Source organism: Coregonus lavaretus (genome assembly GCF_964263955.1).
Source record: "Coregonus lavaretus genome assembly, contig: HAP1_SCAFFOLD_4005, whole genome shotgun sequence".
Lineage (NCBI taxonomy): Eukaryota > Metazoa > Chordata > Actinopteri > Salmoniformes > Salmonidae > Coregonus > Coregonus lavaretus.
In genome coordinates, this window is record NW_028163571.1 from 1 (window position 1) to 55,226 (window position 55,226).

At 43.7% G+C, this 55,226-nt stretch overlaps 1 protein-coding gene across 2 annotated transcripts; it reads left to right on the plus strand.

Annotated features, from left to right (window-relative positions):
* The first annotated feature begins 2,005 nt into the window (after positions 1-2,005).
* Positions 2,006-51,199, plus strand: LOC311117986 (uncharacterized protein). 2 transcript variants are annotated; one of them, XM_084192868.1, is made up of 19 exons: positions 2,006-2,131; positions 27,610-27,894; positions 28,041-28,310; positions 28,461-28,529; positions 30,284-30,310; positions 30,460-30,504; positions 37,135-37,167; positions 37,474-37,506; positions 37,615-37,695; positions 42,085-42,165; positions 44,563-44,613; positions 44,749-44,781; positions 45,224-45,304; positions 45,722-45,772; positions 45,919-45,945; positions 46,387-46,467; positions 46,863-46,913; positions 47,152-47,210; positions 47,665-51,199. In XM_084192868.1, exons 1-18 carry the CDS (start codon positions 2,065-2,067, stop codon positions 47,187-47,189), a joined length of 1,404 nt encoding a protein of 467 aa, XP_084048994.1. In that variant the 5' UTR covers positions 2,006-2,064; the 3' UTR covers positions 47,190-47,210; positions 47,665-51,199. The 2 variants fall into 2 exon arrangements, with proteins under 2 accessions (XP_084048994.1, XP_084048995.1); XM_084192869.1 differs by lacking the exons at positions 37,474-37,506; positions 37,615-37,695; positions 42,085-42,165; positions 44,563-44,613 and having other exon boundaries at positions 2,007-2,131.
* The last annotated feature ends 4,027 nt before the right edge of the window (positions 51,200-55,226 follow it).

Here is a 55,226-nt window from a genome sequence, read left to right on the forward strand (position 1 = left end):
GACAGAGGGCGAGAGAGATGGACAGGGAATGAGAGATGTTGATGGGGAGAGACAGAGGGAAGACCAGATGGAGAGACGGAGGGGGAGGAAGAGAAAGAAGGAAAGCAAGAGGGTGAGGGAGAGGAGAATGATGTAAAGACAACAGGAGGACATTAACTCTGAGGTGGAGCCAGAGTCAGAGGAGCAAGAGGAGGAATCCAGCAGAGCCACACACAACAGCCAGACTGACGGTCAGAGGTCTCCACCAACCCCTCAGAGAAGGGATGAAGATGGAATATCAGAGAGAGAGGAGGGAAAGAACATAACTTCTTCCAAACAAACACCTCCATACCGAATTCCCATACATCAAGACCCAACTTCTCCTAAAACAACGACATTCCCCCACAATCCCCCACCACGTGTTGCACCAAGACCACCATCTATAAGACACTATCATGGCTATCAGATGGGTGTAGAACAAGGAAGAGTAGTGAAAGCAATGGAAACCCAGAGGAGCAGTGGTCAGGTAGACCGAAAGGGAGGAACACCTGGCCTATCAGGTCTGAGGAGACCCACTAGCTCAGTGTCAGACAGTCCAGACACTCCTGATAGAAGCAGTCCAGGATTGTCAGCTGGTCTCAGAGCCACAGCATGTAGGTACACTATCTACTCCAGTAAAATACAGTTCAGGTGCACCCTCTGGACCAGTAGACACCAGCTCAGATACAGCATGTACAGCTATAAAGAGTAGCTCAGATACTCTGTCTACTTCATAGGGAAGTATAGGTAAATCCTCTGGACCAGTAGACACCAGCTCAGATACAGCATGTACAGCCATATAGAGTAGCTCAGATACTCTGTCTACTTCATAGGGAAGTATAGATAAATCCTATGTACCAACAGAGACCAGTACAGCTCCAGCCTCTGTACCAGGAGAAACCAGTTGAAAAGCAAGTTTGTTTGACAAATATTTAGATTCTGTACAGGGAAGGTTTGTTTCTCTTCAGTAAACCCATATCTCCTTTTCTATCTTTCTGGTTATTATGTATCATATTGTATGAAGAAAAAATATTGTATGCACTCACTACCTGTAAGTCGCTCTGGATAAGAGCGTCTGCTAAATGACTAAAAATGGTCTGGCACCCCAATGGTGGAACAAGCTCCCTCACGACGCCAGGACAGCGGAGTCACTCACCACCTTCCGGAGACATTTGAAACCCCACCTCTTTAAGGAATATATCCTTCTACCCCCCCCCCCCCCTAAAAAAAAAAAAAAAAAAAAAAGATATTGTAAAGTGGTTATCCCACTGGCTATAGGGTGAATGCACCTATTTGTAAGTCGCTCTGGATAAGAGCGTGTGCTAAATGACTTAAATGTAAATGTAAATGTAAAATGTAAAATATTGTTATCCTGTATGTTATGTGCTGTCATGTTTAGCCGACGCTACTATAATTTTTTATAAACTTTGAATAATGTGAATTATAATGAAATGTTGATCCATGCAACAAGATGGCAAACACATATTATGTTTTGAGGAAAATATTTCATTGTGTGAATGTTTTTTTGTGCATGCCTCACACAGTAGTCCTATAGGTCAATGGCTATAGGCTGGTGAATCAAAAGCCCTCAGACTCATTGGACAGGAGGAAAATTAAATGAACTATAGCTATTAAGTTACCTTTGAATATTACAGTATTGCCAACTTTTGTTACATTATAGCACAGTGATCCTATCAATTCTAAATTATATATGTAATTCTGTACATTGTAGCCAATTATACACGCAGCCAAAGACCAGGTATGGGCACGACTATATTCCAGAAGTGGTTAGAAAAAAATGTTATTAAAGTTATTATAGCATATAAATATAATGGAATGTTGTATTGCAGCTATTAAACATTATTTACAAGTCAAATGGAACGTTATTTTATTTTCAACCTCATGCAGAGGGAGGAACTAAAATCCACATTTTACTTTCACTTTCACAGCCTCGGTAGGCTAGGCAAGGAACCACACAGTGTTTTACCATATCTCATTTGAACTTACTTTTATTTATTATCTAAATAAACTAACTAACTAGCAAATATGTCCAAACTAACGCTCATCAGATTGTGCTTCTGGCTTTATCTCGCGCGACCGGTGGTCTCAGGAGGTAAGTTGAACCGACTGGCGGAGCCGAACGAAGCGTTTGGCCTACCTAATATTTGTTAGGCTACTTGTTTGTTATTGTGTGCTAGTTTTTTAGCCTACAACATCACATAATATTTGATTATCATGAACAATTGGTATATATATGTAAGATAATGTGCCTTATGAACACTATGTGCACTGCAACTTCAAGTTAGAAGCGCAGCCGGCGAGTGGAATTCATATCAAAGAAAAAAAGAAACATGGCAATCTGAAATCATAAACGACATTATGGATGGATGGACAATACCCTAAATACGCTCTTCCTATTGATTTTCAACATGGAAAGTCAGAATAATTTAAAAAGACGTCTATGGGGGTTTCGTAGAGAAATAAGGACCGCACCCTTCTTATTCCGTTTAGCTACACACAGAGCCAACTTCAGGAAGTTATTGTCATAGGTGGACGATGGCACAATGCTGTCATCTGTTGGTAAATGTTAATTACTGCAACTCCAGTGTTTTACCGGTGTACTTGAGATACCCGGATGAATTGCAAGATACTGAACAAGACTGGTTACTCGCATCAATGCCTCTGTCTCGTCATTTAACATTCAAACATGGTGTCAGAGTCGGATAACTAACCATGCTTTCCGCAAATTAGAGTCACCTGTTCTGGTTTACAAAAAAAAGCTTAGTTGAGTAAAACTTCGCCGGAATTGTCCTTAGCTAGATTGAGTTTGCTAGTTAGCTTCTGTGTTGTTAGCACCGTTTAGACATGGCAGCGAACATTCCCCCTCCCGCCGTTATGAAGCTCAGCGGAGATTGGAGCACAAACTGGGATACGTTTAGAGGTGAATGGGAGGACTATGCACTAGCAACGGGACTTCGGGAAAAGGACGATGAGGTAGTGGCTGCCACTTTGAGGACTATAATGGGAGCTGAATGCCGACACGTATACAAACACAACCTGAACCTAACAGCAAATCAAATCAAAACAAATGTTATTGGTCACATGCGCCGAATACAACAGGTGCAGACATTACAGTGAAATGCTTACTTACAGCCCTTAACCAACAGTGCATTTATTTTTAAAATAAAAATAAAACAACAACAAAAAAAGTGTTGAGAAAAAGAAAAAAAAAAGAGCAGAAGTAAAATAATATAACAGTAGGGAGGCTATATATACAGGGGGGTACCGGTGCAGAGTCAATGTGCGGGGGCACCGGCTAGTTGAGGTAGTTGAAGTAATATGTACATGTGGGTAGAGTTAAAGTGACTATGCATAAATAATTAACAGAGTAGCAGCAGCGTAAAAGGATGGGGTGGGGGGGCAGTGCAAATAGTCCGGGTAGCCATGATTAGCTGTTCAGGAGTCTTATGGCTTGGGAGTAGAAGCTGTTGAGAAGTCTTTTGGACCTAGACTTGGCACTCCGGTACCGCTTGCCGTGCGGTAGCAGAGAGAACAGTCTATGACTAGGGTGGCTGGAGTCTTTGACAATTTTGAGGGCCTTCCTCTGACACCGCCTGGTATAGAGGTCCTGGATGGCAGGAAGCTTGGCCCCAGTGATGTACTGGGCCGTACGCACTACCCTCTGTAGTGCCTTGCGGTCGGAGGCCAAGCAGTTGCCATACCAGGCGGTGATGCAACCAGTCAGGATGCTCTCAATGGTGCAGCTGTAGAATTTTTTGAGGATCTGAGGACCCATGCCAAATCTTTTCAGTCTCCTGAGGGGGAATAGGCTTTGTTGTGCCCTCTTCACGACTGTCTTGGTGTGTTTGGACCATGATAGTTCGTTGGTGATGTGGACACCAAGGAATTTGAAGCTCTCAACCTGTTCCACTACAGCCCCGTCGATGAGAATGGGGGCGTGCTCAGTCCTCTTTTTTTTCCTGTAGTCCACAATCATCTCCTTTGTCTTGGTCACGTTGAGGGAGAGGTTGTTGTCCTGGCACCACACAGCCAGGTCTCTGACCTCCTCCCTATAGGCTGTCTCATCGTTGTCGGTGATCAGGCCTACCACTGTTGTGTCGTCGGCAAACTTAATGATGGTGTTGGAGTCGTGCCTGGCCATGCAGTCATGGGTGAACAGAGAGTACAGGAGGGTACTGAGCACGCACCCCTGAGGGGCCCCCGTGTTGAGGATCAGTGTGGCAGATGTGTTGTTACCTACCCTTACCACCTGGGGGCGGCCCGTCAGGAATCAATCAATCAATCAATTTTATTTTATATAGCCCTTCTTACATCAGCTAATATCTCGAAGTGCTGTACAGAAACCCAGCCTAAAACCCCAAACAGCTAGTAATGCAGGTGTAGAAGCACGGTGGCTAGGAAAAACTCCCTAGAAAGGCAAAACCTAGGAAGAAACCTAGAGAGGAACCAGGCTATGAGGGGTGGCCAGTCCTCTTCTGGCTGTGCCGGGTGGAGATTATAACAGAACCATGCCAAGATGTTCAAAAATGTTCATAAGTGACAAGCATGGTCAAATAATAATCAGGAATAAATCTCAGTTGGCTTTTCATAGCCGATCATTAGAGTTTAAAACAGCAGGTCTGGGACAGGTAGGGGTTCCATAACCGCAGGCAGAACAGTTTAAACTGGAATAGCAGCAAGGCCAGGCGGACTGGGGATAGCAAGGAGTCACCACGGCCGGTAGTCCCGACGTATGGTCCTAGGGCTCAGGTCTCTCAGTTGGCTTTTCATAGCCGATCATTTAGAGTTGAAAACAGCAGGTCTGGGACAGGTAGGGGTTTCGTAGCCGCAGGCAGAACAGTTGAAACTGGAATAGCAGCAAGGCCAGGCGGACTGGGGGCAGCAGGGTGTCATCATGCCCGGTAGTCCTGACGTATGGTCCTAGGGCTCAGGTTCTCAGAGAGAAAGAGAGAACGAGAGAATTAGAGAGAGCATACTTAAATTCACACAGGACACTGGATAAGACAGGAGAAGTACTCCAGGTATAACCAACTAACCCCAGCCCCCCGACACATAAACTACTGCAGCATAAATACTGGAGGCTGAGACAGGAGCGGTCCGGAGACACTGTGGCCCCATCCGAAGAAACCCCCGGACAGGGCCAAACAGGAAGGATATAACCCCACCCACTCCGCCAAAGCACAGCCCCCGCACCACTAGAGGGATATCCCCAACCACCAACTTACAATCCTGAGACAAGGCCGAGTATAGCCCACAGAGGTCTCCACCACAGCACAAACCAAGGGGGGGGGGGGGTCGCCAACCCAGACAGGAAGATCACGTCAGTAACTCAACCCACTCAATTGACGTACCCCTCCCAGGGACGGCATGAAAGAGCACCAGCAGGCCAGTGACTCAGCCCCTGCAACAGGGTTAGAGGCAGAGAACCCCAGTGGAGAGGGGAACCGGCCTGGCAGAGACAGCAAGGGCTGTTCGTTGCTCCAGCCTTTCCGTTCACCTTCACACTCCTGGGCCAGACTACACTCAATCATATGACCTACTGAAGAGATAAGTCTTCAGTAAAGACTTAAAGGTTGAGACCGAGTCTGCGTCTCTCACATGGGTAGGCAGACTGTTCCATAAAAATGGAGATCTATAGGAGAAAGCCCTGCCTCCCGCTGTTTGCTTAGAAATTCTAGGGACAATTAGGAGGCCTGCGTCTTGTGACCGTAGCGTACGTATTGGTATGTACGGCAGGACCAACTCGGAAAGATAGGTAGGAGCAAGCCCATGTAACGCTTTATAGGTTAACAGTAAAACCTTGAAATCAGCCCTTGCCTTAACAGGAAGCCAGTGTAGGGAAGCTAGCACTGGAGTAATATGATCAAATTTCTTGGTTCTAGTCAGGATTCTAGCAGCCGTATTTAGCACTAACTGAAGTTTATTTAGTGCTTTATCCGGGTAGCCGGAAAATAGAGCATTGCAGTAGTCTAATCTAGAAGTAACAAATGCATGGATTAATTTTTCTGCATCATTTTTGGACAGAAAATTTCTGATTTTTGCAATGTTACGTAGATGGAAAAAAGCTGTCCTTGAAACAGTCTTGATATGTTCGTCAAAAGAGAGATCAGGGTCAAGAGTAACGCCTAGGTCCTTCACAGTTTTATTTGAGACGACTTTACAACCATCAAGATGAATTGTCAGATTTAACAGAAGATCTCTTTGTTTCTTGGGACCTAGAACAAGCATCTCTGTTTTGTCCGAGTTTAAAAGTAAAAAGTTTTCAGCCATCCACTTCCTTATGTCTGAAACACAGGCTTCTAGCGAGGGCAATTTTGGGGCTTCACCATGCTTCATTGAAATGTACAGCTGTGTGTCATCCGCATAGCAGTGAAAGTTAACATTATGTTTTCGAATAACATCCCCAAGAGGTAAAATATATAGTGAAAACAATAGTGGTCCTAAAACGGAACCTTGAGGAACACCGAAATGTACAGTTGATTTGTCGGAGGACAGACCATTCACAGAGACAAACTGATATCTTTCCGACAGGTAGGATCTAAACCAGGCCAGAACTTGTCCGTGTAGACCAATTTGGGTTTCCAGTCTCTCCAAAAGAATGTGGTGATCGATGGTGTCAAAGGCAGCACTAAGGTCTAGTAGCACGAGGACAGATGCAGAGCCTCGGTCTGACGCCATTAAAAGGTCATTTACCACCTTCACAAGTGCAGTCTCAGTGCTATGATGGGGTCTAAAACCAGACTGAAGCATTTCGTATACATTGTTTGTCTTCAGAAAGGCAGTGAGTTGCTGCGCAACAGCTTTTTCTAAAATTTTTGAGAGGAATGGAAGATTCGATATTGGCCGATAGTTTTTTATATTTTCCGGGTCAAGGTTTGGCTTTTTCAAGAGAGGCTTTATCACTGCCACTTTTAGTGAGTTTGGTACACATCCGGTGGATAGAGAGCTGTTTATTATGTTCAACATAGGAGGGCCAAGCACAGGAAGCAGCTCCTTCAGCAGTTTAGTAGGAATAGGATCCAGTATGCAGCTTGAAGGTTTAGAGGCCATGATTATTTTCATCATTGTGTCAAGAGATATAGTACTAAAACACTTAAGTGTCTCTCCCGATCCCAGGCCCTCGCAGAGCTGTGCAGATCCAGGACAGCTAAGCCCTGGAGGAATACGCAGATTCAAAGAGGAGTCCGTAATTTGCTTTCTAATGGTCATGATCTTTTCCTCAAAGAAGTTCATGAATTTATCACTGCTGAAGTGAAAACCATCCTCTCTTGGGGAATGCTGCTTTTTAGTTAGCTTTGCAACAGTATCAAAAAGAAATTTTGGATTGTTCTTATTTTCCTCGATTAATTTGGAAAAGTAGGATGATCGAGCAGCAGTGAGGGCTCTTCGGTACTGCACGGTACTGTCTTTCCAAGCTAGTCGGAAGACTTCCAGTTTGGTGTGGCGCCATTTCCGTTCCAATTTCCTGGAAGCTTGCTTCAAAGCTCGGGTATTTTCTGTATACCAGGGAGCTAGTTTCTTATGACAAATGTTTTTCGTTTTTAGGGGTGCAACTGCATCTAGGGTATTGTGCAAGGTTAAATTTAGTTCCTCAGTTAAGTGGTTAACTGATTTTTGTCCTCTGACGTCCTTGGGTAGGCAGAAGGGGTCTGGAAGGGCATCAATGAATTTTTGTGTTGTCTGAGAATTTATAGCACGACTTTTGATGCTCCTTGGTTGGGGTCTGAGCAGATTATTTGTTGCGATTGCAAACGTAATAAAATGGTGGTCCGATAGTCCAGGATTTTGTGGAAAAACATTAAGATCTACAACATTTATTCCATGGGACAAAACTAGGTCCAGAGTATGACTGTGGCAGTGAGTAGGTCCAGAGACATGTTGGACAAAACCCACTGAGTCGATAATGGCTCCGAAGGACTTTTGGAGTGGGTCTGTGGACTTCTCCATGTGAATATTAAAATCACCAAAAATTAGAATATGATCTGCTATGACTACAAGGTCTGATAGGAATTCAGGAAACTCAGAGAGGAACGCTGTATATGGCCCAGGAGGCCTGTAAACAGTAGCTATAAAAAGTGATTGAGTAGGCTGCATAGATTTCATGACTAGAAGCTCGAAAGATGAAAACGTCATTTTTTTTTTTGTAAATTGAAATTTGCTATCGTAAATGTTAGCAACACCTCCGCCTTTGCGGGATGCACGGGGAATATGGTCACTAGTGTAACCAGGAGGTGAGGCCTCATTTAACACAGCAAATTCATCAGGCTTAAGCCATGTTTCAGTCAGGCCAATCACATCAAGATTATGATCAGTGATTAGTTCATTGACTATGACTGCCTTTGAAGTGAGGGATCTAACATTAAGTAACCCTATTTTGAGATGTGAGGTATCACGATCTCTTTCAATAATGGCAGGAATGGAGGAGGTCTTTATCCTAATAAGATTGCTAGGGTGGACACCACCATGTTTAGTTTTGCCCAACCTAGGTCGAGGCACAGACACAGTCTCAATGGGTATGGCTGAGCTGACTACACTGACTATACTATTGGCAGACTCCACTAAGCTGGCAGGTTGGCTAACAGCCTGCTGCCTGGCCTGCACCCTATTTCACTGTGGGGCTAAAGGAGTTAGAGCCCTATCTATGTTGGTAGATAAGAGGAGAGCACCCCTCCAGCTAGGATGGAGTCCGTCACTCCTCAGCAGGTCAGGCTTGATCCTGTTTGTGGGTGAGTCCCAGAAAGAGGGCCAATTATCCACAAATGTTATCTTTTGGGAGGGGCAGAAAACAGGAAGTCCAGGATCCAGTTGCAGAGGGAGGTGTTTAGTCCCAGGATCCTTAGCTTAGTGATGATCTTAGAGGGCACTATGGTGTTGAATGCTGAGCTGTAGTCAATGAATAGCATTCTCACGTAGGTGTTCCTCTTGTCCAGGTGGGAAAGGGCAGTGTGGAGTGCAATAGAGATTGCATCATCTGTGGATCTGTTGGGGCGGTATGCAAATTGGAGTGGGTCTAGGGTTTCTGGGATAATGCTGTTGATGTGAGCCATGACCAGCCTTTCAAAGCACTTCATGGCTACAGACGTCAGTGCTACGGGTCGGTAGTCATTTAGGCAGGTTATCTTAGAGTCCTTGGGCACAGGGACTATGGTGGTCTGCTTGAAACATGTTGGTATTACAGACTCAGTCAGGGACATGTTGAAAATGTCAGTGAAGACACTTGCCAGTTGGTCAGCACATGCTCGGAGTACACGTCCTGATAATCCGTCTGGCCCTGCGGCCTTGTGAATGTTGACCTGCTTAAAAGTCTTACTCACATCGGCTACGGAGAGCGTGATTACATAGTCATCCAGAACAGCTGGTGCTCTCATGCATGCTTCAGTGTTGCTTGCCTCGAATGAGCATAGAAGTGGTTTAGCTCGTCTGGTAGGCTTGTGTCACTGGGCAGCTCGCGGCTGTGCTTCCCTTTGTAGTCTGTAATAGTTTTCAAGCCCTGCCACATCCGACGAGCGTCAGAGCCAGTGTAGTACGATTCAATCTTAGTCCTGTATTGACTCTTTGCCTGTTTGATGGTTCGTCGGAGGGCATAGCGGGATTTCTTATAAGCGTCCGGGTTAGAGTCCCGTTCCTTGAAAGCGGCAGCTCTATCCTTTAGCTCAGTGCGGATGTTTCCTGTAATCCATGGCTTCTGGTTGGGGTATGTACGTACGGTCACTGTGGGGACGACATCATCGATGCACTTATTGATGAAGCCAGTGACTGATGTGGTGTACTCCTCAATGCTGTCTGAAGAATCCCGGAACATGTTCCAGTCTGTGCTAGCAAAACAGTCCTGTAGCTTAGCATCTGCGTCATCTGACCACTTTTTTATTAACCGAGTCACTGGTGCTTCCTGCTTTAGTTTTTGCTTATAAGCAGGAATCAGGAGGATAGAGTTATGGTCAGATTTGCCAAATGGAGGGCGAGGGAGAGCTTTGTATGCGTCTCTGTGTGTGGAGTAAAGGTGGTCTAGAGTTTTTCTTCCTCTGGTTGCACATTTAACATGCTGGTAGAAATTAGGTAGAACGGATTTAAGTTTCCCTGCATTAAAGTCCCCGGCCACTAGGAGTGTTGCATCTGGATGAGCGTTTTCCTGTTGATTTATGGCCTTATACAACTCATTCAGTGCAATCTTAATGCCAGCATTGGTTTGTGGTGGTAAATAGACAGCTATGAAAAATATAGATGAAAACTCTCTTGGTAAATAGTGTGGTCTACAGCTTATCATAAGATACTCTACCTCAGGCGAGCAAAACCTCGAGACTTCCTTAGTATTTGATTTTGTGCACCAGCTGTTGTTTACAAATATACACAGACCGCCACCCCTTGTCTTACCGGAGTCAGCCGTTCTATCCTGCCGATGTAGCGTATAGCCCGCTAGCTGTATGTTATCCATGTCGTCGTTCAGCCACGACTCGGTGAAACATAAGATATTACAGTTTTTAATGTCCCGTTGGTAGGATAACCGTAATCTTAGGTCATCCAATTTGTTATCCAATGATTGAAGATTGGCTAATAGGATTGATGGAAGAGGCAGTGTACTCGCTCGCCGTCGGATCCTTACAAGGCACCCCGATCTACGTCCACGATATCTCCGTCTCTTCCTCCTGCGAATGACGGGGATTTGGGCCTTGTCGGGTGTCTGTATGATATCCTTCGCGGCCGCCTCGTTGAAGAAAAAATATTCGTCCAATACGAGGTGAGTAATCGCTGTCCTGATATCCAGAAGCTCTTTTTGGTTATAAGAGACGATGGCAGAAACATTATGTACAAAATAAATTACAAATAACGTGGAAAAACACACATAATAGTACAATTGGTTAGAGGGCTGTAAAACGGTAGCCATCTTCTCCGGCGCTGTTCTTCTAGCAGCTCAGCAAGGTAACGCTACAGCTATTCTTGATGCTCTCGAACTTTACTTTAAGCCAGCAAAGAACGTTATCTACGAGCGTTATGTTTTCGGTTGTTGCAAACAGGAGGACGGGGAGTCCATTGACAGCTTTGTCACTAGGCTAAGGGAAAAGGCAGCTACATGTGACTATGGTGCTTTAAGAGATGAACTGATCAGAGATAAGATAGGGCTTGGCATAATTGATGAGGGCACCCGCAGACGTTTGCTGAGAGAACGTGACCTGACACTGGTCTTGGTAGTGGAGACATGCCGTGCAGCAGAGCTTACTGATATACGGATAAGGTCCATGGAGCTAGAAAGGCAACATATGGACAATGTCAATGCTACATTCAGGCAGCCAGTAAAGAAATTCCCTTTCGCCACAGCTAATGCTAATACTACAGCCAACTCTGCAGTAGACAACCCCAATGCATGCCGATATTGTGGCATTTCTCATGGACGAGGAAAAGAACACTGCCCAGCCTATGGAAAAATATGCAAATCCTGTGGTACAGCTAATCACTTCGCAAGGGCCTGCATGAAAAGCAAGAGAAAGGAGGGTAAATTGCACTCCATTGAAATAAACACAGATGAAGGGAACAACAGCACAGAGGATGTATATGCTAGCGAGTGCATAGGGGCAGTAAGGGCAATATAAAAAAAAATGTTTGTCATTCTGCTACTTAATAATAAACCACAGCAATGCCAACTAGATTCAGGGGCCACATGTAACGTTATGAGCCTTAAAGATAAAAGGAGGCTCGCGCCCAGAGACAAACTCACACAGAGTAACACCAAGCTGAAACTGTATTCAGGCCAGTTCATGACCTCTTTAGGCCTGTTTGTGACAGAGTGTGTTTTACGTGGTCAGAAACACACTTTTGAGTTTGAAATAGTTGAGGCTAGTCAACAGCCATTACTGTCAGGTTCTACATGCGAGCGCCTTGGGCTTATTAACTTCACCATCCCAGCTGATCTTAACATTATAGACAAAGTCCAGGCTGGGCCCCTGAGCAAGGAGACACTCCTAAGCAAGTACCATGATGTCTTCAATGCACCGGTCGAGTCAGTTCCCGGCGAAGTCCACTTTGAGTTGGACGCAGCAATCCAGCCTGTCCAGTGTGCACCCCGCAATGTACCAATGGCCATGAAAGCAGCTACGAAGGCTCAGCTTGACAAATACGAAGCAGATGGCCACATCATATCCGTCACCGAGCCTACAGACTGGATAAGTAATATGGTTATCGTCAAGAAACCAGACAAGCTATGGATATGCATTGATCCTAAACACCTCAACCGGGCTCTGAGACGTTTACATTACATTATGCCCACGTTGGAGGATGTTCTTTACAAGCTCCCAAAGGCCAGAGTCTTCACGCTCGTGGACGCCAGAGATGCCTTCCTGCAGTGCAAGCTTGACGAGCCCAGCAGCTACATGACCACCTTTTGGACACCCTGGGGCAGGAAGAGGTGGTTGAAGCTCCTGTTTGGTTTCTCCGTGGCTCCAGAGGTGTATCAGTGGAAACAGCACAAGCTGTTGATGGGACTCAGTGGCGTGGAACCCATAGCAGATGACATCCTCGTAGTGGGCTGTGGGGACAGTGATGAGGAGGCAGAATGTGACCATGACGCCAAGCTGCTGGCCCTGATGGTCAGATGCAGACAGGTCAAGCTAAGGCTAAGCATAACAAAGCTTCAGTTTAAAGTGCCAGAGGTTCGCTTTCATGGGCACATCTTGTCCTCCACCGGATTGAAGGCGGAACCAGAAAAAGTGAAGGCTGTCTTGGATATGCCCCACCTATCTGACGTGAAGGCAGTGCAGCGCTTCGTCGGATTCGGCCAAGTTCCTACCACGGCTCTCTGAAATGTGTGAACCACTAAGGAGGCTCATGGACAAGGACACCATCTGGCATTGGCTCCCAAAACATGACACAGCGGTGAGGGAAATAAAACAACTGGTCACCCAGACACCTGTACTGCGATACTACGATGTGTCAAAACCTGTCACGATTCAGAGTGACTCAAGCCAGTATGGACTGGGCTGTTGCCTCATGCAAGAGGGCCAGCCTGTGGCATTCGCCTCTAGGGCACTCACTCCAACAGAGCAGAACTATGCCCAGATAGAGAAGGAGTGTCTCAGCATTGTGTTTGCATGCCAACGCTTCCACCACTACCTGTACGGGCGTGACAATATTACCGCAGAGACGGATCACAAGCCCCTTATTGCTATATTCAGCAAGCCTCTCCTGAATGCCCCGAAACGACTGCAGAGCATGCTACTGCCCCTACAAAACTACAACCTCACGGTGGTGTATAAGCCAGGGCCAGAGATGTATGTGAGTGACACGCTCAGCAGGGCTACTGCATCAGGCACTCGCACACGCTCCATGCATGAACAATACGCAGTGTGCAGCTAACAAACAGAGCAAGTGGATGTTGAACACATCAACCAGGCTGACTACCTCAATGTTACAGACCAGCGCCTTATACAAATCAGACAGCACACAGACAGGGACGAGCAACTCCAGGCATTGAGGTCTGTGATTCTGATGGGCTGGCCCGACTGCAAGGAAGAAACTGCTTTAGCCATCAGAGAATATTGGCCAGTCAAAGAAGAGCTCAGTGTTCAAAATTGAGTAATATTCAAGGGTCAGAGAGTCGTTATTCCCCGGTCTCTGCGCCCTGAGATGTTGGCGCGCGTGCACTCAAGTCACATAGGAGGTGAGGCCTGTTACAGACAAGCACGTGACACACTGTATTGGCCAGGAATGCAGAGTGAAATCAAAGACTATGTCAGTAAATGCACAATCTGCAATGAATATGCCATTGAGCAACAGAGAGAGACGATGTCCCACGAGCTACCAATGCGCCCCTGGCAGATAGTAAGTCTAGATCTCTTCCAGCACAGTGGCAAAGACTTTCTGCTGGTAGTTGATCATTACTCAGACTTCTGGGAGATTGACCTCCTCCCCGACCTCTCAGCAGAGACAACGATCAAACGCTGCAAGGCTCAGTTTGCCCGCTATGGCCAGCCAGATAGGGTAATTTCAGATAATGGACCCCAATTCTCCGGATGTGAGTTCCGAAAATTTGCTGCAGAATGGGAATTCGAGCATGTCACTTCATCACCACGACACCCAAAAGCTAATGGGAAGGCTGAGTCGGCAGTCAAAATCGCAAAGAACCTCTGCAAAAAAGCTCTGCGAGAGGGCAAAGATGCCTGGAAAGCAATCCTGCAGTGGCGCAATACCCCGACAGAAGGCATGGATAGCAGCCCGGCCCAGCGCCTCATGGCACGGCGTTTAAAAGCAGCTCTGCCAGTAGCAAGCACTTTCCTGGAGCCATGTGTGGTGACAGACGTGCTGGTGAAGCTACGTCACAGAAGACAGGTCTCCAAGTTCATCTACGACAAATCAGCAAAATACTTACCTGAGGTCAGGGTGGGTGAAACGGTGCGAATGAAGCCACTACCAGGGGACCGGACGGGCCTCTGGAGACTCGGATCCTGTGTACAGAAAGTGGCACCACGCTCCTACTTGGTCGAAGTGAATGAATCACTGTACCGTCGTAACAGGGTTGACCTTCGGATTGATGAGCCAGCATCTACTCAGAACTCTGATGGTCATAGGGGTCGCATGACAAAAGACGGAACCCCAGCAAGTCACAAAATAAATACAAAAACTGTTCATGTTGGAAATTACTACTAGGTTTGTTTTGTTAGTGAATTGACTGCTCTTGTCCTATTTTATAAAAGGGAAGATGTTATGGGTGGAAGATGGCACAATGATGCCATCTGTTGGTAAATGTTAATTACTGCAACTCCAGTGTTTTACCGGTGTACTTGAGATACCCAGATGTATTGCAATATACTGAACAAGACTGGTTACTCGCATCAATGCCTCTGTCTCGTCATTTAACATTCAAACAGTTATCGGATATTGAGTCCTGGCCTAACCAAGGCTCAAACCTAAAGAAGGGTCTGCATGATCATGGCAGGGCCGGTGTTAGGGGCGGGACTTAGGGGGGCTGGTCCGCTCTACCGTACCTCCTTGCCCATCCAAATAAAATATTGAAATATTTGTCATTTATTTGACAGAGACTCACGCCGACAGAAAGACCCATCAAACTCAGATAACGAATCAGAGTGAGCGAAACAGCGCCCCTCTGTCTCAGTATGTGTAAACAATGTATCTGATTCTGTCTGGACCAAAAGAGTGTGGCATGTCATACTATTTCTGTCCACACAGCATCAGATACATGGGCTATATATAGGATACTGGCTTCCCCTAAAGTATTTGCTTGAGATCCCCATTAGCTGATGCCAAGGCAGCTCTACTCTTCCTGGGGTCCAAACACATTAATGCACTTACATTACACATAAAACAAAAGATAAAACAGTACATCATATAACATTATTACACCACTACATATCTACAATACAAAATGTACACTGCTCAAAAAAATAAAGGGAACACTTAAACAACACAATGTAACTCCAAGTCAATCACACTTCTGTGAAATCAAACTGTCCACTTAGGAAGCAACACTGATTGACAATACATTTCACATGCTGTTGTGCAAATGGAATAGACAACAGGTGGAAATTATAGGCAATTAGCAAGACACCCCCAATAAAGGACTGGTTTTGCTGTGGTGACCACAGACCACTTCTCAGTTCCTATGCTTCCTGGCTGATGTTTTGGTCACTTTTGAATGCTGGCGGTGCTTTCACTCTAGTGGTAGCATGAGACGGAGTCTACAACCCACACAAGTGGCTCAGGTAGTGCAGCTCATCCAGGATGGCACATCAATGCGAGCTGTGGCAAGAAGGTTTGCTGTGTCTGTCAGCGTAGTGTCCAGAGCATGGAGGCGCTACCAGGAGACAGGCCAGTACATCAGGAGACGTGGAGGAGGCCGTAGGAGGGCAACAACCCAGCAGCAGGACCGCTACCTCCGCCTTTGTGCAAGGAGGAGCACTGCCAGAGCCCTGCAAAATGACCTCCAGCAGGCCACAAATGTGCATGTGTCTGCTCAAACGGTCAGAAACAGACTCCATGAGGGTGGTATGAGGACCCGACGTCCACAGGTGGGGGTTGTGCTTACAGCCCAACACCGTGCAGGACGTTTGGCATTTGCCAGAGAACACCAAGATTGGCAAATTCGCCACTGGCGCCCTGTGCTCTTCACAGATGAAAGCAGGTTCACACTGAGCACATGTGACAGACGTGACAGAGTCTGGAGACGCCGTGGAGAACGTTCTGCTGCCTGCAACATCCTCCAGCATGACCAGTTTGGCGGTGGGTCAGTCATTGAGTGGGGTGGCATTTATTTGGGGGGCCGCACAGCCCTCCATGTGCTCGCCAGAGGTAGCCTGACTGCCATTAGGTACCGAGATGAGATCCTCAGACCCCTTGCGAGACCATATGCTGCTGCGGTTGGTCCTGGGTTCCTCCTAATGCAAGACAATGATAGACCTCATGTGGCTGGAGTGTGTCAGCAGTTCCTGCAAGAGGAAGGCATTGATGCTATGGACCGCCCGTTCCCCAGACCTGAATCCAATTGAGCACATCTGCGACATCATGTCTTGCTCCATCCACCAACGCCACGTTGCACCACAGACTGTCCAGGAGTTGGCGGATGCTTTAGTCCAGGTCTGAGAGGAGATCCCTCAGGAGACCATCCGCCACCTCATCAGGAGCATGCCCAGGCGTTGTAGGGAGGTCATACAGGCACGTGGAGGCCACACACACTACTGAGCCTCATTTTGACTTGTTTTAAGGACATTACATCAAAGTTGGATCAGCCTGTAGTGTGGTTTTCCACTTTAATTTTGAGGGTGACTCCAAATCCAGACCTCCATGGGTTGATACATTTGATTTCCATTGATCATTTGTGTGTGATTTTGTTGTCATCACATTCAACTATGTAAAGAAAAAAGTATTTAATAAGATTATTTCATTCATTCAGATCTAGGATGTGTTATTTTAGTGTTCCCTTTATTTTTTTGAGCAGTGTATAATACCACCATACAACAATATTACAATGTACGTGTATATAGAGTGTGTGTGCTAGCGTTTGTGTGGGTATGCGTGTGTCTGTACCTGTGTGTGTGTCTCTTCACGGTTCCCGCTGTTCCATAAGGTGTATTTTTATCTGTTTTTTAAATCTGATTCTACTGCTTGCATCAGTTATATAATAATAATAGAGTTCCATGTAGTCATGGCTCTATGTAGTACTGTGCGCTTCCCATAGTGTGTTCTGGACTTGGGGATTGTGAAGAGACCTCTGGTGTCATGTCTTGTGGGGTATGCATGAGTGTCCGAGCTGTGTGCTAGTAGTTTAAACAGACAGCTCAGTGCATTCAGCTTGTCAACACTTCTTACAAAATCAAGTACATTTTACATTTTAATCATTTAGCAGACGCTCTTATCCAGAGCGACTTACAGTTAGTGAATACATATTATTATTTATTTTTTTATACTGGCCCCCGTGGGAATCGAACCCACAACCCTGGCGTTGCAAACGCCATGCGCTATCAACTGAGCTACATCCCTGCCGGCCATTCCCTCCCCTACCCTGGACGACGCTGGGCCAATTGTGCGCCGCCCATGAGTCTCCCGGTCGCGGCCGGCTGCGACAGAGCCTGGATTCGAACCAGGATCTCTAGTGGCATAGTTAGCACTGCGATGCAGTGCCTTAGACCACTGCGCCACTCGGGAGACACAAGTAGTGATGAAGTCAATCTCTCCTCCACTTTGAGCCATGAGAGATTGACATGCATATCATTAATGTTAGCTCTCCGTGTACATTTAAGGGCCAGCCGTGCTGCCCTGTTCTGAGCCAATTGTAATTTTCCTAAGTCCCTCTTTGTGGCACCTGACCACACGACTGAACAGATTGTTTTGCCACAATTATATAATTACTCCTGACTAAATAAAAACATTGAAAATACTTCACCAGAGAGCATGACTTAGCCACAGAGGATCATTAAAATACTTCACCAGAGAGCATGACTTAGCCACAGAGGATCATTAAAATACTTCACCAGAGAGCATGACTTAGCCACAGAGGATCATTAGAATACTTCACCAGAGAGCATGACTTAGCCACAGAGGATCATTAAAATACTTCACCAGAGAGCATGACTTAGCCACAGAGGATCATTAGAATACTTCACCAGGGTGCATGACTTAGTCACAGAGGATGATTAGCTTAATATAAAAATATATCTCTGGATAGTTTCAAATCACAAGTGCATAGGCCTATTCCTATTTTGGAATCCCACAATTTGGGCAGCGGGCGTGACAATATGTCTAGCTGATTGAGTTGCAGCTGTCAATGACAGTGGTCCTCTGTAGCTCAATTGGTAGAGCATGGCGCTTGTAACGCCAGGGTAGTGGGTTCGATCCCCGGGACCACCCATATGTAAAAATGTATGCACACATGACTGTAAGTCGCTTTGGATAAAAGCGTCTGCTAAATGGTATATTAATGAAAAGCATCAAAAATGTGTGAAGATAATGTGTCTTGAGTATAATTTTTTATGTTGCAACAAGACGAAGGGGAGGGGGGGTGGCGAAGATATGGCGTCTCTCTCCAGAATGCACTCAGCTCTCCAGAATGCACTCAGCTGTCTCCCGCCAATCCTTGCCCATTCATTGTTTCATTGTGTGAATTGTTTGCCCTTTGATTGTTGATTTTTAAAAATCAATTCCCCATTACATAGAGAATGGCGCCGGAGGAGATGGCTGCCGTTTTACGGGCTCCTAACCAATTGTGCTATTGTGTGTGTTTTTTCGCGTTATTTGTAACTTATTTTGTTCCTAATGTTTCTGCCACCATCTCTTATGACCGAGAAGAGCTGCCTCTACCATCAGTCCTATTAGCCAATGTACAATCATTGGATAACAAAATAGACTAACTACGATCACGGATATCCTACCAACGGGACATTAAAAACGGTAATATCTTATGTTTCACCGAGTCGTGGCTGAACGACGACATGGATAACATACAGCTGGCGGGATATACGCTGCATCGGCAAGATAGAACAGCTGCCTCCGGTAACACGAGGGGTGGCGGTCTGTGTATATTTGTAAACAACAGCTAATGCACGAAATCTAATATTAAGGAAGTCTCGAGGTTTTGCTCGCCTGAGGTAGAGTATCTCATGATAAGCTGTAGACCACACTATTTACCAAGAGAATTTTCATCTATATTTTTTTGTAGCTGTCTATTTACCACCACAAACCGATGCTGGCACTAAGACTGCACTCAATGAGCTAATTAAGGCCATAAGCAAACAGGAAAACGCTCATCCAGAGCATGATTTAGCCACAGAGGATCATTAAAATTGCAGCTGTCAGTGAAAAGCATATAAAATATGTGTGAAGATAATGTGTCTTGAGTATCATTTTTTATGTTGCAACAAGAATGGGAGGGGTGTGTGGCGAAGATATGGAGTGTGTATCTCCAGAATGCGTGCACTCAGCTCTCCAGAATGCACTTAGCGGTCTTCCGCCAATCCTTGCCCATACATTTTTTCATTGTGTGAATTGTTTGCCCTTTGTTGATTTTTTAAAATCAATTCCCCATTACATACAGTGCATTTGGAAAGTATTCAGACCCCTTCCCTTTTTCCACATTTTGTTACGTTACAGCCTTATTCTAAAATGGATTAAATTAATTTTTTCCTCATCAATTTATACACAATGCCCTATAATGACAAAGCAAAAACATTTTTATTTTTTTTAGCAAATTTATATTTAAAAAAAAACAGAAATACCTTATTTACATAAGTATTCAGACCCTTTGCTATGAGACTCGAAATTGAGCTCAGGTGCATCCTGTTTGCATTGATCATCCTTGAGATGTTTCTACAACTTGATTGTAGTCCACCTGTGGTAAATTCAATTGATTGGACATGATTTGGAAAGGCACACACCTGTCTATATAAGGTCCCACAGTTGGCAGTGCAGGTCAGAGCAAAAACCAAGCCATGAGGTTGAAGGAATTGTCCGTAGAGGTCAGAGACAGGATTGTGTCGAGGCACAGATCTGGGGAAGGGTACCAAAACATTTCTGCAGCATTGAAGTTCCCCATGAACACAGTGGCCTCCATTATTCTTAAATGAAGAAGTTTGGAACAACCAAGACTCTTCCTAGAGCTGGCCTCCTGGCCAAACTGAGCAATCGGGGGAGAAGGCCCTTGGTCAGGGAGGTGACCAAGAACCCGATGGTCACTCTAACAGATCTCCAGAGTTTGTCTGTGGAGGTGGGAGAACCTTCCAGAAGGACAACCATCTCTGCAGCACTCCACCAATCAGGCCTTTACGGTAGAGTGGCCAGACGGAAGCCACTCCTCAGTAAAATGCACGACAGCCCACTTGGAGTTTGCCAAAAGGCACCTTAAGGACTCTCAGACCATGAGAAACAAGATTCTCTGGTCTGATGAAACCAAGATTGAACTCTTTGGCCTGAATGCCAAGCGTCACGTCTGGAGGAAACCTGGCACCATCCCTACGGTGAAGCATGGTGGTGGCAGCATCATGCTGTGGGGATGTTTTTCAGCGGCAGGGACTGGGAGACTAGTCAGGATGAAGGGAAAGATGAACGGATCAAAGTACAGAGAGATCCTTGATGAAAACCTGCTCCAGAGCGCTCAGGACCTCAGACTGGGGCGAAGGTTCACCTTCCAACAGGACAACAACCCTAAGCACACAGCCAAGATAATGCAGGAGTGGCTTCGGGACAAGTCTATGAATGTGCTTGAGTGGCCCAGCCAGAGCCCGGACTTGAACCCGATCTAACATTTCTGGACAGACCTGAAAATAGCTGTGCAGCGACGCTCCCCATCCAACCTGACAGAGCTTGAGAGGATCTGCAGAGAAGAATGGGAGAAACTCCCCAAATACAGGTGTGCCAAGCTTGAAGTGTCATACCCAACAAGACTCGAGGCTGTAATCGCTGCCTAAGGTGCTTTCTTCAACAAAGTACTGAGTAAATGGTCTGAATACTATGTAAATGTGATATTTCAGTAAAAAAAAAAAAAACTTGTTTCTCACAAGTGTAGTAGGTTGTGAACTCTGCAAACAACGTTTCCACTACAAGAATGAGAACGGTAAATGACTGTAATGCTTAACAGTAATTAATGTAACCAAATGACGGGGATTAACGGTACATTTACTAGACCTACTGGTTACATACAGTGTATTCGGAAAGTGTTCAGACCGCTTCTCTTATTCCACACATTTTGTTTCGTTACATGTCTGTATTCCCAGTGATGTGAAATCCATAGATTAGGGCCTAATGAATTAATTTCAATTGACTGTTTTCCTTATATGAAATGTAAGTAAATTGTTATTTGGAAATACAATGATTCTACATTTTGTTACGTTACAGCATTATTCTAAAATGGATGAAATAAATCAAAATCCTCATCAATCTACACACAATACCCCATAATGACAGTTTTTTTGAAATTTTTGCAAATGTATTACAAATAAAAAACAGAAATACCTTATTTACATGGGGTATTGATCAAAATAAACAATCAAATGGGCAAACAATTCACACAAAATAACAATGAATGTGCAAGAATTGTCCGGAGACTGCAGGCTTATTCAGGACAGATTTTGGCGAGAGTGAGCCCTCTCGCTTCACCTCTTCCTCTCTGCTGAAACTAGCGAGCGAAACAGGCCATGTAGCCCATGTATCTGATTCTGTCTGGCCAGAAAAGGTATGACATGCCATACTACTTTTGTCCAGACAGCATCAGATACATGGGCTACACTTACGGAGAAAGAGGGGCGCTGTTTCGCTCGCTCAGACGCTTTATCTAAGGTTGATGGGTCTTTCTGTCGGTGCGCGTCTTGGTCAAATAAATGATCAATATTTCAATATTTTATTTAGACGGGCAAGGAGGTACGGTAGGGCGGGCTAGGCCCCCTAGCACCCGCCTATAACGCCTGCCTTGCTTTATGCGCAAATATTGATATAATAACCAGTCAACTTGGAGTCACGCGATATGTTGTGTGGTCCTCCCACTACGACTCGGGAAAGCATACAGTTTATTAGGCTACAGATTAAATTAGTTATGATGAACTTCACAGGGTGGTGAATGTGCAAGGTGATGAGTTTGATGCTCCTTTCCAATAAATATTGACATTCTTATTCTGGTGACATGATGATCGATGCTTTGCTGCCATTTGACAAATACAAATAATATCGTTCTTATCCATAATAATGTCATAATGTAGATAGTTTACCCCCACTGTAGCTGCGAGCTGTTGGCTAGAGCTTATGTGCCAAGACCAGAGTGGGCACATTTGCTATATAACACAGCAGTCTACAGTGGTTTCCGAAAGTATTCATCCCCCTTGGCATTTTTCCTATTTTGTTGCCTTTGTATCATGTGATTTACACAACATGCCTACCACTTTGAAGATGCAAATTATTTTTTCTTGTGAAACAAACAGGAAATAAGACAAAAAAACTGAACTTGAGCGTGCATAACTATTCCCCCCCCAAGTCTCTTGGGGTATGTCTCTATAAGCTTGGCACATCTAGCCACTGGGAGTTATGCCCATTCTTCAAGGCAAAATTGCTCCAGATCCTTCAAGTTGAATTGGTTCCGCTGGTGTACAGCAATCTTTATGTAATACCACAGACTCTCAATTGGATTGTGGTCTGGGCTTTGACTAGGCCATAAATGTTTCCCCTTAAACCACTCAAGTGTTGCTTTAGCAGTATGCTTAGGGTCATTGTCCTTCTGGAAGGTGAACCTCCGTCCCAGTCTCAAATCTCTGGAAGACTGAAACAGGTTTCCCTCAATAATTTCCCTGTATTTAGCGCCATCCATCATTCCTTCAATTCTGACCAGTTTCCCAGTCCCTGCCGATGAAAAACATACCCACAGCATGATGCTGCCACCACCATGCTTCACTGTGGGGATGGTGTTCTCGGGGTGATGAGAGGTCTTGGGTTTGCGCCAGACATAGCGTTTTCCTTGATGGCCAAAAAGCTCAATTTTAGTCTCATCTGACCAGAGTTCCTTCTTCCATAAGTTTGGGGAGTCTCCCACATGTATTTTGGCGAACACCAAACGTGTTTGCTTATTTTTTTCTTTAAGCAATGGCTTTTTTCTGGCTACTCTTCCGTAAAGCCCAGCTCTGTGGAGTGTACGGCTTAAAGTGGTCCTATGAACAGATACTCATATCTCAGCTGTGGAGCTTTGCAGCTCCTTCAGGGTTATCTTTGGTCTCTTTGTTGCCTCTCTGATTAATGCCCTCCTTGCCTGGTCTGTGAGTTTTGGTGGGCGGCCCTCTCTTGGCAGGTTTGTTGTGGTGTCATATACATTCCATTTTTTAATAATGGATTTAATGGTGCTCAAAGTTTCTGATATTTTTTTAGAACCCAACGCTGATCAGTACTTCTCAACAACTTTGTCCCTGACCTGTTTGGAGAGCTCCTTGGTCTTCGTGGTGCCGCTTGCTTGGTGGTGCCCCTTGCTTAGTGGTGTTGCAGACTATGCGGCCTTTCAGAACAGGTGTATATATACTGATATCATGTGACAGATCATGTGACACTTAGATTGCACACAGGTGGACTTTATTTAACTAATTATGTGACTTCTGAAGGTAATTGGTTGCACCAGATCTTATTTAGGGGCTTCATAGCAAAGGGGGTGAATACATACAGTGGGGAAAAAAAGTATTTAGTCAGCCACCAATTGTGCAAGTTCTCCCACTTAAAAAGATGAGAGAGGCCTGTAATTTTCATCATAGGTACACGTCAACTATGACAGACAAATTGAGATTTTTTTTCTTCAGAAAATCACATTGTAGGATTTTTTATGAATTTATTTGCAAATTATGGTGGAAAATAAGTATTTGGTCACCTACAAACAAGCAAGATTTCAGGCTCTCACAGACCTGTAACTTCTTCTTTAAGAGGCTCCTCTGTCCTCCACTCGTTACCTGTATTAATGGCACCTGTTTGAACTTGTTATCAGTATAAAAGACACCTGTCCACAACCTCAAACAGTCACACTCCAAACTCCACTATGGCCAAGACCAAAGAGCTGTCAAAGGACACCAGAAACAAAATTGTAGACCTGCACCAGGCTGGGAAGACTGAATCTGCAATAGGTAAGCAGCTTTGTTTGAAGAAATCAACTGTGGGAGCAATTATTAGGAAATGGAAGACATACAAGACCACTGATAATCTCCCTCGATCTGGGGCTCCACGCAAGATCTCACCCCGTGGGGTCAAAATGATCACAAGAACGGTGAGCAAAAATCCCAGAACCACACGGGGGGACCTAGTGAATGACCTGCAGAGAGCTGGGACCAAAGTAACAAAGCCTACCATCAGTAACACACTACGCCGCCAGGGACTCAAATCCTGCAGTGCCAGACGTGTCCCCCTGCTTAAGCCAGTACATGTCCAGGCCCGTCTGAAGTTTGCTAGAGTGCATTTGGATGATCCAGAAGAGGATTGGGAGAATGTCATATGGTCAGATGAAACCAAAATAGAACTTTTTGGTAAAAACTCAACTCGCCGTGTTTGGAGGACAAAGAATGCTGAGTTGCATCCAAAGAACACCATACCTACTGTGAAGCATGGGGGTGGAAACATCATGCTTTGGGGCTGTTTTTCTGCAAAGGGACCAGGACGACTGATCTGTGTAAAGCAAAGAATGAATGGGGCCATGTATCGTGAGATTTTGAGTGAAAACCTCCTTCCATCAGCAAGGGCATTGAAGATGAAACGTGGCTGGGTCTTTCAGCATGACAATGATCCCAAACACACCGCCTGGGCAACGAAGGAGTGGCTTCGTAAGAAGCATTTCAAGGTCCTGGAGTGGCCTAGCCAGTTTCCAGATCTCAACCCCATAGAAAATCTTTGGAGGGAGTTGAAAGTCTGTGTTGCCCAGCGACAGCCCCAAAACATCACTGCTCTAGAGGAGATCTGCATGGAGGAATGGGCCAAAATACCAGCAACAGTGTGTGAAAACCTTGTGAAGACTTACAGAAAACATTTGACCTGTGTCATTGCCAACAACGGGTATATAACAAAGTATTGAGAAACTTTTGTTGTTGACCAAATACTTATTTTACACCATAATTTGCAAATAAATTCATTAAAAATCCTACAATGTGATTTTCTGGAAAGATTTTTCTCATTTTGTCTGTCATAGTTGACGTGTACCTATGATGAAAATTACAGGCCTCTCTCATTTTTTAAGTGGGAGAACTTGCACAATTGGTGGCTGACTAAATACTTTTTTTCCCCACTGTATGCATGCACCACTTTTCCGTATTTAAAAAAATAATAATTTAACAAGTATTTTTCTTCATTTCACTTCATCAATTTGGACTATTTTGTGTATCTCCATTACATGAAATCCAATTAAAAATCTATTACAAAATCTAAATTACAGGTTGTACTGCAACAAAATAGGAAAAATGCCAAGGGGGATGAATACTTTTGCAAGGCACTGTATATAACACAACAGTCTATATAACACAGTCTATATAACACAACAGTCTATATAACACAGTCTATATAACACAACAGTCTATATAACACAGTCTATATAACACAACAGTCTATATAACACAGTCTATATAACACAACAGTCTATATAACACAACAGTCTATACAACACAACATCTATATAACACAACAGTCTATATAACACAACATCTATATAACACAACAGTCTATATAACACAACATCTATATAACACAACAGTCTATATAACACAGTCTATATAACACAGTCTATATAACACAGTCTATATAACACAACAGTCTATATAACACAACAGTCTATATAACACAGCAGTCTATATAACACAGCAGTCTATATAACACAGCAGTCTATATAACACAGCAGTCTATATAACACAGCAGTTTGTGACAAACCATCAGTAGAGTGTAAAATGCAATGGAAACCCATTTAACTTGTATTTTTCATTTGGTACACTCTAAAAAGAAAAAGTTTCCTGGAGTGTCCTTTAGGGGTTCTTCAAATTGAAACTGTGGGGGAACCCCTATAAGTTCTTAGAAGAACCCTTTAAAAGGAGAATAACCCCTTTTAATGGATCCTCGAATAACCTTTTGAAGAACCTTTTGGGCTTAATTTTTGAACTACCCCCCCTACCCTATTATTATTATTATTATTATTAATAATAATAATTAGCATAACAATAACAATAACACAATATTTTAGTTGTCAGTGTTTATTATGATTTTAGTGGCAAAGCAGAATTAAAAAATCTAAATATGAGGTAAACTCCCAATAGAACCCCAAGTCCAATGGGTATATCTCTGTATCCATAGCCAGAATGATTTTGCAGTGCATGGTGATCGAACAGGTTTCCTGTTATATTCATCAGAGGTGTAGGGAGGGTGAAGTCTGTGAATCCCCAAAATAGTAATTATACAGATGATTAACAAAACATGCACACAACAGTATTCATACGTTGGTTTTTGTGGTAAATGTGAATGGGAAAAAAAACTGTTTTGAGACACATAACATGTCCATAATGTAGAGGCCTATGGGATTTTCATTGAAGAGGTAAGGGAGGAGGATGGTAAATGTGATCTGCATAACATACCAATACCAATTGGCATACCTTTGTATGCCTCCTCGTCTGTATACCTGCAGACACAGACACAAAAGTGAGCAGTTCAGTCATCTGCACCCAATACAGCGAGCCTTCAACATATTATTATAGCCTACATATTCTTACCTCTTTGTTTATTGATATCCATTGAATTGTGTCCATTTTCTGTTTTAAGAAAGATTTACACAAATATGAAAAGATAGATGTTATCATCATAAAACAATATCAATTTAGATCTTTCAATGGACAAACCTTACCTTAAATTGAGGAGATCTTTACATTTTTCAGTTAAGTGCCTGCACCTGCTGTCCTTTCAAATTCATATCCAAATGTTTCAGTTGGGCAGTTAGGTTCCTGCAAGAACCCCCACCAACTAAGGTTCCTTGATGAACCCCACCTCCTATCGGGTTCATGGAATAACCTTTTGGGGTCCATGTTCAGTGCCAAGAACCCTAAGGTTCTTCAAAGAACTTTGAGGATCTTAGAAGAAACCTTGTTGAACCCCTAAAAGGTTCAACAAGGAGTGTACATGGGAATTTAATGGCAAAAATTATTTTTATGTACACTATGTCATCACACACAGCCTTTTATCTGCAAAAAGTCAGTTTGATGGAAAAATATCTCTGGTGGGAAAATGTGCGTATTGTTTTATGCAGATTTTAGAATATTCACATGAAAATATGTCACAAATAGGATGGAAACCTAGCTGGTGATATAATAGTGGACAGCCTCAGAGGCAGGGTGTACCCAAAGATTTTCATCTATGGTGTAGCGTAGATACATTTCCACTCCAGTGGTGGTGGTGAGGAGGGAAATACTATCAAAGTGGGCAGACTAGATAGGCCAGGTACGCCCAGCAAGCAGAATTCTTGACATAAAAAGTAAAAGTTCATAATAATGTCAGTTCAATGTCAATAGGGTTAGGACTACATATTTATACCCTAACCATAATGTGTTACCCTGGATACATTGATACTATCTTACATATATTAAATGTCTGCTTTTCCAGATGATCTTTATCATAAAGTGGGAGGTGTGCTCGTGTTGAAGCCAGACAAGTCCACAGTGCCTGACCCCATCACAAGCATCCTATGGAAGCATGGGAAGAACAAGGTGGCAGAGTGGGACAAGGATTTTGGTCTGGAAATCTATGCTGCCTTCAAAGGCCGCACAGCCCTGGACCTGACTACTGGAGAGCTGAGAATCAGTGGATTGACGAAAACAGACAGTGGAGTTTATTCTGTGGAGTTCAACGGCAAATTGCTTGACAAGAAATATAAACTATTTGTTATCAGTAAGTGTTTCTGTGTGTGTGTGTGTGTGTGCGCATACATCTGTGTGTGTGTACGTGTGTATGTGTGGTCGTGTAGAAACAGCAGGTTATTCAGTACCTCACAAGCATTTTCCCAAATGATTCCTGTTTCTTTCCTCTATTTACAGAAGCAGTCCCCAAACCCACAATCACTTCTTCCTGTAACTCCAACAAAACCACCTGCACTCTGACCTGTGAGGGCAACACCACTGATGCTGAACCCGTCACCTACAGCTGGAAAGTGGGAGAGGGGGAGTGGAAGGTCTTAGACAAACAGATGAATGTCTTTAAGAACAACACTGGCAAATCCACCAACAGTTACAAGTACTTCTGCAAGATGAAGAACTCTGCTGGGGAAGGGGAAGTCAGTGAGCCAATTGGAGAGGTGTTTGGCCCAGGTGAGTGGACACTCATAAGTATGCTACAGTCTTATGTATTGATATGTCAGTAACACTGCTAGTGTTGTAGGACATTTTGAATGCTGCACTATGTTGAATACCTGATCAACTCCTGTCAAAGTATCAATACAAAATGTGTTTTCATTTCAGAGCCTTCCAATATCGGTGCTGTTGTTGCTTTGGTTGTCTTTACCATATTAGTACTTGTCGCCATCATAGGTAAGAACAGCACATCTATAGTAACAGAGCACTGCACATGTACATAGTTCTGAAGCACAGATTGACATAACAGCAGCAACAACAGTGAGCTATACCCCCTGAAGGGGATACCTGTTCTACCTGTATTTACAGTAGTGTTCAGGCTACTGCTACAGACAAGACAGGGGGTTAGATGCACCACCTGCTGTAGGGCACAGTCTTCATAATGTGTCACAGTGATGCACAAATTTGGACCTCGCACAGTATGGATTAGCCTAATCTGAATTAATTAATTAATCAGCAAAAAGGACCGTAATTACTTTGTGGTAACCTAAAAATATGTTTAGAGTTCATTGGATATTAGATGTGAAATCGCTGGCTATGTTATTTTACAGGTGTGCAGGTACTGTATGCAGGTTGTTTATTGGTGCTCTCAGAAATTGTTTCTTATTGCAGCTTAAGCATGTAATTGTGGATACAGTCATATTCAATAGCTGACATAATATTAATGCAGACTTGTAATTAAGAAGACACCATTTTGTATACATCTGGCCCTTCATTGGACACTGTGTTAACAAACCTCCAAACGAGCTTCAATGCCATACAGCACTCCTTCCGTAGCCTCCAACAGCTCTTAAACGCTAGTAAAACTAAATGCATGCTCTTCAAACGAACGCTGCTTGCACCCGCCCGCCCGACTAGAATCACTACTCTCGGCGGGTCTGACTTAGAATATGTGGACAACTACAAATACCTAGGTGTCTGGTTAGACCGTAAACTCTCCTTCCAGACTCACATTAAGCATCTCCAATCCAAAGTTAAATCTAGAATCGGCTTCCTATTTCGCAACAAAGCCTCCTTCACTCATGCTGCCAAACATGCCCTCGTAAAACTGACTATCCTACCGATCCTTGACTTCGGCGATATCATTTACAAAATAGCCTCCAACACTCTACTCAGCAAATTGGATGTAGTCTATCACAGTGCCATCCGTTTTGTCACCAAAGCCCCATATACTACCCACCATTGTGACCTGTACGCTCTCGTTGGCTGGCCCTCACTACATATTTGGCGCCAAACCCACTGGCTCCAGGTCATCTATAAATCACTGCTAGGCAAATCCCCGCCTTATCTTAGCTCATTGGTCACCATAGCAACACCCACCCGTAGTATGTGCTCCATCAGGTATATCTCACTGGTCATCCCCAAAGCCAACACCTCCTTTGGTAGCCATTCCTTCCAGTTCTCTGCTGCCAATGACTGGAACAAACTGCAAAAATCTCTGAAGCTGGAGACTCTTATCTCCCTCACTAACTTTAAGCATCAGTTGTCAGAGCAGCTTACCGATCACTGCACCTGTACACAGCCCATCTGTAATTAGCCCACCCAACTACCTCATCCCCATATTGTTATTTATTTTGCTCATTTGCACCCCAGTATCTCTATTTGCACATCATCTTCTGCACATCTATCATTCCAGTGTTAATACTAAATTGTAATTATTTTGCACAATGGCCTATTTATTGCCTTACCTCCATAACTTACCACATTTGCACACACTGTATATAGATTTTCTATTGTGTAATTGACTGTACGTTGTGTTTATCCCATATGTAACTCTGTGTTGTTGTTGTTTTTATCGCACTGCTTTGCTTTATCTTAGCCAGGTCGCAGTTGTAAATGAGAACTTGTTCTCAACTGGCTTACCTGGTTAAATAAAGGTTAAATAAAATAAAATAAAAAAGTCATAAAATATTTGTATTTTTACTCCCCAGTTTGGTTGGTGAGGAAGAAAATAAAAGGTAGGATGATTCTCTGTCTCTTCCTGGTTCAACTATTCATACTCACTGATTAACCAAAATGTTACACAATGTGAATTTCATTTGAATGAAAGTGTCTTGATAATGTCTTACATTTGTGTGTCTCTTTTTCATCTCTGGATATCCCCAAGACACCTGCATCGACTTTTTGAGAAAGTGTTGTGGTGGAATGTTTGGTAAGTTTTACCCTAACTTGACTCTGATCCATATTCAACCTGCTAACTGGCTCCCCGCAGTAATACAAACACAACATTATTATTATTATTATTCATGCACTGCACCTTATACACATACAGTACTTCCATGCACTGCACACATGCTTCCTCACAGCACAGGACAGGAGTGTTGTTTTTGTCCCATCCCAGAAATCCAGAAATCTGTTTTAATTGAATTAGGGCCCTTACTAAGTAACAGGTATCTCCTATTGTGTGTGTTTGTGTGAGAGAAAGCGAGAGTGCGAGTGCACAGCAGTAATCCCACAACCCAGAATATTTCCAAGTTTTCTTATATGCAAATTTAAAGGGCAAATACATCTTAAATTCAAGGAACTTCTTCTACTCTGTTTGCTGTAAACACATGTTGATGGATGGTGTAACTTTACAGGGGATGCAGTCAACAATCAGAATTCTATTGCCACGGATACTGTTTATCACACTGTTGGGGATGATCAGGTTGCCAACCGTGGAGTTTCAGGGGTTCTCTCTGGGGTTGCCATGGATACAGTTTATAGCACTGTAGGGGAGAAGACACCTAGAGATTACTCCATGAATCAGAATAATAACAATCAGCCCACTAACACAGGTAATAACACTAACACACCTTTTACATGGTACTACTATGGGGCCTTTTTGACAATGCAGATATGTGGAGATGTTGCCAGAAATGTGTTACTCACATTATTTGTGGTAGCATTTATTTGAAGAACATGTTTTAGTGACATCTACATACAGTATGAGAAGGTGATTAATAATGTGAGTTTAAAGTTAGCTGTGTGTGGACTAGCCTATATAAAATGTGTATGATGCAGTTGGAATCTGCAAGGGAAATGTGCTTTAAATGATGTACGTTTGATGAGTATTTGAAATAACCTGTTTGGTTTTGGTTTCTCTTCACATCTATGCATTTGTGCACTGTCAAAATGTCTCCAATAGAGGTAACATTGTGGATAAAGATTCTGTCACCGCCACCCCTTGCTAGTTTATACGTTCCAAAAGCCAATTATTTAATGTGCTTCAGTGTCACGCCCTGGCTCTGGGGACTCTTAAATGTTGAGCCAGGGTGTGTAGTGTCTATGTTATATTTTCTATGTTGATGTTCTAGATCGTTTAGATCTATGTTGGCCAGGGTGGTTCCCAATTAGAGGCAGCTGTATCTCGTTGTCTCTGATTGGGGACCATACTTAGGCAGCCTGTTTGGCACCAGTCGGTGTGGGATCTTGTTCCGTAAAGGTTTGTTTTGTGTAGCCTCAGGACTTCACGTATCGTTTGTTTGTTGTTTTTGTTCGTGTTGTGTACTACAATAAAGATGTACGCTTATCACGCTGCGCCTTGGTCCGTATCTTCCATTAACGAGCGTGACAGAAGATCCCACCAAAAGAGCAGCGTGCCCAGCAGGAGAGAATAGCGATGTCTCAGGTGGGCAAATGGTGGTCATGGGAGGATATATTCGCGGGGAAAGGGCCATGGGCAAAGGTTAATGCCCAGGCAAGAGAGGAGAAATGGCGCCAACCGTGCCGACGATGGACACCCGAGAGGCAACCCCAAGAAAATTTTGGGGGGGCACACGGCGTGGACGACGGGGCAGCAGGAGGCAGCGACAGGGCGTATCTGCAGAAGGGAGAGGGAGAGTGTAGAGGCACGGCGAGAGGAGCTGGTTAGGCAGCAGAAGGAGTGGAGGTTTATAAGGAAACCCAGTCCCGCTCCTCGCACCAAGCAAGTGGTGTGTGTCACCAGTCCGGTCCGGCCCGTTCCTGATCCCCGCACTAAGTTAGTGGTGCGTGTTCCCAGTACGGCCCGACCCGTTCCTGCTCCTCGCACTAAGCCAGTGGTGCGTGTTCCCAGTCCGGCCCGGCCCGTTCCTGCTCCCCGCACCAAGCCAGTGGTGCATGTCCACACTACGGCCCGACCCGTTCCTGCTCCCCGCACCAAGCCAGTGGTGCGTGTTCCCAGTCCGGCCCGGCCCGTTCCTGCTCCCCGCACCAAGCCAGTGGTGCGTGTTCCCAGTCCAGCCCGGCCTGTTCCTGCTCCCCGCACCAAGCTAGTGGTGCGTATTCCCAGTCCAGCCCGGCCTGTTCCTGCCCCTCGCACCAAGCCAGTGGTGCGCGTCGCCAGCCCGGTCCGGCCTGTTCCCTGCCCCTCGCACCAAGCCAGTGGTGCGCGTCGCCAGCCCGGTCCGGTCTCTTCCTGCCCCTCGCACCAAGCCAGTGGTGCGCGTCGCCAGCCCGGTCCGGCCCGTTCCTGCTCCCCGCACCAAGCCAGTGGTGCTCGTCGTCAGCCCGGTCCGGCCCGTTCCTGCTCCCCGCACCAAGCCAGTGGTGCGCGCCGTCAGCCCGTTCCTGCTCCCCGCACCAAGCCAGTGGTGCGTGTGTCCAGTCCGGCACGGCCCGTGCCTGTTCCACCGGCACCGGTCAGCTGCTCCACTCCGGAGCCAGAGCAATCCGCTCCACCGGGGTCCGGTCCAACTCCAGTCAGCGGATCCACTCCGGAGCCAGAGCAATCCGCTCCACCGGTGCCCAGTCCAGCTCCGGCCAGCGGCTCCAGTCCGGAGCCTGTACGGGTTGATCCACCGTCGTCGGGTCCAGCTCCAGTCACCGGTGCCAGACCAGACCAGGGGAGCAACGGGGAGGTGGAGAGAAAGTGGTGGTCACGCCCGGAGCCGGATCCGCCTCCGAGGCGGAATGCCCACCCGGCCCCTACCCTGTTGTATTTGTGTGGCGCGGTCGCAGTCCGCGCCTTTGGGGGGGGGGGGGGGTACTGTCACGCCCTGGCTCTGGGGACTCTTAAATGTTGAGCCAGGGTGTGTAGTGTCTATGTTATATTTTCTATGTTGATGTTCTAGATCGTTTAGATCTATGTTGGCCAGGGTGGTTCCCAATCAGAGGCAGCTGTATCTCGTTGTCTCTGATTGGGGACCATATATAGGCAGCCTGTTTGGCACCAGTCGGTGTGGGATCTTGTTCCGTAAAGGTTTGTTTTGTGTAGCCTCAGGACTTCACGTATCGTTTGTTTGTTGTTTTTGTTCGTGTTGTGTACTACAATAAAGATGTACGCTTATCACGCTGCGCCTTGGTCCGTATCTTCCGTTAACGAGCGTGACATTCAGTGTGAGTCTTCTGCTTTATTTGATCTGCTCCATGGTTGTCAATCAGAACATTTTGAGTTCTGAGAACTGTTTCCATGTTGTTTTGTTTGATATGACTGTTGCTGGTTTAGAAATGTGGCTTATTTCAGAATGTCTCAAGACCTTTGCAGGTTTTGTGTCTTTAAGAGCTTGTGGTTAAACCGTTCATCTACTGCAGGGGTAGGTAACCCTGGTCCTGGAGGACTGCAGGCACTTCATGTTTTTGATTTAACTGACCTGGAAGACCAGGTGTGGTGTGAATTTAGTCAATCACTGAACTGATCAATTAGCTCAGTTGGTCTGGTGTGGTGCCTAGTTGGAAGAAAATCCTGCAGTACCTCCAGCACTCCAGGAACAGGGTTGCCTATCCCTGACCTATTGTATGTTACAAATCAAAAAGTCAGGGTACAGGGGGTGGCTTGGGTCTAAAATGATTTTGTGAGCCTTGCGGTGGGCCCTGACCTTAAAGATCTCATCCAGGCTTTTCTGTTTGACTCCAAGTACCTTGCTTGCTGTGGTGATAATCCTTCTCAGCATATTTCTCTGGCTGACAGTGATTGCCAAACCAACAAACAATACAAAAAGTTAAATTAATCTCAATGAAAGATTTGTAAACAGAGTCAGTATAGTACAGTCAACATTAAAAGATCCCAGCTTTTTGAGAAAGTACAGTCTCTGTTGACTCTTTTTGTAGATCAGGTCTGTACATTTACTCCACTGAAGCTTATTGTCTAAGAGGACACCCTGATATGTGTATTCCTCTACAATCTCTATGTTCTGACCTCTGATAGATGTTGTACGCTTCCTGACGTCTATGCACATCTCTTTGGTCTTGTTGGTATTGAGGACCAAGTGTGATTTGTCACACCACTCTACAAAGTCATTTAGGATGGTGTTCCTCATCATCATGCAACAGGCTGATCAAGGCAGTGTCATCAGCGAACTTAATGAGGTGTCTGTCAGTATGGAAACTAGTACAACTATTAGTGTACAGGATGTACAGGAGTGGGGACAAAACACATCCCTGAGGAGAGCCTGTGTTGGTGGTGCGTATGTCCGACACGTGGGGACCTACTTTGACCCGCTGCGACCTCTGGCTCAGGAAGTCCAACAGCCACAAAACCAGCCCCCCATCTAAGGAGAAGTCCCTTATGAGTCTCTGTGCCAGAATGTAAGGCTGGATTGTGTTGAAGGCAGAAGAAAAGTCAACAGAACCGTGACATGGGATTTGGCGCCCTCTAGATATCTATAGATCATGTTGAGGAGAGTAAGAACGGCATCATCAACTCCTCTGCTGGGCTGATAGGCAAACTGAAACGGGTCGAGGAGCTTCTGGGTGGCACTGAGAATATGACTTCTCACAATTTTCTCAAAGCATTTCATTAATAAGGATGTCAAGGCGACAGGGTGGTGGTCATTCAGCACAGAGGGATTAGATGCTTTAGGAATGGGTATAATTATTGAGTTTTTCCACAATACTGGCACATGTTGCTGGTAGAGCGAGGATTGCTAAATGTCTGTAAAAACACCAGTCAGTGGTTCAGCACAGTGCTTTAACACGTCCAGTTATTTTGTCTGGGCCTGGGCTTTTGTGTGCGTTACATCCCCTGAACTACTTTACATCATCAGCCTGTTTAACAACAACCCTCTCAAACATTTGTAATGATGCTTCCATTTGTTTTACCTCCGACACAAAGTCGTCAGATTCAAATCGTGAGAAGAAAACATTCAGTTCATTAGCCATGTTCTGGCCCTCGTGTCTCCCAAGGTCAGCATTGGTTAGCCATGTTCTGGCCTTCATGTCTCCCAAGGTCAGCATTGGTTAGCCATGTTCTGGCCCTCATGTCTCCCAAGGTCAGCATTGGTTTTTACCCTGCCTATGTGGGAGGCACTAGCCATGGATTCAATCCCTTGCCAGGCCACCCTTGAGTTTCCTGAGGAGAGGGTCCTCTCCACCCTTTGCTTGTATGCCTCCTTGTCCACCAGTATCTGTCTTTTGATCTCACGTTGTCTAGCCTGTCTATAACCATCAGCATAAAAGGCCTTCTTCCTATTAAGTAGTGATTTTAGATTTTTTGATACCCAAGGCTTATTGTTAGGGAAGATTTTACAGGTTTTAGTAGGCACAACTGACTCAGAAGTTTACATAGTCTGAAACAACATCTGTGAGTTCATCAAGATCAGAGCTGTCCTCATATACCTCATATATCCTCATATACCTCCCACATAGTACAGTCAAAACACCCTTGGAGATGAGTGATACTATTGTCGTTCCAGATCTGAACAGTTTTAACTGTAGGTTTCTCCCTCTCCAGGAGCCGACAGTAGGTTGGCCAGAGGTAGACAACATTGTGGTCTGATGTCCCCAGGGGAGGTCTAGTGGTGGCAGAGAAAGCATTTGGTATTGTCCCATAGCACAAATCAAGAGTCTTATTTTTCCTAGTGTGACATTTCACATACTGGTGGTACGTGCGCAGGATCTTCTGCAAAGTACAGTTGTTAAAATCCCCTAAAATAAATGTGGGTGCGTCGGGGGAGATGGATTCCAGTTTCTGTGACAGATTATAAATAATCTCTGATGCTTTTGCTATATTAGCTTTTGGTTGAATGTACACAACGGTAACAAACAATTGGGGGAACTCACGGGGCAGATAGTAGGGTCGCAGTGACACAGAAAGCAGTTCAATGTTGGGGGTACAGAGTATCTGTCTTACCAGGATCAATTTACACCACTGGTCCCTGACAAGCAGGCCACAGTGATGTTTCCCTGTGACGGTCAGATCACGGTCCGCTCTGACAAGTGTGAAGCCGGCCGGCTCCACTTCCCTGTCTGGGACTCTGTCATCCAGCCAAGTCTCAGTAAACGCCAGCAAACAGGCCTCCCAGTATTCGTGTTGGAAGCATACATTCGCTAAAAGCTCATCTGCTTTCCCCCTCAGTGACTGGGCATTGATCAGCAAGGTGGTGGGTAAGGGAAGTTTGGTCTTACATTTTTAAGTCTTTGTCTGATTCCCCGGCGTTTTCGAAGTTTGCATTTGGGTTTGTAATCCACTCGCAGACAATCAGGGATTAAGATGGGCCATTGGGATATCCATGGCGTTCGTGTTTGAGTTGCATTGTAGTAGGAACTCTCTGCTGTATTGGATTCCGCTGCCAGCAGCGTTTTCATCATTTAGTCCATCTGTAGCGGGTACACGATCAACAAGATCAGTCCAACACCCCACCACTGTAAAGCCATCGTTGACAGATGGTTTACAAACAAAGTGTACAAATTAAAAACATAAAAGAACGTCACACCAAACTTCACACACACTGCGGGATGCAACAGAGCCTTGCACTCCAGGAACAGGGTTGCCTATCCCTGATCTACTGTATGTTACAAATCAAATAGTTCCATCATCATCATTAAATATTGTCACAACAAAGATGTTTGAGAATGCTAAACTGATCTATTCTCTCTTCTTCAGCTAAACCCAGTGATGGAAACAACCAAACCACAGGCAAGTCATCCAGCTCATTTAAGACGTCATGAAGCAGAAGTAGGATAGATGCTCATCTGCATATCTCAGAATATCACGAGAACATAGATTGATTGCTATTTTATTTGAATTCTGTTTTTAATTACTTTAAGTAGGAAGTCTCTGTTTAAGTCAATGACACTTGATGGTAAGACACAGTGGCATTCCCCTGGAATTCTGCCACTTAGCATCCTTTTCATGGTCATCTAGAAGTGAACACAACAAATACTAATATGGTCTGTGTATGAGAATGTTAAGCTCAACTTTTCTCTCTTCTTTTCTCCTCAACTAAAGTCAGTGATGGAGTCCAGTCAGAACAAGGCAAGTCATCCAGTTAAGATTGTAAAGCAGAAGTAACTTCTTTAAGTAGCATTTGATGCAGTAGGAGAGAGGCTGTAGTTGATGTTTTCCTTCTGTGTGATTCTGCAGAGGTTACGGTTCCGCTAACGGACATCAACATAACAGGGGAAGAGGATGCAGACAATGCTGGAAAGGGGCAGGAGAATGGAGGTTTGTATGAAACTTAAGCGCATAGTTTACCTGGTAACAGAGTGCACTGGCAGTTACAGTACACTCAAACCATATTTGTCCCGGAGGATTTGATTCCTATAACTGACTGATTCTTAAAAGCTAAATATACTGAACAAAAATGTAAATGCAACATGCAACAATTTCAACGATTTTACTGAGTTACAGTTCAAATAAGGAAATCATTCAATTGAAATAAATTCAGTAGGCCCTAATCTATGCATTTCATATGACTGGGTAGGGGCGCAGCCTTGGATGGGCCTGGGAGGGCATAGGCCCACCCAATTGGGAGCCAGGCCCACCCACTAGGGAGCCAGGCCCAGCCACGTGGTCTGCGGTTGTGTGGCCGGTTGGACGTAGTGATCCCTAATAAATACAAATACTGCCAAATTCTCTAAAACGACATTGGAGGCGACTTATGGTAGAGAAATGAACATTAAAGTATTTGACAACAGCTCTGGTGGACATTCCAATTGTACGCTCCCTCAAAACTTAACATCTGTGGCATTGTGTTGTGTGACACAACTGCACATTTTAGAGTGGACTTTTTTTGTCCCCACACAAGGTGCACCTGTGTAATGATCATGCTGTTTAATCAGCTTCTTAATATGCCACACCTGTCAGGTGGATGGATTATCTTGGCAAATGAGAAATGCTCACTAACAGGGATGTATACAAATTTGTTCACAATATTTGAGAGAAATAAGCTTTTTGTGCATATGGAACATTTCTGGGATCTTTTATTTCAGCTCATGAAACATGCAGCCAACACTTTAAATGTTGTGTTTATATATAGGGTTAGGACTACATATTTATACCCTAACCATGATGTGTTACCCTGGATACATTGATACTCTGATACATTTATGAAATGTCTGCTTAAAGTGGGAGGTGAGTTCATGTTGAAACCAGACAAGTCCACAGTGCCTGGCCCCATCACAAGCATCTTATGGAAGCATAGGAAGAACAAGGTGGCAGACTGAGCTGAGAATCAGTGGATTGACAAAAACAGACTGGAGTTTAATCTGTGGAGTTCAACAGCGAACTGCTTGACAAGACATATAAACTATCTGTTATCAGGATGTGTTTCTGTATGCGTGTGTGTGTTCATATATCTGTGTGTATGTATCCGTGTGTATGTGTGCGCGTGGTCGTGTATGAAACAGCAGGTTATGCAGTGCCTCACAAGCATAATTTTTGTTTTGTATACAGTCGTGGTCAAAAGTTTTGAGAATGACACAAATATAAATGTTCATAAAGTCTGCTGCCTCAGTTTTTATGATGGCAATTTGCATATACTCCAGAATATTATGAAGAGTGATCAGATGAATTGCAATTAATTGCAAAGTCCCTCTTTGCCATGAAAATGAACTTAATCCCCAAATAACATTTCCACTGCATTTCAGCCCTGCCACAAAAGGACCAGCTGACATCATGTCAGTGATTCTCTCGTTGACGAGGACAAGGCTGGAGATCACTCTGTCATGCTGATTGAGTTAGAATAACAGACTGGAAACGTTAAAAGGAGGGTGGTGCTTGAAATCATTGTTCTTCCTCTGTTAACCATGGTTGCCTGCAAGGAAACACGTGCCGTCATCATTGCTTTGCACAAAAAGGGCTTCACAGGCAAGGATATTGCTGCTAGTAAGATTGCACCTAAATCAACCATTTATCGGATCATCAAGAACTTCAAGGAGAGAGGTTCAATTGTTGTGAAGAAGGCTTCAGGGCGCCCAAGAATGTCTAGCAAGCGCCAGGACCATCTCTTAAAGTTGATTCAGCTGCGGGATCGGGGCACCACCAGTGCAGAGCTTGCTCAGGAATGGCAGCAGGCAGGTGTGAGTGCATCTGCACGCACAGTGAGGCGAATACTTTTGGAGGATGGCCTGGTGTCAAGAAGGGCATCGAGGAAGCCACTTCTCTCCAGTAAAAACATCAGGGACAGACTGATATTCTGCAAAAGGTACAGGGATTGGACTGCTGAGGACTGGGGTAAAGTCATTTTTTCTGATGAATCCCATTTCCGATTGTTTGGGGCATCCGGAAAAAAGCTTGTCCGGAGAAGACAAGGTGAGCGCTATCATCAGTCCTGTGTCATGCGAACAGTAAAGCATCCTGAGACCATTCATGTGTGAGGTTGCTTCCCAGCCAAGGGAGTAGGCTCACTCACAATTTTGCCTAAGAACACAGCCATGAATAAAGAATGGTACCAACACATCCTCAGAGAGCAACTTCTCCCAACCATCCAAGAACAGTTTGGTGACGACCAATGCCTTTTCCAGCATGATGGAGCACCTTGCCATAAGGCAAAAGTGATAACTTGCAACAGGCTGATCAAAGCAGTGTCATCGAACTTAACGAGGTGTCTGTCAGGATGGGAACTAGTACAACTATTAGTGTACAAGAGTGGGGACAAAACACATCCCTGAGGAGAGCCTGTGTTGGTGGTGCATATGTCCGACACGTGGGGACCTACTTTGACCCGCTGTGACCTCTGGCTCAGGAAGTCCAACAGCCACAAAACCATCCCCCCATCTAAGGAGAAGTCCCTTATGAGTCTCTGTGCCAGAATGTAAGGCTGGATTGTTTTGAAGGCAGAAGAAAAGTCAACAGAACCGTGACATGGGATTTGGCGCCCTCTAGATATCTATAGACCATGTTGAGGAGAGTAAGAATGGCATCATCAACTCCTCTGCTAGACTGATAGGCAAACTGAAACGGGTCGAGGAGCTTCAGGGTGGCACGAGGGCCAGAACATGGCTAATGAACTCAATGTTTTCTTCTCAAGATTTGTGTCGGAGGTAAAACATACATGCAAAAGGTGGAGAGGACCCTCTCCTCAGGAAACTCAAGGGTGGCCTGGCAAGGGATTAAATCCATGGCTAGTGCCTCCCACATAGGCAGGGTAAAAACCAATGCTGACCTTGGGAGACATGAGGGCCAGAACATGGCTAACCAATGCTGACCTTGGGAGACATGAAGGCCAGAACATGGCTAACCAATGCTGACCTTGGGAGACATGAGGGCCAGAACATGGCTAATGAACTGAATGTTTTCTTCTCACGATTTGAATCTGACGACTTTGTGTCAGAGGTAAAACACATGGAAGCATCATTACAAATGTTTGAGAGGGTTGTTATTAAACAGGCTGATGTTGTAAAGTTGTTCAGGGGATGTAACGCACACAAAAGCCCAGGCCTAGACAAAATAACTGGACGTGTTAAAGCACTGTGCTGAACCATTGACTGGTGTTTTTACAGACATTTTCCAATCCTCGCTCTACCAGTTCCAGTATTGTGGAAAAACTAAATAATTATTCCCATTCCTAAAGCATCTAATCCCGCTGTGCTGAATGACTACCGTCCTGTCGCCTTGACATCCTTAGTAATGAAATGCTTTGAGAAAATTGTGAGAAGTCATATGCCAAGAGTGTGCAAACTGTCATCAAGGCAAAGGGTGGCTAATTTGAAGAATCTCAAATATAGAATAACTTTTTATTTATTTAGCAGTTTTTTGGTTACTACATGATTCCATGTGTGTTATTTCATAGCTTTGATGTCTTCACTATTATTCTACAATGTAGAAAATAGTAAAAATAAAGAAAAACCCTTGAATGAGTAGGTGTGTCCAAACTTTTGACTGGTACTATACATTATACTGTGTATTATAAGTATTGGAGGTTTTCTTTCAAATGATCAGATTAGAAAAAGTTTGTCCTTCTGTTCTCCTTAACATCAGAAGTCAGCAGATCCAGTAGTCCTAAATATGAGTCAAGGCCTGAGGGTAAGAAGACACAGTGGCATTCACCTGGAATTCTGCCACTTAGCATCCTTTTCATTGTCATCCAGAAGTGAACACAACAAATACTAATGTGGTCTGTGTATGAGAATGTTAAACTCAACTTTGACTGGACTACTGATGTAGTCCAGTCAGAACAAGGCAAGTCATACAGTTAATTTCAGACTGTATAAAGCAGAAGTAACTTCTTTAAAGATGTACTATAAAGAAATCACTAAGTTTCCTGGTTGATAAAATTCTAATAGTTTGCCTAATTTCAGTTTATGTGAAGAAACAAGCAGTCATTGTGTAGAGAATCATTGTACCATCTAAATATATGTTTCCATAACCAAAAATGTTGTATATTCAGCTGTTTGAAGCTGGTGTACAAAACCGAAATGGGAAGCATAGAAATAGAACAGATTTACGGCTTCTTAGACTTGCTTACAATGGGAATGAAAGATCTATAACTCAAATTTCTATGTGAATTTGTAAGGGTCGCCCAAAAAGTTACATATCGTAGCTTTTAGAAGTGTTTGATGCAGTAGGAGAGAGGCTGTAGTTAATGTTTTCCTTCTACGTGTGATTCTGCAGGGGTTACGGTTCCACAAACGGCCAACCCCAAAACAGGGGAAGACGATGCAGACAAAGATGGAAAGGGGCAGGGGAATGGAGGTGTGTATGAAACTTAAGCGGATAGTTTACCCGGTAACAGAGTGCTCTGGCAGTTACAGTACACTCAAACCATATTTGTCCTGATGATTTGGTTCCTTGATTCACCGCTGCTGAATTGTTGATGTATTTTTTTTATGTATATATTTTTGCCAAGATGCTTTTAAATGGATAGTCATTGGCTCAATAACCTGAAGTCTATGGGAACAGCTACACTATATATAGAAACGTATGTGGACACCCCTTCAAATTAGTGGATTAAGCTATTTCAGCCACACCCATTGCTGACAGGTGTATACAATCGAGGACACAGCCATGCAATCTCCATAGACAAATATTGGCAGTAGAATGGCCTTACTGAAGAGCTCAGTGAATTTCAACGTGGCACCGTCATAGGATGCCACCTTTCCAACAAGTCAGTTCGTCAAATTTCTGCCTGGCTAGAGCTGTCCCGGTCAACTAAGTGCTGTTATTGTGAAGTGGAAACGTCTAGGAGCAATAACGGCTCAGCCACGAAGTGGTAGGCCACACAAGCTCACAGAACGGGACCGGCGAGTGCTGAAGCGCGTAGCGTGTAAAAATAGTCTGTCCTCGGTTGCAACACTCACTACCGAGTTCCAAACTGCCTCTGGAAGCAACGTCAGCACAAGAACTGTTCTTTGGGAGCTTCATGAAATGGGTTTCCATGGCCGAGCAGCTGCACACAAGCCTAAGATCAGCATGCACATTGCCAAGTGTCAGCTGGAGTGGTGTAAAGTTCACCGCCATTGGACTCTGGAGCTGTGGAAACGCGTTCTCTGGAGTGACGAATCACGCTTCACCATCTGGCAGTCTGACGGACAAATCGGGGTTTGGCGAATGCCAGGAGAACGCAACCTGCCCCAATGCATAGTGCCAACTGTAAAGTTTGGTGCAGGAGGAATAATGGTCTGGGGCAAGTTTTTTTTATGGTTCGGGCTAGGCCCCTTAGTTCCAGTGAACAGCATACAATGATATTCTAGACGATTCTGTGCTTCCACCTTTGTGGAAACAGTTTGGGGAAGGCCCTTTCATGTTTCAGCATGACAATGCCCCCGTGCACAAAGCGAGGTCCATGCAGAAATGGTTTGTTGAGGTCGGTGTGGAAGAACTTGACAGGCCTGCACAGAGCCCTGACCTCAACCCCATTGAACACCTTTGGGATGAATTGGAACGCCGACTGCGAGTTAAGAAGATTTTATAGTAAACTATGAGATTAACTCTGTTTATCACAAACATGACGAACATGGAGTCAGAATTAGACATGGGTGCTCTCTGATGCTGGGCGGGAACATGATTGGTTCCTTTCACTGGGTTTGTGTGTGTGTGAAGTGTGGATCTGACCTTGGGTCGAATTCTTTGCTCTTACCTAATCCATGGCTGTCTTACCTTATTGGAGACTGAAACCAGACTGTTGCCTTTTGACTCTCTCCTCAAACAAAGTAGAGAGAGTGGAGCCAGAGTTGAACAGAGTTTAGACTAATCATGAGTAATTACAGCATGACGGGAGGGAAGAGAGGAGTGGGTTTGGGTATGTTTGAAAGATTGAGTGTGGACCTGTCATGTCCAACAATCAATCTTCAGGTCAAGCCAGGGTGAGCCGGGGTTGAACAGAGTTTAAACTGAACATGATTGTTTTTGCATGACAAGGGCGTGATTGATTATACTACTATTGATTCTAAACTGAATAAAAGTCCAATTTAGCCGCTATCATAGACTAAGGAAGTGGGCGGAGCGGTAGAGAGGGGGAAACTGAGGATGGTGGTGGGGGAACCCAAGAGGGAGGGGCTTTAAGCTAAGATGTATGTGAATATGACTATATAAACGGAGAGCTGAGAGGTAGACGGGAGGTGCTCTGCAGACCAGCTCGGCTTCCGTTACTCTATGTAAAAAAATCTATATTGATTCTACAAAAACTCTGGAAGAACTTTGATTTTTAATAAGTATAGTGATAATTTTCCACATCACGAGCCAGGCCTAATCGCCCAACATCATTGCCCGACCTCACTAATGCTCTTGTGGCTGAATGGAAGCAAGTCCCTGCAGCAATGTTCCAACATCTAGTGGAAAGCCTTCCCAGAAGAGTGGAGGCTGTTATAGCAGCAAAGGGGGGACCAACTCCATATTAATGCCCATGATTTTGGAATGAAATGTTTGACAAGCAGGTGTCTAGATACCTTTGGTCATGTAGTGTAGCATGTCATTGCGCTAACACTAGTAGCAATGCCCCCCGTCTACCACTGCTGAAAAAGTCCTAGGGAAAACACTGCTGTAACCGACTGATTCTTAAAGGTTAAATATAATATACTGTGTATTATAAGCATAGGAGTGTTTCTTTCAAATGATCAGATTAGAGAAAGTTTGTCTTTCTGTTCTCCTTAGCAGCTGAAGCCAGCAGATCCGACAGTCCTAAAGAGAAGTCAGAGCCTGATGGTAAGGCACAGTGGCATTCACCTGGAATTCTGCCACTTAGCATCCTTTTCATTGTCATCCAGAAGTGAACACAACAAATACTAATGTGGTCTGTGTATGAGAATGTTAAGCTCAACTTTTCTCTCTTCTCCTCAGCTAAAGGCAGTGATGGAGTCCAGCCAAAACAAGGCAAGTCATCCAGTTAATTTAAGACTGTATAAAGCAGAAGTAACTTCTTTAAAGATGTATTATACAGAAATCACTAAGTTTCCTGGTTGATAAAATTCTAATAGTTTACCTAATTTCAGTTTATGTGAAAAAACAAGCAGTCATTGTGTAGAGAATCATTGTACCATCTAAACCGCTGTGAAATATATTTTCCATAACCAAAAATATTGTATATTCAGCTGTTTGAAGCTGGTGTACAAAACTGAAACAGGAAGCATAGAAATAGAACAGATTTACCACTTCTTAGACTTGCTTACAACGGGAATGAAAGATCTATAACTCACATTTCTATGTGAATTTGGCTGGGTCGCCCAAAAAGTTACATATCGTAGCTTTAAGCAGTGTTTGATGCAGTAGGAGAGAGGCTGTAGTTAATGTTTTCCTTCTACGTGTGATTCTGCAGGGGTTAAGGTTCCACAAACGGCCAACCCCAAAACAGGGGAAGACGACGCAGACAAAGCTGAAAAGGGGCAGGAGAAGGGAGGTGTGTATGAAACTTAAGCGGATAGTTTACCCGGTAACAGAGTGCTCTGGAAGTTACAGTGAACTCCAACCATATTTGTCCTGATGATTTGATTCCTGTAACTGACAGATTCTTAAATGCTAAATACATTATACTGTGTATTATAAGGATAGAGGGTTCATCTAGAACAGGGGTGTCAAACTCATTCCATGAAGGGCTTAGTGTCCGAGGGTTTTTGGTTTTTCCTTTCAATTAAAACCTAGACAACCAGGTGAGGGGAGTTCTTTACTATTAGTGACCTTAATTCATCAATCAAGTACAAGGGAGGAGTGAAAACCCGCAGACACTCGGCCCTCCATGGAATGAGTGTGACACGTGATCTAGAGGGTTACTAGAAATGATCTAATTAGAAAAAGTTTGTCCTTCTGTTCTCCTTAGGAGCTGAAGCCAGCGGATCCGGTAGTCCTAAAGAGAAGTCAGAGCCTGATGGTAAGGCACAGTGGCATTCACCTGGAATTCTGCCACTTAGCATCCTTTTCATTGTCATCCAGAAGTGAACACAACAAATACTAATGTGGTCTGTGTATGAGAATGTTAAGCTCAACTTTTCTCTCTTCTCTTCTCCTCAACTAAAGGCAGTGATGTAGTCCAGCCAGAACAAGGCAAGTCATCCAGTTAATTTCAGACTGTAAAAAGCAGAAGTAACTTCTTTAAAGATGTACTATACAGAAATTACTAAGTTTCCTGGTTGATAAAATTCTAATAGTTTACCTAATTTCAGTTTGTGAAAAAACAAGCAGTCATTGTGTAGAGAATCATTGTACCATCTAAACCGCTGTGAAATCTATTTTTCCATAACCAAAAATATTGTATATTCAGCTGTTTGAAGCTGGTGTACAAAACCAAAACGGGAAGCATAGAAATAGAACAGGTTTACCGCTTCTTAGACTTGCTTACAACGGGAATGAAAGATCTATAACTCACATTTCTATGTGAATTTGGCTGGGTCGCCCAAAAAGTTACATATCGTAGCTTTAAGCAGTGTTTGATGCAGTATGAGAGAGGCTGTAGTTAATGTTTTCCTTCTACGTGTGATTCTGCAGTGGTTACGGTTCCGTTAACTGCCAACCCCAAAACAGGGGAAGACGACGCAGACAAAGCTGAAAAGGGGCAGGAGAAGGGAGGTGTGTATGAAACTTAAGCAGATAGTTGACCCGGTAACAGAGTGCTCTGGGAGTTACATTACACTCAACCCATATTTGTCCTGGATGATTTGATGCCTGTAACATTATACTGTGTATTATAAGGATAGAGGGTTCATCTAGAACAGGGGTGTCAAACTCATTCCATGAAGGGCTCAGTGTCTGAGGGTTTTTGTTTTTTTCCTTTCAATTAAGACCTAGACAACCAGGTGAGGGGAGTTCTTTACTAATTAGTGACCTTAATTCATCAATCAAGTACAAGGGAGGAGTGAAAACCCGCAGACACTCGGCACTCCATGGAATGAGTTTGACACGTGATCTAGAGGGTTACTAGAAATGATCTCATTAGAACAAGTTTGTCCTTCTGTTCTCATTAGCAGATGAACCCAGTGGATCCAACAGTCCTAAAGATGAGTCAAAGCCTGAGGGTAAGACACAGTGGCATTCACCTGGAATTCTGCCATCTACTATGTTGTTGTTTACCTTGAGGATTGGTAGAGCAAGTTTGTGGTCCAGAATAGACAAACTAGGAAATCCCTGTACTGTTTGATTGTTGTAGCTTGTGAGGGTGTGAAGGGAGACCAGGGATGTGTGTGCACATGCGTGCTTACCTGCATGTGTATGTATGATTAAGTCCAACTCTTCTGTTGTGTGTTTTCTTGCCAGAAACCACACCGTTGATGGAGTATGAAGACAGACTGTAAATAATCCAGTGTTTTAGGATGGTAAGTCTGAGTCTGAGAAAGACAGTAACCACAAGATTTATTAAGAAAGCATTTGGAAGTGCTCACATTGTTATTACATTGTTATTATGTGTGTGATCAACATGTGGGATTTTTCTTTTAATTTGGATGCCATGAAAGTCAAACATTGAAGAGGTGAGATTGGTGTTGGCATTCTTAAAGCCAGACTCAGTGTCAGTTTCGTCATTTTGTTTACTTTGTATGTTTTGTTTTGTCGCGTCAACAAAACAAACCCAGCCATGATGTCATAACATACTCTAGAGTCTAGGCTACCTGAGAGAAATCTGACCTGCAATTTGTAAACAAAGCTGCTGTATTTATAACATAAGACCAAGAGTTTTTCCAGACCATGTGACCTGACCAGGGAAAAACTCCTGGTCCTAGTCATTAGTAATGTTTTGTCTGATGATCTCTGATCTCTATTGCTTCCTTCCAGCTGGTGGTCTTCCTGGTGGGGAACTGAGGACCACAAAAATGGGGTTTGAAGGCTCTCAGTACATGCCTCCATGTCTGTTACATTGAGACAAACGACCAAGAAGAGAGAAACTGTTGGAGATGTTTTTAATGTACTATACATTTAAAATGGAAAATAGGCAAATATTGCACATAGTAACTTGCATTCAATCAGATGAAGTACAGTGAGCTACAAAGTATTGGCACAGAGACATCTTTTGTTATTTTGGCTCTGTACTCCAGCACTTTGGATTTGAAATTAGATAATGACTATAAGGTTAAAGTGCAGACTGTCAGCTTTAACCCGATATGAATGAGAATACCCTCAAATTAAAGCTGACAGTCAGTCTGCACTTTAACCTCATAGTCATTGTGTCATTTAAAATCCAAAGTGCTGGAGTACAAAGCCAAAACAACCAAAACACGTGTGACTGTCCCAACAATTTTGGAGCTCACTGTATAATGTGATGAGCCGTGTGCTTTATGAACTTACAGTACTTCAGACATTTGAGGGCAATATTTGTATCTCAGAACATTTGGTGATTGACAAAAACAAGAGATTCTTACCCTTTCTCACTATTCATACCTCGTCTTTACAAATCTCCATCAATTTGTGCAGGTTGTTTTTGTTGTTTGAAGCCATAGTATCAATCACTTTGTGGTTGTATGATACCTTTTCAGGTATTTTCCCCAGAGCGCTTTATGCCAACCCACTCCACTTTCTGTTTTAAATCGCAGCTTGTGAATGTCTTATATCATTTCAGAATTTACTAATTCTTCAAGCCTTCACTTGACTTATATCAAGGTATTTGTACAGGTTGTTATTGTTATAGTTATTTTAATCAGAGTAATTTATGCCAACCCCCACACTAGGCAAAGTCTAGTGTAGGGAGAGAGTGTTGGTTGAGAGGAACCAGGCCTGAGGTAGAGCTCATCCTCATCTGCCTTGTAAAGAGAGTGCTCTGCAGTACTGAGATGTTGTATTACTAACAACAATGGTGCATGTGTATTTGTTTTAATACCTTAATATTCCTTCAAATTTCCCTCTGGTATACAGTGCTGCTTGAAAATATGTGAACCCTACAGGGCTGTCATTATTTTTGCTATAAAATATTAAAATAAACTTAAAATCCTTATCTAAACCCCAATTCGTAATAAAGACATTCAAGTAAATGACAAACAAAAAAGAAATGATATTTTCATTGTTTATTTAACAGAAACTCAGATTCGATGTGTCCAAAAATATGTGAACCCCTTCAGTCAATAGCTTGTGGCACCTCCATTAGCAGCGGTAACTTGGACTAAACGTCTCCTATAGCCAGTAAAATCAGTCTGACATCTGTTTTGAGTGATTTTTGCACACTCCTCCTTACAGAATTCAGCCAATTGAGTGAGGTTTGAGGGGTTTCTGGCATGAACTGCCCGCTTCAGGTCCTGTCACAGCATCTCGATTGGATTTAGGTCAGGACTTTGACTTGCCCAATCCAAAACACAAATCTTCTTTCTCCTGAGCCATTCTTTGGTAGATTTGCTTGAATGCTTTGGGTCGTTGTCTTGTTGGAAGACCCATTTTCGTCCCAGCTTTATCTCCTTGACTGATGGCCTGACATTCTGTTCAAGAATCTCCTGGTATACCTCAGAATTCATGGTTCCCTTAATGATGTGAAGTCATCCAGGTCCAGAGGAGAAAAAGCAGCCCCAGATCTTGACATTCCCACCACCATGCTTGACTGTTGGGATAAGGTTATTTTGGTGGTAGGCAGCGTTGGGTTTTCACCAAACATAGCGGTGTTGATTGTGACCAAAAAGGTCAATTTTGGACTCAACGGTCCAGAGACTGGACTTCCAGAAACCTTCAGGTTTGTCCAGGTGGTCTCTGGCAAAGTTAAGATGGGCAGTTTAGTTCTTTTTTGACAGCAGAGGCTTTTTCCTAGCAACCCTCCCATGAATGACATTTCGATTCAGTGTTCTTCTGATTGTTGAAGCATGCACAGTTACCTGAGATGCAGCAAGGGAGGTCTGCAAATCTCTAGATGTTATGTTTGGGTTGGCTTTTACCTGATTTATTATTGTTCTTGTGGCTCTTGGGGATATTTTGGAAGGGCGTCCACTTCTAGGCCGAGTTGCTGTCATGTTAAATGCTCTCCATTTGTAAATTATTTGCCTCACAGTGGACTGATTATGTTATAGCCTTCCCCAGACTGATGTGCTCTCACTACCCTCATCCTGATGTCCTCTGCGATCTCCTTTCCTCTCGGCATGGTGTGCTTTGCATTCACCTGGATGGGGAACACCAAATTGACCAGGTTTCTTATCTCTATTTATCAGAGTCCCGCCCAAACTCTTTCCTAATGATCTCTCCTTTGATTCGTTCATTTGGTAGCTAATTATTTACCCGCCTGATTCTACTTACCTACTTGATTTAACCAATGCAACTTGGGGTTCACTTATTTTTGCACCTGCAATAATTACTTTTTAATTTTGTTTTTCTACTACACGCATGATTTCCTCTACACCAACATATGGTATTGGTAAATATAAACCTGTTATGTCAGATCAAAAAGACTGGTTCTGATTAAAATAAGATTTCATGGTAAAAACGGAAAAAAGGTCTCACATACTTTCAAGCAGCACTGTATATCTGAGCGTATCTGTTTTCACAATATAATTTTGTCACCTGGATTTTAATAAAACAATTCTCATATCTGTACATCAATCTGTGATGGACCAAAGTAAGGAGTAACAGCGGTGTTGACTAGTTGCCACCAGATTGGTAAGAACATTTGTTGGGAAAGACAACTAACCTGGGATATCCCAGGTTTTAGTTTGTTTACTAGTATGTCTCAGGTAATTATGTTACAGAAGAAGATGTTATGAATTAAGACCAGCCACATTGCTTTATTTTGGAACTGGACTGTTCTAAAATGGAGTCCTGGTACATGCAAAAACCTGTACTTGTACAATCATTGTATGTATCCCTGTTTAAACTCCAGACCTCACACTGTAGTGGTGTGTTGATGACTGAATGCTTGTGTTGTCCATGTACACACAACATCTGAACACCAATTCTGTTTCAGCACTTTGTCTTAAGAATGTATTTTTTCCAAACTTGATTGGTGAAAGCAATACAGAGGAAGGTCTGTATAGGGCTGGGCTGAGCCATCATCAACATACTGTACGTATCCCTATCTGAACCCTTCAGATCTATGAATACTGAGCTAGGGAAAGGGACTAGTTGACTCTAGACTTAGAGATCAGTCTCTTTGCATGCACTGGATTACTTTCTCAGCCAGGTTCACTAAACGGATCACACCACAGGACTGACGATTCCTAAATCAAGTGTCAACTCCTTCCTTCCGAGACATGCTGCTGTGATAAACAAATGCACTTCAAAGCGCAGTGTGTTAAAAATATTTTATCTGCAACGATTGAATTCCAGACTGCATATACTGCCAATACTTTGTGAATTTGAGGTGTTTGATATTTATATTGTTTCAATAAAGGAGTTGAGTTCTATATTTCCTTTTCTTATTTTGACCTCTGACAGTGATCACATTTTTTACTAACCTGATAGGTGAAAGAAAACTACTGTATATATGATCTGTTATCAGTGTGTGTGTGCATGTTTGTTCCAATTCTTGCAGTATTGCTGTGTGTGTGTGTGTGTGCCTCTATATTACAGTGGGGGAAAAAAGTATTTAGTCAGCCACCAATTGTGCAAGTTCTCCCACTTAAAAAGATGAGAGAGGCCTGTAATTTTCATCATAGGTACACGTCAACTATGACAGACAAATTGAGAAAACAAAATCCAGAAAATCACATTGTAGGATTTTTAATGAATTTATTTGCAAATTATGGTGGAAAATAAGTATTTGGTCACCTACAAACAAGCAAGATTTCTGGCTGTCACAGACCTGTAACTTCTTCTTTAAGAGGATCCTCTGTCCTCCACTCGTTACCTGTATTAATGGCACCTGTTTGAACTTGTTATCAGTATAAAAGACACCTGTCCACAACCTCAAACAGTCACACTCCAAACTCCACTATGGCCAAGACCAAAGAGCTGTCAAAGGACACCAGAAACAAAATTGTAGACCTGCACCAGGCTGGGAAGACTGAATCTGCAATAGGTAAGCAGCTTGGTTTGAAGAAATCAACTGTGGGAGCAATTATTAGGAAATGGAAGACATACAAGACCACTGATAATCTCCCTCGATCTGGGGCTCCACGCAAGATCTCACCCTGTGGGGTCAAAATGATCACAAGAACGGTGAGCAAAAATCCCAGAACCACACAGGGGAACCTAGTGAATGACCTGCAGAGAGCTGGGACCAAAGTAACAAAGCCTACCATCAGTAACACACTACGCCGCCAGGGACTCAAATCCTGCAGTGCAAGACGTGTCCAGGCCCGTCTGAAGTTTGCTAGAGTGCATTTGGATGATCCAGAAGAGGATTGGGAGAATGTCATATGGTCAGATGAAACCAAAATAGAACTTTTTGGTAAAAACTCAACTCGTCGTGTTTGGAGGACAAAGAATGCTGAGTTGCATCCAAAGAACACCATACCTACTGTGAAGCATGGGGGTGGAAACATCATGCTTTGGTGCTGTTTTTCTGCAAAGGGACCAGGACGACTGATCCGTGTAAAGGAAAGAATGAATGGGGCCATGTATCGTGAGATTTTGAGTGAAAACCTCCTTCCATCAGCAAGGGCATTGAAGATGAAACGTGGCTGGGTCTTTCAGCATGACAATGATCCCAAACACACTGCCCGGGCAACGAAGGAGTGGCTTCGTAAGAAGCATTTCAAGGTCCTGGAGTGGCCTAGCCAGTCTCCAGATCTCAACCCCATAGAAAATCTTTGGAGGGAGTTGAAAGTCAGTGTTGCCCAGCGACAGCCCCAAAACATCACTGCTCTAGAGGAGATCTGCATGGAGGAATGGGCCAAAATACCAGCAACAGTGTGTGAAAACCTTGTGAAGACTTACAGAAAACGTTTGACCTGTGTCATTGCCAACAAAGTATTGAGAAACTTTTGTTATTGACCAAATACTTATTTTCCACCATAATTTGCAAATAAATTCATTAAAAATCCTACAATGTGATTTTCTGGATTTTCTTTTCTCATTTTGTCTGTCATAGTTGACGTGTACCTATGATGAAAATTACAGGCCTCTCATCTTTTTAAGTGGGAGAACTTGCACAATTGGTGGCTGACTAAATACTTTTTTTCCCCACTGTAAATAGCAGATTATTCAGTGCCTCACAAGCTTTTCTTCCTGCTTTGTCTTTGTCTCTCTCTCCTGGATTTACAGAGGCAGTCCCTAAACCCACAATCACTTCTTCCTGAAACTCCAACAAAACCTCCTGCACTCTGACCTGTGAAGGGGACGCCACTAATGCTGAACCAGTCACCTACAGCTGGAAAGTGGGAGAGGGGGCGTGGGAGGTCTTAGACAAACAGCTGTAAGAGTGACAATGGCAAATCAACCAACAGTTACAAGTACAGCTGCAAGCTGAAAAACTGTTAGTGGGGAAGTCAGCGAGCCAGTTGGAGAAGTGTTTGGCTCAGGTGAGTGGTAATGATAGGCCAGGGCATTAACTGAGAGGTCGCTTGTTCGAAACCCTGAGCCGACTAGGTCAAAACATCTGTCTGTGCCCTTGAGCAAGGCACTTAACCCTAATCACTCTGGATAGGAACGTCTGCTAAAGGACTAAAATGTCAATAGGCCTGATCATCATTACTGATGATTATGTTATTACATATAACAAAAAAATCTAATCAGTCTTCATTTTAGAGTCAAACAGTGCTGGTACTGCCATTTGAATTGCTGCCGGTGACCGTACCCTACTTGTTTTGACCACTTGCATTGGTGTTCATAGAAAATTGACCAGTAGGGACAATACATTCTTAGTATTTAGTAACGGAGCACTTGCTCATAGAATCTACTGTAGTTAGATGATTTGTTGTGGTGCAGGTTAACATAACAGTAACAGTGGTAACATTCCCCCTCTTACTTGTTAGTAGGCAACCTTTATGACAGGGTTTGGCTACATTAGGTTTGTGTTTTGGAAATTCCCATGGCTGCAAGAGTCACCGCGCTGAAGTGAACCATCTTATTGTCAACATGTGGTGTTAGTAAGTGCCAAGTTGTAGGTGAGTGGGAGCAAGTAGTACTACCAATATGTCTACATCATTTTGCCGACAAGCAGTAATTCTGAAGGTGGATACTGGTTCTATCTGTATTTACAGTAGTGTTCAGGTGTGCATGAACAGTACACCTGTTGCCTATTGGTATTATCTGATGTGTCCTCATTATTGAAGTAGCTTAGAGTATAAATGTGGGAGAAATCTTCAACAGCTCAGAGCTTGTGATCTTGCAACATAAAGCAACTTTATTTAATCATTTTTCTTACAGAATCTTGGATTCGAAAATATATGAGAACTGTTAAACTAATCTCTGTCTACTTCATAGAGAAGTATAGGTAAATCCTCTGGACCAGTAGACACCAGCTCAGATACAGCCTCTGTACCAGAAGAAACCAGTTGAAAAGCACTTATTGAATATATAGTTTGTTTGACAAATATTTAGATTATGTACAGGGAAGGTTTGTTTCTCTTCAGTAAACTCATCTCTTTTTCTATCAATTTCTACTATACATAATAGTATCATTGTTTTCCTGTATGGGCTGTCATGTTTAGCCTAGAATACTATCATTTTTCAACTTTGAATAATGTGAATTATAATGAAATGTTGATCCATGCAACAAGATGGCAAAAATGTATTATGTTTTGAGGAAAATATTTCGTTGTATGAATGTTTTTGTGTGCATGTCTCAAAGCCTATAGGTTAATGGCTAGGCTGGTGAATCAAAATTCCTCACTCAGTGTACAGGAGGAAAATTAAATGAACTATAATTATTACGTTACCTTTAAATATTACATTATTGCCAACTGTTGTTACATTATAGCACAGTGATCCTATCAATTCTAAATTCTATATGTAATTCTGTACATTGTAGCCAATTATACACACAGGGAGGCGTCAAAGACCAGGTATGGGCACGACTACAGCAAGGAATATTCCAGAAGTGGTTAGAAAAAAATTGATATTAAAGTTATGGCATATAAACATAATGCCAGGTGTAGGTATAGTGTGATTGTATTGCAGCTATTAAACATTATTTACAAGTCAAATGGAACATAATTTTATTTTCCACCACCTTATTTTATTTTCCACAAAGAGGTCAAACATAGGAGGAACTAAACCTAATTACTTTCACTTTCACAGCCTCGGGAAATAAAGATCAGACGTAGACTAGGTGAACCACACAGTGTTTTAGGATGTCTCATTTGAATTTACTGTTATGTATTATCTTCACAAATAAACTAGCAGCAAATATGCCCAAACTAACGCTAATCATCTGGCTTTGTCTGGCGCAAATGGTCTCCGCAGGTAAGTTGAACCGACTGGCAGGGGCGAACCTGGCATTTGGCCTACCTAATATTGGCTACTTGTTTGCTATTCTGTACTAATTGTAT

Coding starts and splice junctions, on each gene's coding strand:
- LOC311117986 (XM_084192868.1), top strand. CDS start 2,065: ATGTCCAAACTAACGCTCATCAGATTGTGCTTCTGGCTTTATCTCGCG. Junction 27,895..28,040: donor ATATAAACTATTTGTTATCA/GTAAGTGTTTCT, acceptor CTCTATTTACAG/AAGCAGTCCCCAAACCCACA. Junction 37,168..37,473: donor TGGAAACAACCAAACCACAG/GCAAGTCATCCA, acceptor TTTTCTCCTCAA/CTAAAGTCAGTGATGGAGTC.